The sequence below is a fragment of the Vombatus ursinus genome, unplaced genomic scaffold, assembly GCF_900497805.2.
Source record: "Vombatus ursinus unplaced genomic scaffold, bare-nosed wombat genome assembly UNPS02014798.1, whole genome shotgun sequence".
Lineage (NCBI taxonomy): Eukaryota > Metazoa > Chordata > Mammalia > Diprotodontia > Vombatidae > Vombatus > Vombatus ursinus.
The window spans coordinates 78,781,781-78,843,965 of NW_020954576.1; the positions used below are offsets into that span (position 1 = coordinate 78,781,781).

General features: G+C 42.3%; 1 protein-coding gene across 3 annotated transcripts; it reads right to left on the reverse strand.

Moving 5' to 3' along the window:
• Nucleotides 1-8,718: 8,718 nt before the first annotated feature.
• On the reverse strand, nt 8,719-46,573 carry LOC114049611 (presenilin-2-like). Of its 3 annotated transcripts, none has more exons than XM_027870877.1 (11): nt 46,485-46,573; nt 32,142-32,300; nt 24,543-24,772; nt 23,165-23,306; nt 20,225-20,292; nt 17,786-18,006; nt 16,629-16,727; nt 13,948-14,025; nt 12,559-12,678; nt 10,947-11,065; nt 8,719-9,596 (listed from the first exon to the last, which is right to left on the reverse strand). In XM_027870877.1, exons 2-11 carry the CDS (start codon nt 32,277-32,279, stop codon nt 9,441-9,443), a joined length of 1,371 nt encoding a protein of 456 aa, XP_027726678.1. In that variant the 5' UTR covers nt 32,280-32,300; nt 46,485-46,573; the 3' UTR covers nt 8,719-9,440. The 3 variants fall into 3 exon arrangements, with proteins under 3 accessions (XP_027726678.1, XP_027726679.1, XP_027726680.1); XM_027870878.1 differs by lacking the exon at nt 46,485-46,573 and adding an exon at nt 46,070-46,091; XM_027870879.1 differs by lacking the exon at nt 8,719-9,596 and having other exon boundaries at nt 10,972-11,065; nt 12,554-12,678.
• Between the last annotated feature and the right edge of the window lie 15,612 nt (nt 46,574-62,185).

The window sequence follows — 62,185 nt, forward strand, 5'->3', positions numbered from 1 at the left end:
TATGATATAATCCATAAAGAAAGGAAAGAAATAAGCATTTATTAAGTGCCTACTGTGTGCTAGGCAATGTATTAAGTGCTTTAAAATTATCTCATTTAATCCTCATGACAGCTCTGGGAGGCCTCATTTTACAGTTGTAGAAAACAAGGCAGTCAGATTTAAGTGATTTAGTCAGTTCACACATCTAGTAAGGTCTGAGGTTGGTCACATTTGAACTCAGGACTTCCGATTCTAGGCCCAGTGCTCTATCTACTGTGCTATCTACCTAAATGAAATGGCTTCTAAGTTAAACCAGAAAACCCAAAGAAAGTACAGCTAAATGGAGGGCTGGTTCACCAGTTCTTCATGGACAGGCAAATAAAAGAATTGGTGGGATTGGTTTTGTGTCCAAAACACAAGAAGACACATAATTCGTTGGATATGTGGTCACCTCATATTGCAGTACTTTGAAGGATTCACAACAAGATCACCAAGGGAATAATTAGAGTTTATTTGCCAACATTTATTGCCAAAGATAGGGCAGCTACAATGCGCAATGGATAGAATTCTGGGCCTGGAATCACAAAGACTCATCTTCCTGAGTTCAAATCTGGCCTCAGACACTTACTAGCTGTGTGACCCTGGGCAAGTCACTTAACCCTGTTTGCTTGTTGGCCTCATCTGTAAAATGAGCTGGAGAAGGAAATGGCAAACTACTCCAGTATCTTTGCCAAGAAAACCCCAAATGGGGTCATGAAGAGTCAGACATGACTGAAAAAACGACTGTACAAAACATTGCTGAAGATGAACAGAAATTCTATTGAGAATTTGATAAGCTCTTACAAATTAAGTAAATATATACTCTGATATTTGGTGACTTCAAAAGAATGGTGGGCATAGGTGGGGATGGCAAAAATACGTTGGAAAATATGGCTCAGGAGCAAGGATTGAGAAAGGCCAAAGGCTTACAGACTCCACAGAAACTTTCACCTACACAACATGTTCAAGAAAAGAATTAGGCATGTTAAGCACTGAATAGCATCACACAGAAAGAAATTTATTGTATCTTAACAGACAGGAAACAACTCCTTAATTATATGGGTCTCATTCCAGCATCAACTCTCCGTACCAATTTATGCTTATGTTATAACCTCCATTAGAATGTAAATTCCCTGAATGCAAGGACTCAGTGCTTCTCTTTTGTATCCCCAGTGCTTCACAACACCTGAGCACATCTATCACAGGGTCTAAATAAATGTTTGGTGATTGATTGTAGAGACTGCTGACTTGTCAGAGCAAACGTCAGAATTAACACAAAGCTAGAAGGAATAGAAATGATAAAAAAAAAGACTGTGTGAAATTAAAATAACTCCAGTCTGACCTCTATTTAAACAAGTTATAAAACTGGGAAAAATGGGAAATGGATGGAAGAAAGGTCATCAGAATAGAATATTTAATACAGAAATTTAACCAATGTAAATCAATTGTTAAAACGAAGAGACCTCCTCCCATCAAAAAAAAAAAAATCCACCCCAGTCAGCAAACACTTGGTTTTCACAGAAGGCCTCTGACATTTCTTCTAAATCTGAGATTTTATGTGTCTATGAGATCTCATGGTGATGATTTGCCCTTAAAGGACTTTTGAATACATTAAGTTGTAACTGTTCATCGGAAAAATGAATCTATATTTTCTACATTCATCTTCTCTTGCACTTGTTAAATTGTTTAGACCACTGTTTATGATTCTCTTCCATACCCTTGACCTATTTGTTTATCACTGACATGTGCCAATGATGGCACATCATTTCCTAACTCTCTTGCCTCTTTTCAACAACTGGTACGTATGTGGGAGAGGATTTCTATTACCTCTGACAGAGTAGGATATTTAGGATAGTAGGAATTTGGCCTTTTTGATGATTGAAGACTATTAACAAATTCTATTCTTCAAGAATTATAAAATCTTAAGAGTTAGAAGCAAACTTAGAAACCCACTAGTCCAACTTCCCAAGGCAGGAGTTCCTTCTATGATATCTACAACATCTATACTATCTTTTTATAATGTCCCAAATGGATAGTCATTTAGCCTTATCTTCCATGACTGCAAAATTCACTATCTCTTGGCAAAGTATATTTTATTGTTGGAAAGCTCTGCTAGGGAGTCCTTGTACACACTGATCTAAAATCTGCCACCTAGTAATTTCCACTCATTGGTCCTACTTCTGCCTGCTGCAGTTACAGAGTATGTCTAATACCTCTTCTATATGACGTCTTTTTCAGGTATTTGAAGACAGACACCTCGGTCAGTCATTCTACCTCTCCAGTCCTCAGTTTCCTCGTCTGTGAAATGAATAAGTTGGACTACATGACCTCTGACATTTTTCCGAGCTCTAAATCTGTGAGCTATGACCTATTTACCAAGTAGAGAGATATGGCAGCTTAGGGTAACACCAGTTTAGAATATAAACTCCTTTGTAAAAATCTTAATGGAGAAGGATGGTGGAGAGTTATGAGAAGTATTGCTGCCTGAAGTAATGAGAATCAGTGGAGGGGAAAATCAGTTGAAAGAAAGTTTAGCTATATATGCAACTAAGCAAATTCAACTAGAACGCACTGAAGCATTAAACTGGAAAGAGACAACAAAAAGACAGAAGATAGAAAGGATCTGCAAAGTTCTTTTTCTTTCTTTCTTTTCTTTTTTCTTTTTTTTTACACCATTAAGGACATTAAATCTACCACAATGGGACTCTAACATCACAGACTTGGATATGCTTAGAGAAGAAATGGAAATGGTACCAAAGAAAACAAAGAAAATGAAACCGGGGTAGACCAATTTTACAGAGAGGGGAACACAGTTGAAGGTACTAATTTCAAACAACACATTAAACAGGGAGAAGTATGTTTGCCAAAAGTGTTCACCACCATCAGAAATCTTCAAAGCCTCCTCAGGGAGATCCATCATCTGTCAAAAGTTTGGCCCAACTGATCCCCATAGGAAAAACCAAGCAGTTAAGAATGCCTATTGTCCAGACCAGGGGTAGGGAACCTATGGCCTCGAGGCCAAACGTGGCCTTCTAGGTCCTTGGGTGCAGCCTTTTGACTGACTCCAAGTTTTATAGAACAAAATCTTTTATTAAGGGGGGATTTGTTCTGTGAAATATGTATGTATGTACGTATGCTATCTTGGACAGCCACTGACAATGAATTAGGGCCAGAATTGAACAGGAAGAGGTGAGTGGGGTAGATTGTCTTTAGAAAACTAAAAAGTTTTTTTAATGGCATCATACTACTACCTGAAATAAAGGTCCATCTTTTTGACACTAATAGTCTTCTGGTGATATTGTATTACCACAAGTAATGGTACAGTATAGACTCTAAGGAAATGTACTTGAATATTACCCAGAGGTAATGGAGAGGTATAAACCAGGCATTAGAAAGCTACAGCCCATTACAAACAAGGAATCCTGAAAGGATGTCATCAAAGAACTGTATAATCAAAAATAAAGATGAACTGGTCATGTGGCGAGATAGACGCTGTGTCCTTTTATTCGCATCCTTGGAGAATATAAGGAAGGCCCCTAGGACACTGTATGGCTCCCTCTATAATAAACTTCTGGAAGGGCATGGACAAGGGTTGTACAAGATGGGCACGGATGGAAGGATTGTGATCCCTACCCGAGATGGGTGCCCCTCCATCAGTGAGACCGCACATTCACTGGTGAGGGCACACCACCCCTTGCTCTTAATATTAGATCTACAGGACCAGTCAGGGTTATTTTGGATATTCCCTAAACTGAGGTTGAGTGTGGGGTGGTGTTATAACTTGGTGCACATCCACAAATGGGGAAAATGGACCCCTTTGATGGTCTGGTTAAGCCTATGAACCCCTCCTCAGAATGTTTTTAAATGCATAAATAAAATACATAGGATTGTAAAGTAAACCAAAGACAGTGAAAATAAAGATGCATTTTTCCAAGTTCATGGACCCCTATATTTTGTCCATAGACCCCTTGGGGGGGTTGTGGACCCCAGATTAAGAACCCCTGGCTTAGTCTAGCTTCCTTAAAGCACAGCTCAGATCATATTTCCTAAATAGTCCTTTCAGATCTCTCTGCCCCTTGGGTATTAGCATTCTCTCTTCTCTCTCTCTTTGTATATACTTACTTGTGTGCATGTTACATCATGCCAGAAGAACATAAATTCTTTGTTGGCAGGGATTGCTTTAATGTTTGTCTTTGCAGCCTCATGGTCTAACAGAATGGCCTGTACATAATAGATGTATGAGCTGAATTGGATAACCTCACAGAAACCCAAATTTGTAGTATCAGGGTGGGGGGGGGCATCTCTTGCCAACCAAATCTGGAACCTAAAACTTTGCAGCCATTTTGCCACACTTGATAATGGTGCCACACCTTCACTGCAGTGACAAAATGATGCCTTCACTTGGGAACATGTGGTCTCATCCCAAAAGAATCCATTGGTGGTTCTCCAACTGACTTTAGATTCAGCAACTCATATACAAATCACAGGATGGTAGATTTAGAGTTGGAAATTGACTTGAGACCATCTGATCCAACCCACTCATTTTACATGAAAAAACAGAGGCTCAGGAAGGTGAAATAAGTTGGAGCAATCATTCATATGGTTTATAGTTTGCAATTTTGATTACTCATTCATATTCTTTGACCTCTTATCTATTGGGTGAAAAGCACTTCGTCTTTTATAGCTGTGTCATTTCCCTATGTATCTTGCATAGCGGACGTTTATCTGAGATTTTTGATGCAAAGGCTTTTCCACAACCAAGTTCCCTTCATCTGATCTGTGTTGGTTTTGTTCACACAAAAGTTTTTCAATGTCATATAATTAAATTTGTCTATTTTATTTTATCATCTCCTCTATCCCTTGTTTGGTGAAGAATTCTCCCTCCTTGTCATGGCTGTAAGGCACCTCCATCCCTTTTTCTCCATTTCAAAAAAAAAAAAATACCGAGATGGGCAGTATCTCTATTTGCATATTATTGGAACAGAGATTTATAGAGCTTGGAAGGGATTTCAGAAGTTGTCAAGTTCTATCCCTCATTTTACAGAGGAGAAAACTGAGGCCCAGACACAGAACTGACTTTCAAATTGTTAACAGTGAAGAAGTCCTTCAAGGGAAAAAGTATGTGGAGAACTGAGAGCCGAGGGTTTTGGTACACAGAAGTGGAAGACCATTGTCTAAACCATTACTTTTTTACTGAACTGTTTTCCAATTTTCCCATATGTTTTTGGTCAAAAAGAAGACAGCAATACTAGTTAATGAACGTTACTGAATAATACGTTATTGAGTTTGTTTCTGATTCTTATGTAGTCCATTCCACTGATCCACTTTTCCATTTTTTTACCCAATACCAAATCATTTCAACGATTGGTGCTTTATAATATGGTTTAAGGGCTAGAAGAGCTATTCTCCCTTCATTTCTATTTTTTATTCCTTATTTTCCTTATTATTTTCAGGAAATCAGCCTACCATCTTTAATATGTTCTTCTTTACTGGTATAGCAATTATATGCTCTTAATTTACCAACCCACATGGGCACTAGCAGGTAGGGTCCCCACAGCATGGCTAGCTACACATCTCCTGGGACCTATGGGTACCCCTGGGTGGTTGAGATTTCTAAGGCTATGCTTGATCCCCTATTCCAGTGTGTTATCAGTATCAATAGCCATTGATTATTGGCCTAATGTAATTTGCCTTATTGATATTTCTCAATATCATTGGTAAATAATTAACATCCATTCGATTTTGCAAAAGGATATTCACTTATGTTATGAGGTAATGGACAATGAGGGCCTATTCCTGGGAACACGCACATTAGGATCTCAGGAGTAGGGGTTGTGGTGGGTGAACCCACTTCTCAAAGTGTGATGGAGTGAATTGGAGGCGTCCTGCTTCCCGGTTCAGAGAACAGAATTACTTTGTGACCTATCCCCATATTCTGAGTAGGAGGGAGAACTGGGCATTCATACAAAAGACACTAACCATCCAAACTGAGCTCCTTCCTGGAGACAAGGGACGAAAAACAGGCTGTAAACTTCCGGGAGGGGAGAGAGGCCTTGAGCCTGTATTTCCTCACTCAGACCAAAACATGACCTTGAACACCCAGCACTTTTGGTTTTCTAGCTGTGTTGTGTTTCATTCTTTCTTGCTCTTAGGTGAATGAATACAGGAGATGAAGGGGCTAGCTTACAACCTTGTGAGCTTTGAAAGGTCAGAAGGGCAAGACAGTATAGCTTACCATCCTGAGAAAAATCCTATTACATGAATCTCTATTTTATCTCTTTTTATGTACTGCCAAACTTCTGAAAAACTTAGTTGACACCTGCTGAATCCACTTCTTTAACCCCCCTACAAACTGGCTTATCCTCTCATTACTCTACAGATAGGTCAGATAAAAATGTTACTGCTTTTTTAGCCAATGCAAGACTTACCAAAAAGATTGATTTTCAGCATTGCTTTACTGAAACGCCTGCCTACATTCTCCCTAGAAAGCGGCTCACCAAAACTTTGCTTAAATCTCGTACAGTTTAGAGAAAAGGAAGCTTCTTTCAAGTATAAAAATGTCTTTATTCCTTTCATAACAAATTAATCAAAATATCTATGCCATTTCTGGAGTAAGACTGGTTTTCTTTTGGTTTACAAAAAATGCTTACCTCCTTTGGCCTTGATACTTCTATATGCATTCTGCATTATTTCAAGAAGAAATAAACACAAAGACAGGGACATTTTCCTAAGGCCTGTCTCTTCCCAAGGGCAGAGTCTGGTCCTCCAAAAAGGAAAAAATCCACCTACCTTGTAACAGCAACAAGGGCCCACAGAACTGTGGTGCTACAGCCCTGAAGGGGAGGATGTTTCCCCATAACCCAGCAATCACTACTCTGTCATGTTTGGAGAGGATGGGGATTGGCTTTAGTTCTCAAGCAGCCATCATGATGAATTTTTTGTCATCGGCTTTGCTGTGGTTTTTAAAATGTGCATTAAAAAAAGGGGACTGCACCTGTGGTCTACTTCCCAGTTTGTTTTCAGCACTTAGACGGTGTTATTAGATCTCAATGATATTCAATACAGAGGAGCATTGATTCTGGACTAGAGGCGACCCTAGATGTCATCGAGTCTACCCTTCATTTATTTTATAGACAAGGGAACTGAGGCGCAGAAAGGAGTAGTAGCTTGCCCAAGGCCAGACAGGTAGCAAGTGGCCCAGGTCCTGGGACTTCCAAGCCAGTGTTCCGCTTGTCAGCGACCCCTCAGCTCTTTTCCCTGTCCCTTCTTCCTTAGGGGATTTTTTTTTTTCACTGCTACAGGTCAAACTGTAACTTCTACTTGACTGACTCCAGCCCTGAACTCTTCCCTCAACTTCAGTACCTCACACAGAGTCTGTCCAGAGAGGGTGAAAGAAAGACGACAATGAGTCTTGAAATCATGACAAAAGAGGAACAGAAAGACTGGGAATGGCCGCAGGCAGGGGTGACACCTGGTAGTGGTCTCCAAATATGTGAAGGGTCGTCTCATAGAAGAGAGAGGAGACTGGTTCTGTGTGGTTCCTGGAAACACAACCAGAACCGAAGGATAGAAGTAATGAGAAAAAAAAGACAATTCCAGATTAATATAAAAAAGAAATTTAGAAAAATTAGAGACATCCAATAATAGGACAGGATACCTCAAAAGGTAGTGAGTTCCACACAACTGAAAGCATTCATGTAGAAGAACCTTACCATTTTGAAAACCTTCATTTATGTTTATACCCAGGCAAGTTTCTGAGACTGCAGATTATAGACAAGTTGACTATATGTAGGTAGAGATAGTTTTCCTATCAGGGGTTCCTCACATCAATGAAAACACAGGGCTGGACCAAAAAACAAACAAAAAATCTTCTCATTAAGAATCCACATGGCTAGTGCTTGACCTGGAATCAAAGACCTGGGTTCAAATTCTGCCTCTGACACTGACTTAACTGTACAACTATGGGCATCAGTCACTTAACCTCTCCGTGCCTCAGATGACACAGGAAGATTTAACAACAAAATTAATAATGAGGTAGGATCTGGACAAGAGGAGAGAATTCCCACATTGATGACACCATAGGCCCTCAATTTACTTCTCATTAAACGAGGGTTTAACATGCAATGGGGGGGGGTGCCCTAGGATCACAGATTGAGAATTGGAAGGGACATTAAGATATCTGATCCAATCCTCTCATTTTACAGATGAGGAATCAGAGACCAAGAGATAAAGAGTGATTTGACCAAGGACATGCGAGCTAAGCAGGTACTTGATTTGGAATCTGACCCCAGGTGTCCTGATCCTTTTCCCCCACCATGATGTCCCTCCCCAGTTAACTGGAGCCTGTGTGTTTTTTCTACCCACTCTGCTTACCACTCTACCCTCGAATGTAGCACCTGCTTCACCAGCCAGACACGTGACACCAGAAACAGGGAAAGCGTCTGGACCCGAGATTTCATTGTTATAAAGAACTCCTGGCTGTGAAGGAAGTCCTGTTGTCAAGGCAAGCTGGTACCTTTTCTGCACTTAGACACCTTGAGTACTGAGAAATAAATCTCCTTGCTCAGGATCACACAGACATACGTGTCAGAGGTGGGGCCTGAACCCAAGTCCTCTTGGCCCCGGGGCCAGCTCTCTCTCCATTCAGCCACACTAGAGAAGGGTCACAATTACAGTGAGGGAAAGAGCATCCCAAACAAGTCAATCGAAGGAAGTTTATTAGTACTAAGTCCTGATGGCCAATGAGCCACTTCCCAGCAGGTAGTCATCTGAAATGTAACAAGAATTGGACTTCCTTTCCAATAGGTAATAAAAATAACATCATTGATAAAACATTGTGAACATTCCTTCCTGAACAAGGTGCCTTTGCTGATCTTAGTGAGCAGGCCCAGTCCCTTGATCTACTTTCCTGAGAGCACTCTATGGGCTTCCAATATGTCACAATCTTCTTCAGATCACCCTTCCGTGAAATTCCAGACCATCCCCTTCTGCCCAGAGCCACGTTGTGTGACCTCCTTTTTTAGGTCACCTGGGTGAACTCCTGGGTTTCCATCAGGGGGAGTGCAGGTCCTTAAAGGGTAAATGGCTGAACTTAGAAGTATAGATACCTAAATCATGGGAGAGCCAGAAGGGACCTTAGAGATCGCTCAGTCCAACTTCCTCAGTTTACAGATGAGAAAACTGAAGCTCAAGGTCGCATGGCTAGTTAGTGGCAGAACCTGGACTTGAACCCAGATCCTGGGCCTTGTTCTACTCCATTGCATTGATGCTCAATCTCACAAAGTAACTACATAATACTTTTTTGTGTGTTGTCTTCTTTAAAAAAAAAGTTTTTAAAAATATATGGCACTAACGTGTAAAACTATATGACTCCGCAGAATTGGAATTTCCTAATTTCCAGATAATAGCAGCTAAACTTTGCTCTAAATGTACAACTGGTGGGATGCCAGAGTATCCATGAAAGGCCTCACGAGGTTGTCGGTGGAGAAGTAGAAGATGAGACCAAAGGTGATGGAGATGGGCAGGGCAGGCAAGGCCTTCTTGAACACCGCCAGCAGCAGAAGTGTCAAGCACAGACCCTGCGGGAAGGACAGAAGGTGAGGCTGGAGGGGGGCAGGGGAAGCTACAATGCGTGCCTGTGTGTGTGAATGAACGCACACCCCTGGAGAGATTTCAAAGAATGCCTCAGCCCATGGTGAAGCTAAGCCCCCAAAGCATCTAGCACTTGTGGGGTGCATGCCCATCCCCAGGTTCACTGGATTCACTGGATTGTCAACCCTGTGGGGCAAGTGCCGGGAGTGTTATTTTATCCCTCTTTATTATGGGAGGAGAATGAATCACAAAGACATCAAGCTCATACAGCAAGATGAGAATGTGGGTTTCTTGACTCTCTAGTCTAGGGACCTTTCTAGCTAGCATTTAGAGAGCAGTTTAAGAGTTGCAAAATGCTTTACAAATATGGTCTCATTGTATCTTTATGACAAATCTGGGTGGGAGAAGGTAAGTGTTATTATTATCCTCACTTTACAGATGAGAAAACTGAGGCAGAAAGTAGTTACACATCCAGCAAGTGACTGAGGCCAGATTTAAACTTAGGACTTCCTGACTCTAGGTCCAGCGCTCTATCTACTTATACCATAGGACATCCCCTCCCACCCTCCAAGGCAATGAAATGTTAGTATGAGGACACCGTATCTCTAATGCAGTATACATACCTTACAGGAGAATGGCCAATGGTGTCACCAGCTTAAACTATGTGATAATGCTACACATGTGATCTCTGAAAAATCACCCATACAGCAAGGTAATACCTGCAGGGCACTGCAAGTAAGCTCTCTGTGCTTGGTACCATCTTCTTTCTTCTTAAGAAATACTCAAGGACTATCTGAGACCAAGCATTGAGAGGCTGTTGCTGGTATTTCAGCAACTCTTTGCAACACAGCTGGTATGGTACCGTTCAAGTAGATGATTCATAACGGCTTCTGAATGGGAAGGGGGCCACTGAACCCAACCCAGCCATTTGTTAGACACCTGCTATGTATAAGACCCTGGACTTGGAAGCCAGAAGATTTTCGATCTCCCTCCTTGAAGGCCAAGGCTGGACAGCTGCTTGCTGGGCGTGTTATAGTTGGGATTCTTTTTGCATACAGGTCAGACTAGAGGACCACTAAGGCCCCTTTTAATTCTCGAGTTCTGTGATCTCACTTAGGACCTGCCTTTAACATTTACTCCCTGCGTGACCCTGAGTGACTCACAGGACTACTGGGCTTCAGTCTCTTCATCTGTAAAAATGAAGATACTACTACTACTTATTTCACAGGGCTGGGTCAGACAGGCAAGCTATGTCACAGGTAGGTAGGGACAACAGCCAGAAGGGGTCATATGAACTTAAGTGATTGCTCTCCCTGTCATCCCATCTTACTACTTACAATGAGAATGGCAACGAAGCAGGCCAGTGTGGTGTTCCAGTCTCCACTTGCCGTGGCTGCAGCCTTGCCCACAAGAACACTGTAGAAAATGAAATCTCCCAGGCCAAGCTTCACTCCCCCTGTTTGAGGGAAAACAAAACCCACGTCTTGTAAGTCTTGTGGCAACTCCTCATGGAAGGTCAGTGATAAAGGGCGATGGATGAGACTGACTCAGTGTGATGAAAGCTGACTTATCTCAACACTCACTGGACAGCCAGTTCTCTCCGACGATCAGGAACATGGAAAACGGCTCATATCTGAAGTGCTCAGAGAGCCAAAAGCTCACTCTGGCCCATCAACTGTGTCATTGCCCTCCCTCCCCACCAAACACTGAATCACACGTAAGCAACAGCAACAGCTCTGAAACTTGACGATAGCCTCAGAATACCACAATCCAGCCACAATTTTCTGATGGGCAATCCTTCAAAAAATGCCCAGCAGTGAGAGAAGGCAGAGAAACAAAAGGCTAGAAAATCTCACCGCCTGGAAAAATAACTCATTAGGTCTTTGTGGATGGGAAACGGAGCAGCTCAATCTAAGGCTTGTCCTTCAGTAGGCTGGCTGGATCGGGCATGGAAAGAGGCGTTGTTCTGGGCCCAAACTGATGAATGGGATTGGGACTGGATTGGTGATTTTACTGGTACAGGAACTTCCAGGAGAAGAACTCTCTATACTCATGCAGGCCAGCACTTTCTCTGCCAGTAAGTCTAAAGGGGTAAGCCAGGTTACATTAAAAGTAAGTCTGAATTTAAGAATATCTTAAGGAACTGTAATTCATAGCAGAATTACAGTTGCTTTGCTTACATAAAAACTTTCAAGCACATAGAAATTTCCACTGTGAGATCACATGCTGGGTTCAAATTCCAGCTTGCTGCTTCAGGCCTATGTGCCGTTGGACAGGTCTCTAACATTCTCCGGGCCTCAGTTACCTCATCTGTGAACTGAGATTACCGGACCAGATGACTGACAAGATCCCTTCTGGCTCTCAATCTATGATCTCATGGCCTGCTTCAAAAAATCATTAAGGATGATTTGAGTTGAGAACGCCAATTTTTAAAGTGCTTTTCGATTTGTCTGCAAGATTGCGCTTACTACCAGCCACCAGCCTCTGACTCCCAATCACTCTGGTCTCTTAAGAAGCCAAAGGATGAGTTCCCTTGTCTTTCTCTACCCCATCTCCCACAGGCCAATCTCTATTCCAGTGGTGACTGGGCCACACCGTCCCATGAGATTAACATACAATTCAATTCAGTGATTACTGAGCACCTACTATGTGCAGGGGTCTGTGCAAGGCAGTGGGAAAACAAAGATAAAATGAAACAATCCCTGTCCCCGGGGAGCTGGCCACCCATTAGAAGCCAGCACAGCAGGGGCCTCTTAGGAGGCTGCCAATGCAGACTTCCTTTCTAATTTCTAATCTTTCCTTTTTTCCTTTTGGAAGGAAATCACAGTAGCGGGGTGTGGCCACACTCTCTCAAGGGAATTGGTCTCCATCTCCCACCTACCCTTCTTAGCACCCCTCACCCACCAGAAGCAAAGCCTCATGTGGCTAGAGAAAACTAATCCACCTTACTTTCCTCCTCTTCCTCCAGCTCCTCCATTGCACAGGAAGGCACATGGAGTGGGGTACATCTCGGAGAGTCATATGTTTCAGAGTAAGAGTGGTCCCCAGAAGCGTCGCTTGAGTCTTCATCTGTGTTTCCAGGCAGGGAAGAGCAGCAGTGGCGTCCAAAAAAAAAAAAAAAAGAAAAGGATCGAGAGGACACGAGAAGCAGTCAGAAGAATTTTTCATTGCAGAGGAAGAGGCTGACAGCTGGAGAGAAGGAAACTATCCTTCAGGGAAGGGTCCATGGTGGATCAGAACTCGGATTTGAATGGGTCCCTCTCCTCAAGACTGGCACTTCCTTGATGCCATGCCCTTCTCTATCCTCCTCCTGTCCTCCCACCACCCTGGTCAGTTACTTCTCTTTGGCTCAAAGAAAATACTAGTAATAACAAAAATAACTGAAAAGGAAAGGGTCAAAGGGTCGTCTGGGACATCCAAAGGGCGCCGGCAATGGCGGGATGACAACAAAGCCACCCCAGCCTTACCCATGAAAGAAGGAATCTGCTATACTCATTTTACATGTCCCGGAGCTTGCAGGATATTTCACATTTTGATACATATTGGGGTAAATTCTAGGGAGTTATCAGGTCCTAGAATGACACCTCTTCACATCTGAAAATCTCTAGCCTGGACTAATGCTTGTGCTTCAGCAGGATAGAGGGGTCAGGGGTGGAACTAGGAGTCCTGGGACCGTATCAGGGAGTGGACTGGGCCCAGACCTTATTTCATTGGTATTGGGAATTTCCGGGTAAGGACACTCCTACCCACTAGATGTGGGCACCTTTTCTGCAGCTTATTGTCTTGAGAAAGTTCAGAGCACTAAGAGGTTCAGGGACTTGCCCAGGATCCACAACCACTAGTGTCAGAGATGGACTTGAACCGAACACTCTGTCCCCTAACCCATACTGCTTATCCTGCAGCAGTAAGTAACAATGGCCAAGTGCTCACTCAGCTTCCTGCTGCCTCTGGAGTCTCTCCACAGCCACACCAGCTGCCTGACCACCTAAGTGAGGACGACTTGACCTGAGGCCGGCTGCGGAGTCACCACATGGACCACCATAGCCACACTCTTCACTTCGCTCTACTCCTCCCATCCCTGGCTTTCCCGCTCCCCTCGGTTTTGTCTTTCCCTCCTGGAATGCAATCTCCTTGAGAGCAGGAAATAGGCCTGCTTCCTTGTTTTTGAATTCCCAGCACTCAACCCACTGCAGGGCATACAGTGAGCACTCAGCAAACTGTCTAGCGTTCTCTCTCTCTCTCTCTGTCTTGGTCTCTCATGGGCAGAAGGAGGGCCGCCTCTCGCAGCGGCTGTGGGACATCCCCTGGGCCCGTGGGGTCTGCTTCAGAGACACTGACCTTGCTCTTGGTCCTTGGGGACGGCTCCCTTGGTTGGAGTATCCACCTTTGCCATGCCTACAGTCCACACCATGGCAGCTGCAAGAAGAAGACAGGGCATGACCATGGTCATTGTGGCTGCACAGAGTCAGCAAATGGTACTTACCTATTCCTACTGTGCTTAAAGAATGGTTGAGTATTAGAGTACACTGTTTTTAATATGCAAGGTAGCAGAAAAAGCCCTGAATGTGGAGAACAAAGAACAGAGTTTGAGGCCTGGGTCTTGTTACTTGGAGGCTCAAATTTCTTCACTTCTCTGTGGATCAGTTTCCTCATATGTGAAATGGGGGTAATCATGATACTTATTATATTATTTTATTGAAACAATAATATAATATAATTCTTAACAATAACACTGCATTGGCTCTGAGCCTCCTCTCTGATCTCTTCCCTATATATGTGCTTAAAAAGTTTTGTTGCCATAGTTGTTGCTTTTTAAAATGTATTTTATTTTTACGTTTTTGTATTTATTTAGTATTTTATTTTTCCCTAGTTACATGTAAAAACAACAATATTCAGTTTTAAAACTCTGAGTTTCTAATTCTCTCCCTTCCTCTCCCCCCTGCCCTTGACAAGGGATGCAGTTTGATATAGGTTATTCATGTGAAGTCATGCAAAACATGTCCATAATACTCATGCTGTGAAAGAAATCAAAGACAAAAAAATCCTCAAGAAAAATAAAGAAAGCAAAAAAAGTCTGGTTCAATCTGTATTCAGACACTACCAGTTCTTTCTCTGGAGAAGGATAGCATTTTTCATCATAAGTCCTTCAGGGTCGTCTTGGATTGTTATATTGTAAGAATACCTACGTCATTCACAGCGGATCATCTCACAGTATCGCTGTTACTTTGTACACAACACATTTCACTTTGCATCAGCCCATGCAAGACTTTCCAGATTTTTCTGAGAGCATCCTGCTCATCATTTCTTATAGTACAATAGTATTCCATCATAATCACAAAGCACAGCTTGTTTAGTCATTTCCTAATTGATGGGCATCCCCCTCAATTTCTAATTCTTTACCCCCAGAAAAGAGCTGCTACAAATATTTTTGTACGTATGGGTCCTTTTCCTCTTGTTTTTTATCTCTTTTGGGATACAGATCTAGTAGTAGTGTTGCTAGGTCAAAGGGTGTTATAGCCCTTTGGGCACAGTTCCAAATTGCTCTACAGAATGGCTGGATCAGTTCACAACTCCATCAACAATGCATTACTGTCTCATTTTTCCCACTACCCCTTCAACATTTGTCATTTACCTTTTCTGTCCTATTAGACAATCTAATAGGTATAGATAGTACCTCAGAATTGTTTTAATTTGTATTTCTCCAATCAACAGTGAGTTAGAATATTTTTATATGGCTGCAGATAGCTTTGATTACTTCAGCTGAAAACTTATTATATTTTTTGATCATTTATCAATATGGCTCTTAACTAATCAAATGGCTCTTATTTTTATAAATTTGAATCAGTTCTCTATATGTTTGAGAAATGAGGCCTTTATCAGAGAAACTTGCTTCAAAACTTTTTCACAGTTACTATTGCTAACTGTATTTCCCTCATCCTGATCCTTTTACCCTGTGCCATTGTTGCTTTTTAAATAATTCCAGTCAACATCTATGTTCCTATCTTGTTAGGCTCAATTTGGATCATCTGTTTCCATTTTTTTTGGTGTTCTTCACATCTGTCAGTATTTTCTAATTCCATTACATCAATATTGCATCATTTAAATACTCAGAACTCCGCCAAAGGCTGGCCAGGTCTCCCCCTCTATTATTAGTGTGTTGCCTTGACTCTGGCCTAACAACTCTCCTTACAGACTCACAGATCCAAAGTGTTTTAGAGCTAGAACCGACCTCAGACGGGTCCTCTCTCTCCTCCGATCCCTCGTCTGACAGAGGAGGGAACTGAGGCCCAGAGAAGGGAGCTGATTTGGCTTCAGAGTCACAGAACCTGGCTTAAATCCTGACTTGGATGCTTACTGCCTGGGACCTTGCACGAGTCACTGAACCACCTTGGGCTTTGGATTCTTCATCTATAAAACGAGGTAGTTGAGCTAGATGGTCCCCAAGGGCCCTTGTGCTCTTGATCTAAGATAATTTCCTCCCATAAGTCACCATGTAGGGAGGTGTCATGCAAAAACCATACTGGGCTTCTTCTCTACAAGTTCAGCACATGGAAGTTACTGGGTGGCAGATTTCAGCTTAACCTATAAAGGACTCCCTAGCCAAAATGACAGCCAACGACAGAGGGACTTCCTGGTGGGACAGATTACTCCCCATCCCCGCAAGCACAAGCCACAGGGACCTTCCATCACAGAGGCTATGCAAGGAACTTGCGTAGCCTCTGGCCGCTTCTAACTACAAGACTACAATTCCAGTGGAAGAGCATGCTTTCCAACACTCTTCAATGAGCAAAAAAAGGCCAACTCCGCACTGGACGTCAGAGAAAATAGAGACCTACTCCCCTCTCTTTCCCCCACCCTCCCTGACCTTGGAAAGGGGTTCTTTATTATCATTCTGAAAGGAAGGAGAGCCAAGAAGTTGTCATTGGCACTGGCAAAACCAAAAGGGAAAGGGTGTGGAGAGATAACCACACTCACAGGGTTTAAACTGCTCAGCAGGGGCTGAGGCAGGGAGGACTTACATGAATATATGAGGGCAGGAAATATAGGTTCATTTCTTTCCTGAGCAGTTTCTACAAGCATCCTCAAGGGCCCTTTAGGACAGAGCACAGCCACGAGATCTGTGAAAACCAAGACGTCTTTGTCAGGGAAAAGCAGCCATCATTCTCAAGCAGATCCCAGGAACTTGTTTCACTCCTGCTCTTAGAAATGGGTAGCTGGGCTTCCCTCGCCCCTGACCAAGGAGAAGAAATGGAGAATTGGGAGTGCTGGTGTCCTCATTCATCCTTGGTTTTCAGCCCCTATTTGGAGCTTACCCATTGCTGAACAGGTTTCTGCCCTAACCTACGGTGTGTGCCCAAGAACCAGCAACAGGTTGGAATCTAAAGCAGGTCTGAAAGAGCCAATTTTAAGAAAAGATAACAAAGTATTATGTGACTTGTACTTCCTTTTTTTTTTTTTTTTTTTTTTTTTTTTTTTGCGAGGCAACTGGGCTTAAGTGACTTGCCTACGGTCACACAGCTAGTAAGTGTCAAGTGTCTGGTCTGAGACTGGATTTGAACTGAGGTCTTCCTGACTCCAGGGCCGGTGCTCTACCCACAGTGCCACCTAGCTGCCCCCTCTACTATCCTTTTTGAAGGAAAGTCACTTTCGGGTGAAGAATCTCCCTTTTTGGTTTCATAAAATTCAATCCAACATGTACATATTAAATGCCTACAGTATACCAGGAACTGGGCCCACAGTGCCAGTCATAAAGACAGAAATGAAATAGTCCCTGCCCTCAAGGAGCTTACATTCTTCAGGAGGAAGATAATTAAAAGACTAACTGGAGGGGGCTGTGGATAGAGTACCAGCCCTGGAGTCAGGAGGACCTGAGTTCAAATCCGGCCTCAGACATTTGATACTTACTAGTTGTGTGACCCTAGCAAAGTCACTTAACCCCATTGGCTAGCAAAGAACAAAAACCAAAAAAAAAACTAACTGGAATTACTCAATCAATAAGCATTTATTCAGCACCTCATATACCAGACACTGTAGTAAGTCCTAAGTATACAAGTGACAGTCCCTGCCCTCAAGGATCTGACTATCTAGTGGGTAAAGTGGTAGGATTTGACCCTTATTGTCTGGCATGCAAGATAAGCACCCCACATCAGACCACCCCTGCCCATGGCTGTCCTACCATACACAGAGATGGCTCCCAGGATGACCCAGGCTGACCATTCTGGGAGGTACTTGATGAAGACCAAGGCCATGAGAGCACTGATCATGATGAGGTAGGCCTGCTGCAGCACCAAGGGGCCCTTCCAGTGGATACAGATCATTCCCACTGCCCCAAAGTTCCAGATGACCAAGAAAAGGGTTGGGTAGTCCATAGCCACATTGTAAGTCTTAAGCACTTCCCTGAAAAGCAAGACCGGCAGATGAGGGGATGTCATTGGAAACGGGAAAAAAACACTGACTCCACAGTCACTTTCAGCTAATTAGAGGTTCAAATCCTGCCTCAGATGCTTATTCACTATGTGACCCTGGGAAGACACTCACCTTCTCTGAGACTTGACTTCTGTGGCTATAAAAGGAGAGTAAATAACAACATCTTCCCTATAACAAAAACCCTATAGAATTTCTGTAAGGATCAAATGAGATAATCTATGTAAAATGCTTCACGAAGCTTAAAATGCGATGTCAATTACTATTATTATTAATAGCATCCTTTTCCTCCTCTGTGGAATGTTACAGTTACTTCAGTGGCCCCATGAACATTCCCGCCCCCCCCTGGCCCCGCCCCCAACACACACTATGGACTGTTAGAGATATTTCACTGGCCACACACACACTCTCTCATGGAATGTCACCTCCAATCCTAATAGCTAGATGCACTTTCCCCCCAACTCCTACAAATGCCCAGGCAGAAAGAGCAGACTTTTAGAGTTGTAAGGCCTGGCCTTATCTCCCAGCTTCTCCACTTAAAATCTGAATGACCTAAGGCAAGTCTAACTTCCTTGGGCTTCAATTTTCCAGTCTGCAGAATCAGGAAATTGTACTGTGATCTCCAAGGTTGCTAAGATCTCCATGATCTTATATGTTCAAATAAGTTCCCACCCCCACCCCAAAACATATTTCCATGAAGAGGGATCCTGTTCCATTTATTTTAAGTCTACTACTTGATTTATTTTAGAATTTCATTTTAAATTTCCTTTAGACCAGGAGATCTTAACCTTTTTGTGCCATGGACCCCCTTCATGAAATCGGGTGACACCTATGGACGACCCCTTCTCAGAATGATGATTTTAAAAACATAAAGTAAAATACACAGGATTCAAAAGGTCACCAATTGTTTTGGTTATCAAAATATTTTAAAAAACAAGTTCATGGACCCCAGGTTAAGAATCCCTGCTTTAGACACTTCAATTTTACTCATCAGCCCAGCAATAAACGTGAGTACTAGCTACCCATGTCCCCAAAAGCACTGGGAAACTTTCCTTCCTTCCCTGTCTTTCTTAGATTCCTTAAGAATCTGGAATAAGAGGATGTCCCAAAGCAGGCTACAACATCCCAAATCAATCATTTTCTAAATTTGGAATTTATGCTAAAGTTTTTAGGCTAAAGAATAAAACAAATAAGAAGGGTTTTCCATCCAACATCCAACTACTATCTAATTTGGAGTTGGAGGGCCTTGGTCTGAAGCCCTCTCTACGACTTACTATCTAATGCAACCATGGGACAGTCACAACTTCTCTGTGCCTCCGTTTCCTCATCTATAAAATAAGGTTTGATCTAATGGTCTCCCTCTGAGGTCCCTTCCATTTCCCAATACACAATCCCCTAATCAAGTTTATAGTCAAGTGTCAACTTGTTTTTAAATTTGTGGACTGGACCTGGGTTTTCACTGCTTGAGGGGAGAAGCCCCTTGCACCAACACAGGTCGGTACCCGCTCTATAGCTAGTCCTGGAGAACTGCCTGCAGCACTGAGAGCTTGACTTGCTCAGGTCATGCAGCAAGGAGGTGTCGGAGGAAGGACTCAAATCCAAGTCTCCTCGATTCCAAGGCCAGCACTGCATTTACTATGCCATGTTGCCTTTCCCTCCATGGTATTTTTACAGGGGACTGAAAACACAGCCGATCGAGGTAGACCATATTATATTCACAAGGAAATGTGTGGAGAACTTACCTGGGCCCAGCTCAGTGCCTGGCACATAGTAGGTGCTTAATAAACATCTATTGATTGTTCTGGCACCAGTGAGAAGGCAATCCTCGTCCCTCTTGTTCCTATAGTATCCCATTGCTAAATACCTTTTTTGTCCCTCGCTGAAGTGTATTTCAAAGAGCAACAGAGCCTTGGAATCAGAAGAAATGGATCCATGTTCTGGCTCTGACCATGTACCTCTCGAACCCCCAGCTGCATGACTATGGGCAAGCCTCCCAACCTCTCTGTGCCTCAGATTTCTAATTTGTAAAATGGGAAAACTACTGCTACATACACCTGCAGGGTTGTTGTGAGGAAAGACGGATGGCCATCCTCTTCTCTGACCTGTGCTCCCTTTCACGCCCTCCACGTCGGGGAGCAGGGTGGATGAAATGTTGCCTGGAACAATCACAGACCCTGGGGCAGACACTTACCCAAGATAAATGTAGGTGAAGAGGAAGAGCAGCATCAGAGAAGACAGGATCAACCAGCCGTGAATAAACTAGACAACAGAAACACAAGTTTACACAAGGAAAGTTCTTGGTTTGCTCGCTGTTTCAGACAGAACCGCTGGGCTTATCAGCAGTAGCGAGGGTGCTGCTGCTCCAGTCAACACTGGGGCAACAGTGCACGTAGCTGATGTCCGTACTGCCACGATGCCACCTTAGAACAAGATGAATCTGAGCAGTAAAAATGAGGAGCCCCACGACCTGCCCCACAGGCACACACTACTTCTGTTTCCAAAAGTTTTCACGTCAACAAATGGCTTCATTATAGTACCTACAGCGGATACTATATGGCTTCAAAGTTTACAAAGAGATTGGACATCTCCAATCCTATTCCATTCTCTCTAATTCCTTGTGTTTTTACCACCTGCTGTTCGGCCTTTGTGCTCTAAGGACAATGGGACCTTTACATCTGATGGGCAGCTGAAACCTCCGTTTCCATCATTTGCCTCCATTAGAATGTGAGCTCCTTAAGAGCAAGAAACATCTGATTTTTCTTTCTTTTCTTTTTTTAATTTAATTTTTAATTAATTTATTTTGAATTATCAACAATCACTTCCATAAGCTTTTGAGTTTAAAATTTTTCTCCCCCTCCCTCCCCAAGATGGCACCCAATCTGATATAGGCTATACACATACATTCCTATTAAACTTATTTTCACATTAGTGATGTTGTAAGTAAGAATTAGAGCCAAAAGAAGGAACCACCAGAAAGAGGAAACAAAACATAACAGAAGAAAAAAAAACAGCAAATAGTATACTTCAATCTGCATTCAAACTCCATAGTTCTTTCTTCTTTGTGGACAGCATTTTCCATCATGAGGCCTTTGGAGATGTCTTAGATCTCTGTACTGCTGAGAAGGGTTAAATCTATCAATATTTGTCATTACACAATGTGGCTGTTACTGTGTATAATGTTCTCGTGGTTCTGCTCACTTCACTCAGCATCAGACCATACAAGTCTTTCCAGGTTTTTCTGCAGTCTGCCTGTTCATCATTTCTTATAGCACAACAGTATTCCATTACATTTATATACCACAATTTGTTCAGCCATTCCCTAATTGATGGGCATTCTCTCAATTTCCAATTCTTTGCTACCACAGAAAAGAGCTGCTATAAATATTTTTGTACATGTGGGTCCTTTTCCCGTTTATGCGATCTCGCTGGGATACAGCCCTAGAAGTGCTATTGCTTGGTCAAAGGGTATGAACATTTTTATAGCCCTTTAGGCATAGTTTCAAATTACTCTCCAAAATGGTTGGATCATTTCACAACTCTACCAACAATGCATTAGTGTTCCAATTTTCCCACATCTTCTCCAACATTTTTCATTTTCCTGTTTTGTCATGTTGGCCAATCTGATAGGTATGATGTGGTACCTCAGAGTTGTTTTGATTTGCATTTCTCTAATCGATAGTGATTTAGAGCATTTTTTCATATGACTATAGATGGCTTTAATTTCTTCATCTGAGAACTGCCTGTTCATATCCTTTGACCATTTATCAATTGGGGAATGACATGTATTCTTAAAATTTGACTTAATTCTCTATATGTTTTAGAAATGAGGCCCTTATCAGAGAAACTGGTGGTAAAAATTCTTTCCCAATTTCCTACCTTCCTTCTAATCTTGGTTGCATTGGCTTTATTTGTGCAAAAACTTTTCAATTTAATGTAATCAAAGTTATACATTTTGCTTTTCATAATGTTCTCTGTCTCCTGTTTGGTCATGAATTCTTCTGTTCTCCATAAATCTGATAGGTAAACTATTCCTTGCTCTCCCAATTTGCTTACAGTATCAGCCTTTATATCTAAATCATGAACCCATTTTGACTTTATTTTGGTATATGGTGTGAGATTTTGATCTATGCCAAGTTTCTGTCACACTCTTTTCCAGTTTTCCCAGCAGTTTTTGTCGAAGAGTGGGTTCTTATCCCAGAAGCTGGAGTCTTTGGGTTTATCAAATAATAGGTTACTATAGTCACTGACTACTGTGTCTTGCATTATGTGTGATTTTTCTCTCTGTACATGCAGTGCTTAGCACAGTACTTTGCACATAATAAGTACTTAATAAATGTTTCATTCATTAATGCATACATAACTGTGGCTGGACCAGTGGTGGGCACTAGTGTGGAATGGCAGAAAGAATGCTGCATTTGGAGTTAGAGGACCTGGGTTTGAATCCTGTTTCTGTTACAACCTATGCAACTGTCGGCAAGTCTATAGAGCTCTGGGTCTCAGTTTCCTCATTTGTAAACTGCAAACAATTGTTCTGCAATCCTGGGGCATTAAGGTTAAATGACTTGCCCAGGGTCAACGACAGGTGAGACATGAAGGCTGCCTCTGGGTTTGTCACTACACACAAGTGTCCATAGCATAACCCAAAAGTGAGGGAGGCATTCAGCAAGGCGAGAACCCTCACATCAAACTCTCCAAAGCACACAGACAAGAACTGCTTAGGATGGGCAGGTATAGATGGGTTTTGGTGTGTGGAACTCCCAAATTGATGAGATATCAGATTGATGTGGACATATGAGTAAGTATATACAATATTTAATAATACATATACTCTCTAAATATACATATATACAATATATAAAAATGTATATTGTATGTCCCCAAAACACACATACACATAGTGCACATATGAGACACATATACACACTGTATAAACTATATGAGACAAATACATATGTTCACACATACATCACATACATGCAAAACAGGTATGTACAAATCAAGCAGCCTGGAAGGCCACAGTTGGACAAAAAGCAATATTGGCTCCCAGAGCTTCAGTGCTGATTCAGAACAAAGCCACGAGCAAGCCCCCGGCTGACCTCCTGACCGGCAAGGGATCCCCACCACCACTCACCTTGTAGCAGCGATACTTGTACAGCACAACCAGGAATATTGTCATCACAACAATGACACTGATCATGATGAGGGTGTTTAGCACCGAGTTGAGCAAGCGCTGACCGATAGAGGGGGTATCTTCTGTAAAGGGTGTATAGATTCTGAAGGGAAAGAGAAAGAATGACCCATTACCCACATTCTCCCTTTCAAATCTTTCTACATCTAATGTTTTCCCCTCCACCATTTGGACTCTCTCTCTCTCACCCATCTTCTTCCCCTATTTCTCCATGCCCTTGTCTGACCACGTGCCCACCATCTACAGTCAGGCTTTGTCATTTTGCAACTTCAGATTTCAGTCTGTTGGCAGGCTCTAATCTAGCAGGAGAGGGAGAGATGGGATGGCCTTGTCAAAGTCTTCTTGTTAGCTAAGGCTGAAACTCAGACTGAAGTTTCTTTAAATATGTATGTTTTAGAGATAAGAGCACTGTCCTGGGCTCTAATCTCTGCCCTACTGTTACTTTTCTTTGTGACCTTGGGGAAATAATTTAACCTCTGGGCCTCAGTTTCCTCACATGTAAAACAAAGAAACTGGGTTAGATCAGAGGTGTCAGACTGTTGGGAACAGATTAAAATGTAATTAGGAAATATTTAATAAAACAAATACAAATACAATAGAACATAAATAACGTCAATATGCCACCTGCAGGTACAATTTAGTGATCCAGTTTCTATTTTGAGCTGGACACCACTGGGCTAGATGCCTTCTGAGGGCTTTTCCAGTTCTAACAGTTTTTCTCTCGCCACATTGAGGCCTACAAATCTATTCGGTCCATTTATCTTCATTCTGGCCCCCCTCCCCATACTCTACATATTAAGCCTACACAGCCCTAAATCATTCCTTTACTTTTCACTACCCTTAACACTCACTAGCTACGTTAACTTACATTTGTTTGGTAAGCGCTCTCGAATCTTCTCACCCTCCCTGACCACACTGTCACTTATAGAAGGCAGGGGCCGTGCCTTTTGATAGGTTGATTTTTATTTTCCTCGCAGGCCCTGGTATAATGTGCTTGCTGTACCCCTCAGGCAATGAGCAGTAATCAAAGGACCACAGATTTAGAGCTAGAAGAGCCCTTAGAGGACATGGAGTCCAACTCCTTCCTTTTATAAATGAGGAAACTGAGGCTGAGAAAGTGAGTGACATCGTCTAGGGTCACAAAGCCACAGTTAAGTGTATGAAGTAGGATTTGAACTCGGGTCTTCCTGACTCCAAGTCCAGTGGCCCAAAGGTGCCACCTAATTGCCTCAATGAATACTGCGTGTGCGCGCACACCCACCCACCCACCCACACACACATTTCGCTAGCCTGGGTATGCCGTACACAGGGGCGGACTCACAGCTGTCCATTCTTCTCCGTGTAGAAGCGGACAGACTTGATGGTTGCCACGACGACCACCATGCAGAGGGTGACCGGCACAAAGAGCATGATCACATGCTTCGCCCCGTACTTGAGCGTCAGCTCCTCCTCCTCTTCGTCCTCCTCCAGGCTGCTGCTTCTCGATGAGCCCCTGCTGTCGGGGGTACACTGGTCAGCACCGCCATGGTTACCCAGGCTGCCTCGGCGTTTCTGCAGGAGGGCGACAGGCACCGTCAATGGCAGCCTCGGATCCCTCCCCCGGCGGGTGGGCACTGAAGAACGGGGCCCAAGGAGCATGAGGAGAGTCCTTTCTTTTTGTTAAAAACAACAACATGTGTGTTCCCATTCTATCCTCGTGACTGATGGAGAGATGCTGGGAATACAAGGTCCCGCTGTGCATACTGCACGTCAGTTCACAAGTATCACTGACAATGTCCTGCGGGCTGGGGATGGAGAGAAAAGCGGAGAACACGGTCCTTCCTTCAAGGAGCACACATTCTAATGCTGGAGACAACATGTAAACAACAGTGACACAGAAGACGTAGCCAACGAGTGGATGATTTGCTGATTATTAAAAAAGGCACTTGATTAGGCAGAGTAAAAAAACCACCTTAATGACTCTCCTTCAACAAGGTGCCTCCTGTGCTTAAAATCATACAAGATTCCTTGAACTATCTACCAAAAGCAACTTTGTTCGATGACTCTTTGATTATTAATGTCGAGAGGGACATAAAGCACAGAGACCTATGCTGGCCAAACGTGCAGGCCTCTGTCAGGGAGGTGGTCCAGCACAGAGTGCAGATGAAAGAAGGAGTCGTTAGAGATGGTAAAGCTCTCAAGATGTAATCTATTCTGACTCCTCATAGACATTTTTTTAAACTTAATTTTGGGTTCCTGGTCATGTTTCACCAAAGTTCTAGTTAACTGAGGCGTTAACATGGCACAACCAGAGGTCAAGGGGAACCTTTAGCTTGTTCAAATACCACAGAATGTTGGGGCTGGAAGGCAGCTCACCTAGTCCAGGGGTTCTGAACTTGGGGTCTATGAGCAGACAGACCAAGAGGACGGGTGCTTCAAAGCAAGGAAGGTCAATTTGCTTGATGGGCAGATTCCCCAAGGGAAACTGAGCTGCTAGTGGGGATACTGGGATCCCTCCTTCCCCATTTCTCCCGGCTCTAAGACCCTTCCCTCCCCACCCTCACAGCAACAGAATCTTTCTTTGTGAGTTCAGGCAAAACTTATCAGCGGCCCTCAGCTCACAAGGGAAGGAAACTGTGTCTTCTTGATAGACACATTTAGCAACCTTACTCATGGAACTGAAGATGATGTGGTTCCCTCTGGCAGATGGACAACATTAAAGCGACATCAGTGGAAGAGTTCATATTGTTACTCCAGCGTTGTAACGGAAGGAAGGGAGCAAGCACTTACTATGCACTTACTATGTGCTAAGTGTTATTGTCTCCTATGATCCTTGCAACAACCTTGGGAGGTAGGTGTGATAACAATCCTCATTTTACAGATGAAGACAGTGAGGCAGATCCACATCCAAAGAACATACTATGGAGTCTGAATGCTGATCGAAACCCACTATTTGCTATTTTTTTTTCTTCTGTTGAGTTTTGTTTCCTCTTTCTGGTGGTTCCTCCTACTGGTTCTAATTCTTACCTACAACATCACTAATGTGAAAATATGTTTAATAGAAATGTATTATGTATAGCCTATATCAGATTGTGCGCTGTCTTAGGGAAGAAGGTGGGGAGGGAGGGGGAGAAAAATTTAAAACTCAAAAGCTTATGGAAGTGACTGTTGATAAATCAAAAGAAATTCATAAAAAAATCTAAAAAAAAAAGAAAAAGAAAAAGAAAGTGAGGCAGACAGAGCTTAAGTGACTTGCCCAGGGTCACAAAGCTCCTTAGTGTCTGAGGCTGGATTTGAACTCAGGTCTTCCTGACTCTAGGCCTGGCACTGTATCCACTTTGCCACCTATCTGTCCCTGAGGTGCTATTTTTGTCACCATTTTACCCATGAGGAAGTTGAGACTGAGAGAGAAGTTAAATAATGTGCTCAGGATCACACAATATGCACCGTGTATCTACAGAGGTGTCTGTGTGCTGTCTCCCCCACTAGAATGTGAGCTCCTTTAGGATGGGACCATGTAATTACCTCTCTTTGTATCCTCAGGGATGAGCATAGTCCTTGGCTAAAGAACTCTTTTAAAACAAATAACTAGTAATTGCCCCATGCTCGATCTGAAGAGCTACATAACAAAACATTTCATTATTGCAGAGTCTGGTTTCCAACTAGTCTTGGTCAGAGATGGAATCTGAACTCAGGGTTAGTCATGATTCCAAGTTCATTGCTCTATACAATCAATTCATCAACAATGTTTAATAAGTGTCTACTGTGGGCCAGGCACTGTACTATGTGCTGGGGAGCCAAAAGCAAAAGTGAAACTACAGTACAGTGGAAAATAGACTGGCTCTAAAGTCAGAGGAGCTGGGTTCAAATCCCACATCTGATGCTTACGACCTCCATTTCCTTATCTATAAAGTGAGGGGCCTGGACCAGATGGCCTTGTGGCTCTAGGTCTGTGTCTTCAAGAAGCTTATATTTTATAGGGAACAAACAACACATACAAACATAAACAAAGACAAAATATATACCAACTAAAAGCTGTCTCAGTGAATGGAATAATGATGAGAAAAGCAAAAAATATACATGTGTGTATATATATATATATATACACACACACATACACACACATATATATCTATGATTTATGAAAAGTATGAATTAGTCGTTTTAAAATAGCTAAAACACGTGTTAGACGATTTTGTTACCTTCAGACATGGCACATTTTACACTACCTGGCACTGCAATGTAAAATTGGGTCAACTAATAGTAAAAGGAATTTAATTTATCCAGTCTGTAATAGGCCTACATTGTACAAAAGCTTATTGTACACATGAAAGTGTATTAACATTTAACAATTAATTCCTGGACCTAGAAACTGTTATTTTAAAAGAATTCTTTAATTCTTTAGCTGGGGCTGTGTTAAGTCCTAGGGTATTAAAGAAAGGCAGGCCCAGCTCTAAAGGAGTTCCCATTCTAATGGGAGAGACAGCACCCAAACAACTACATGCAAATGAGATCCATATAATGTTAATGGAAGATAATTTCAGAGGGACAGAAGAGTGGGGAGGTGGGAGGAAGGAAGGACCAGGACCAGGACAGGCCTCCAGCAGAAGGCAGGTGAGCTCAGTCTTGAAGGAAGCCAAGAAAGACAGGAGTAGGAGATAAGGAGGCAGGGCCTTCCAAACATGGGGGACAGCCAGTGAAAAGGCACAGAATGCTATATGTTTGGAACAGCAAGGACGGTATTGTGGGATTGTAGCATAGATGTAGGGTATCAAGTGTAAGAAGACTGGAAAGGTAGGAAAGGGGATGTTCTAATGATCCTAGAGGTAAGAGGGGGCAGACCTGTGCTTTAGGAAGACAGATAATTCTGACAGCTGAATGAAGGATGCACCAGAGTTGAGAAAGACTTTGAAGCAGGAAGTCCAACCAGAAAGCTACTACAACAGTCCAGGTGAAGAAAGCCCAGCCCAGGGTACTGGTGAAGAAGGGAGATGTTGTTACCCTCTGACCAGCAACAACACTTCTAGGTCTATATCCCGAAGAGATCATAAAAATGGGAAAAGGACCCACATATACAAAAATATTTATAGCAGTTCTTTTTGGGGTGGCCAAGAATTGGAAATTGAAGGGGTGCCCATCAATAGGGGAATGGCTGAACAAGTTGTGGTATATGAATGTAATGGAATACTATTGTGCCATAAGAAATGATGAGCGGGCTGACTTCAGAAAAACCTGGAAAGACTTGTATGGACTGATGCTGAGTGAAGTAAGCAGAACCAGGAGAACATTGTACACAGTAACAGCCACGTTGTGCGATGACTGACCTTGACAGACTTAGCCCTTCTCAGCAATGCAAGGATCTAAGACATCTCCATAAGACTCATGATGGAAAATGCTATCTACATCCAGAGAAAGAACTATGGAGTCCGAATGCAGATCGAAGCACACGATTTGCTCTTTTTTTTTTTTTCTGTTTTGTTTCTTCTTTTTTTGGGTTCCTCCCATTCGTTCTAATTCTTCTTTACAACATGACTAGTGTGAAAATATGTTTAATAAGAATGTAGATGTAGAGTTTATATCAGATTGCATGCTGTCTAGGGGAGGAGAGAAAATTTAAAACTCAAAAGCTTATGGAAGTGAATGTTGAAAACTAAAACTTAACAAATTTAAAAATTAAAATAAAAAGAATGGAGATGTCATGAGGTTGGAAACAATGAAGCTTGGCACTGCACTGACTATGGAGGGTGAGTGACAGTGAGGAGCCTAGATGGACACCAAGGTTTTGAGGCTGGGCCACTGAGAGGACAGTGGTGGCCTTGGGAAACTGGAAAGAAGGGAAGGTTTTGGGGAAAGATAATGAGTTCTGATTTTGGACAGGTCAAGTTTGAAATGCCCACTGGACATCCGATTTGAGGTGTCCAAGAGGTAAGGTGAGACTAGAGGTCAGGAGGGAGGTTAAGGTTAGGTAAACAGATCTGAAAATCGTCTTCAAAGAAACGATAACTGAACCCAAGGAGGTGATGAGATCACAGAGAAACTATGTAGAGGGAAAAGAAAAAGGGTCCAGGATAGACTCTTAGGAATCGTCCATAGCTGGTAGGCATGACCCTAAGATCCAATGCCTACTGGATAGTTCAAACTAGAAGTCCTAGAGACATCTCAGACTTAACACTCATCATCTATGTAGCATGGTGGATAGAGTGTCAGTCATAGTGGACTTGGGTGTCAGAATCCTGCCTCAATTACTAGTTTCATGACCTAGGCAAGTCTCTTAACTGCTCTGTGCCTCAGTTTCCTCATCTGTAAAATAAAGAGGCTGGACTTGATGGCCTCTAAAACGTCTTCCAGTTCTAAATCTATGCTCCCATGACCTTTCCTCTCAAACCCACTCGTCTACTAAACTTTCCTATTTCTGTCCTCTGGGTTCCCAAATTTACCCTCACAGTTATCTTTAATTACTCATTCTTTCTCCTCTGACATATCCAACCAGTTGCCAAACCAGGCTGTTTCTGTCATTACCATACATGCTACATTTCTCTACTCACACAGCCACCATGTTCAATCATGCTTGCACTGACTTTCACTTAGGTCCATTACAATAGTCACCTGATTTGTCTCCTTGCCTCAAGGTTCTCTCTTTCCAATACATGCTTTATACAGCTGCCAAACTGATATTTCTAAAGGACAGGTCTGATTATGTCTTTCCCTCATCAGTAAAATCCAGTGGCTCCTTATCACTTCTCAGATCAAACACAAACACTAGGCAAGTCATTTAGCCTCTGACGGCCTCAGTTTCCTCAACCATAAAATAAGGATAATAACAGCACCCACCTCCCAGGGTTGTTTTAAGGACCAAATGAGATACTATTTGTAAAGAGCTTAATACAGTTCCTGGAATAAAGCAAGGCTTAATTAAATAAGATATCTATATCTATATCTATATCTATATATCTACACACACACATATACATACACACATACACACACACACACACACACATATAATGTAAATGGAAGGTAATCTCAGAGGGAGAAAGGGATAGTTAGGCATAGTAGTATGTGTTCCCTTCCCCCTCTTCCCCTTTAAAATCTTTTGCAACCTGGCCCCAAGCTATCTTTCCAGCCTTGTTAAACATCACTTCCCTTCCTGACTTTATGATCCAATTAACAATCCATCCTGTTGTTTCTCACGTTATCACATTCCATCTCCTGTCTCCACATATATTTGCACTGGCTGGCCATTCCACCCACCTGGAATGTAGTCCTTCCTCACCTCTGCCTCATAGAATTCCCCATTTTCCTCTGCCTGAAGCCTTTTCTGATGCCCCCAACTGCTAGAGTCCTCCCTCCTGAACAATCTCATATTCCATTTGTGTATGTACATGTTGTCTACTGCTACATAGAAAACATAAGTTCCCTTAGAGTAGAAAGCATTCCATTTTTTGACTTTGCTGAAAAATGCACTGTGCTTGGCTTACAGCAGGCTCTTAGTAATGCTTGTGCTATCTCTGTCACAATTGTGCTTCATGGGCAAGCCCAGGGCAAAAAGGTGGGATTCTGTAAACAGGCAGCTAGAAAAAGACCAAGTGGGGACCCTGATGGATGCAAGAATTTCCATATTTCAGCTGCAGTCACACAAGCATGTTAGCCGTCTACTTCATTTTATTAACAGCCTGAAACCAGAGCCAAGTAAAAGAGAGGGAGAAAGCCTTTTGCAGCTCAAGTATCATTCTTTTCCAGACCACATTCCAATCTAAATATTTAGAGGAAGAGGAGGAAGAAAGAGGCAAAGAGTCGATGAACAGGAAGAGAGAAAATCTAAAATCCACAGGCATTTAAAAAAATAAAGGTTAAAGAAATTGGGATAATTTAACCTGGCAAGAGAAGGCCAAAGGGTGACTTGAGTCGTCATACAAAGTCCAACGCATTCAATGCAGTTCTCTATGTCCACTGAGAACCAATGGAAAAATAAAGCAGAGGAGCAGGAGAGGCCAGACCATTTAAAAAAATTCAATGAAATTTAACAAGCATTTGTTAGGTGCCTGTAACAAGCTGGGCTGCAGGGTTAAGAATGTTGGGGAAACAATCAGTATATAGGTAAGTCAATATATCAGTAGTTTGCTGGGCAGCCCCTGGAGAAGGCAGCACTAAAGGAAAGTAGGGATTCTGAGAGGCAGAGCGGGGGAGGGAGAGCATTCTTGACATGAGGTTCTAGTATAGAGGCAGGAGGTGGGGAGTAGAGTAACGGTAGCAACAACTATAATAACTAATGTTTAAATAGCATCGACTGTGTTCCAGGCACTGTGCAAAGAGCTTTACAATTATTATCTCACTTATTCTTATCCCCATTTTTACAGCTGAAAAAACTGAAGCAGAGGTTGACTGACTTGCCCAGGGTTATACAGCTATTAAGTATCTAAGGCTGGATTTGAACTTAGGTCTTCATAACTCCAAGTCCAATACACTATCCGTTGCCTCGCTATAAAACATTATGTAAATATTTATTAATCGTCTTATTTGTTCTAATTTGTAGGTTAGCAAACAAAAAGTTTAATCCCAGGCTGGTTTTCTCATGACACCTATTAGCTTCTGTGCTGTTCTCTTCCAATACTCATCAGTACTTTCTCTAGGAGTCAAAACCATTTTAATATTATTCTGAACAAAGCATCATCCTGAGCAACACATAACTGGGAAGGTAAATGTAGATATAAAAAAACCATATCACCCATTTCAAATCCAAAGGTAAAGTGCATTTGAGATGGCTCAAAGTTTTGGTTTATCTACACTTTTTATTGCTTCCGCACCAGAATCGATCATCTGGGGGTGACTAAATTTCTGATTTGAGTTTTTAAAGGACAACCACCCCAGGAAAGCTGTTTAAAGCCTACAACCAGCCAGGCCACCTGTATGGCTGCTCCCCTTTGTCCCGATGTGGGCCTACCTCTTGGACCTCCTTGTCCCTTTCTTCTGTGCAGATCCCTTCATGATAGGACCGAGCTGGGGGGCTCTCTGTTGACATCAGGGACGTCCTCTCATTGCAGACTTCCTCTTCACTGTCTGAATTCATGAATGTGATCATGGTTCACTCCTTCGGAAGAGTCTGAAAGGAAAGGCACAAAGAAAATCCATAAAGGCTACTGGGGATTGCAAGAGGCTGCAAGATTACTTGCAGAGGGGAGCAGACAGGACCAGAAGGGGCTGGAAAAATGGTAGCGACCTCAGCTATAATAGAACAACCACATTTTAAATATCTGTAAGAGAAATGTCAAGTCACAAGACTCACGCAAAGGGCTAGTAAAGGATGCTGCCTATTATTCTGATGGGGTGCTAAAATTGTCTATATTAGTGTGCCTGGGGCCCAAGCACAGACCCCCAGAGAAGGGATGTCCTAACATACCAGCTGTATTCTAAGATGACTAAATAAAATAAGTTATTTCAGAGAAGCAAGAGAAAAGACACTCTGATATCCACTTTAATGAAAAAAGGAGTTGTTAGATAACACTAAGGTACACTCTTAACTGCTGACATCTGAATGGGGACATAGAATGCCCTCTTTTCTCACACCCACAACAGGGCCCTCAAATGATTCTCAAAGAAAGGTATTCTCTTTCTGCAAACCAGCCTGCAAGTCCTCCATCTAAGTAACTGGCTTTAGAACTCAGGTCCTCTGACTCCAAACTCAGCATCCTTTCCACAGTGCTTCACTTTCATTCTCAAGTATGGTCCTGGGAAAGGGAACAAGCATTTATTAAGTACCTACTATGTGCTAGACACTGAGCTGAGAACTTTATAAATATTATCTCACTTGATCAGCAAGCCCAAGACAGCTGATGGCTTACAGGGCGGTGGTTTCTCGTACTATGAAATTTTACATTGTAAAATAGTTATCCTTTGGTTTCTGGTATAAGTTAATTATTAAATTATTATCTTTCTCCCTAATGTCTAATCAAGAGCATCATTCTTGTATTCCTCCTATACCCCAGATCCTGAAGGACGGCTGAGGGATGGGTGACAATTGGCTCCATTCTGAAACAAAAGTCCATCTTTTTACTGATAACAACCCTTCCAGGAATGTTCTATGGCTATGAAATCCATGGAAATACACAGTGTCTTAAGAATTAAACTTGGGAGTCATTCTCAAATAATGACTTTTTTTTCCCAGTAACAAGAGGAAGCATGTAGGGGTAGGTGGGTCACCAAAAATGGATGAAGGAGACTACAGATTAAATAATAATAATGATAATAATAATAATAATAAATTGGGAACTACTGACCTAGGTAGGAATGAGCAACCTTCCACATGAATGCTGTTCCTTGGAAGAGTCAATGCAACACTCTTCCTCCTTCCATCACACTCTGAAACAGTATGTGTGAAAGGAGAGGTGGAAAAACATGGAACAAAGACTCGTGATTAAAGATAAAATGGGAAGGGAAATGAGAGAACCATCAACCAAAACAGGGTGAACAAGGGAATAAGAGCAGATAGAAATGAGTATCTTTTTGTCTGAATTTCCCTAGTTAGACCCCACCATCTTCAGCAAGAAGCCTTTCCTGAGCTCCCCAACTGTTCATGACTTCCCCTTCAAACTATCTTGTCTGTGTTTGTATTTATTCACTTGACATTGAAGCTGTATTTGTCTTTATTCATATATCTCATCTCCTCTATTAGTATGCAAGCTCCTTTGTGAATAGGACTGTTTCATTTTTTGTCCTCATATCCTCGGCATCTGGCACATCGATGATGCTTAATAAATACTTGTTGACTGACTGATAGTCAGCAATGGCTCACAAAACAAATTCTGGCTTGATGCCTTTGTCCTGTGGAGATTGGCCATCAGACTAAAACGGCAGACTTATTGAATGGCTTCCAAATGGGGGATATGTGCATGTGAGCTCTTGAAATGGTGGAATGTTTTCTTTTTTTCTAGGAATGGGTCTCCCAGCAACATCACCTATGTGCAAGACACTGTGCTATGTACTAGATGTCATCATCCCTTAACAACCCACAGGAGATTGGGAATGGGAGAAAGGATACTGGATTTGAAGACAGAAGCCCTACTATAGACTGTGTTACCATGGCCAAGTCAAATGTACCTCTCAGTCTTCAGGGGATTAGAACAGATGGCATCTAAAAGTTCTCCCTGGGTCTAAATCCTATGAGTCAAAGCATAGGGAAACCTCAAAATAATGTTGATGTGATCTTCTTTCCTGACCCACTCTACTTAAATTCAACAAAAAATATCACAAATTTTTCTCATTCCCCCGAACACAAATAAAATGCGTGCCCCAGTCCTTCCCCAAAATTATATACATACATGTATTCAAATTATATACATGCACATATACAATGCACATGTGTATATGTATATATAAATATAAGTATACATAGATATAGAAACTACAAATTATATATTATACACACATACACACACAACCTGGGCTTCTGATATGTTTCATGTCACAGCATAAAGAAAAATGGATTTGGAATAACAGAGGTCTTTGGTTCAAATGCAGCTGTGCTACTTACTATACTATACATCCCTGAGTGAATCATTTAAATCTCTCAGGGCTCAGAAATTACACAGGATAATATCTCTAAGGTCCTTTCCAGCTCTAAATTCTAAATTCCAGCTCTAAAATCCCATAACATGGGATTTTTCTGGTACCCTTTCACCTATGACTATTACAATGTAATACCATGAAAAGAATTAGAGCTGTAGGTAAGCAGAAAATACTACTAAATTAAAGACATTCATGGTCCTGGCTCTCCCATAGGCATATCAAACTCAACATGGCCCAACCTGTACTCATCTTTCTCTTTACACATGCCCCTCCTCCACATTTCTTTATTTCTCTTGAGGGTACCACCATCCTTCTAGTAACCCGTGTGTGTAATCCTTTATGTTTCCAGTCCCCGCCCCTCATCTATCCAATCAATTGCCATGTTTGGGAGATTTTAATTCCACAACATGTGTCTGTCCCCCTTTTCTCCTCTCACACAGTCACCTGAATTCAAGCCCCAATGCAACAACTCTCTCCCAGATCACTCTTGGAGCCAACTGAACTCCCTCCCGTTCTCTCTCTCTCTCTCACTCTCACATTCATCTACCACATGATTGCTAAAATGATCTTCCTGAAGCACGGGTCTGACCACATCCTATCACTTCTGAAAAACATTTCACATTACCCTACTGCCACTAGAATAAGTGCCAACTCAGCCTAGTAGTTAAGGCCCTTTATAAATTGGCTTTTACCTGCCATCAAAAGGTATCCTGCTGAGCCAACACCTGGTCCCCTCTGGAGAGAAAAGTGTAAAAGGTTCACTTGGGGACTCCAGGTCATGGAGAAAGGTAGCAGAACTGACTTCTCACTAGTTGGGTTAGCCAGGGAGAAAAGCCAGCACTGTGTAGATTCCCCAGGAAGAAAGCAAGGTAGCCCCTAATCCCCATAGGCCAGCAGCACATCCAAGCCCTGGGCAGAGGTCCTTGCCTAGCCTACCTAGCCACAGCAAACTATTGAAGGACAGACGGGAGGAAAATCACAGGATTAAGAGCTGGAAATTTTTTTATTTTTTTAAATTAATTTATTTTTAGTTTTCAACATTGACTTCCATAAGTTTTTGAGTTTTAAATTTTCTCCCCCTCCCTCCCCCCCGCCCCAAGATGGCATGCAATCTGATACGGACTCTACACATACATTCCTATTAAACATATTTTCACATTAGTCATGTTGTAAAGAAGAATTAGACCCAATAGGAGGAACCACAGGAAAGAGGAAACAAAACAAAACAGAAGAAAAAAAAGAGCAAATAGTATCTTTGATCTGCATTCAAACTCCATAGTTCTTTCTCTGGATGTGGATAGCATTTTCCATCATGAATCTTTTGGAACCGTCTTAGATCCATGTGTGCTGAGAAGAGCTAAGTCTATCAAAGTTTTGTACAAAGTCATTGCACAATGTGGTTGATACTGTGTACAACATTCTTCTCTCACTTCACTCAGCATCAGTCCATACAAGTCTTTCTAGGTTTTTCTGAAGTCTGCCTGCTCATCATTTCTTATAGTACAATATTACATTCATGTACCACAACTTGTTCAGCCATTCCCTAATTGATGGGCATCCCCTCAATTTCCAAGTCTTTGCCACCACAGAAAAGAGCTGCTATAAATATTTTTGTACATGTGGGACCTTTTCCCATTTGTATGATCTCTAGAAGTGGTATTGCTGGGTCAGTTTTATAGCCCTTAGGGCATAGTTCCAAATTGCTCTCCAGAATGGCTGGATCATTTCACAACTCCACCAACAATGCATTAGTGTTCCAATTTTCCCACATCTTCTCCAACATCTATCATTTTCTTGTTTTGTCATCTTGGCCAATCTGATAGGTGTGAGGTGGTACCTCAGAGTTGTTTTGATTTGCATTTCTCTAATCAACAGTGATTGAGAGCATTTTTTCATATGACTATAGATAGCTTTAATTTCTTCATCTGAAAACTGCCTGTTCATATCCTTTGACCATTTATCAATTGGGGAATGATTTGTACTCTTATAAATTTGACTTAGTTAAGAGCTGCAAAGGCTTAACAAGGGCAGGGACAAGTCTTTGTAACCCCAGCACCCATCACAGTGCCTGACACAGAGTAGGCATTGAATAAATGTTTGTGGATTGACTGACTAGAGATCAACTAAAGCAGCATTCTTTTACAGATTAAGACACTGAGGCCCAGTGAGAGATTATTTCCTTGAGAGTGGCAGAGATGAGACTAAATTGGCGGTGGAGTGGGTCCAATGCTCTTCCCACTGCCCAAGTACCTTGCTTTCCAAGGTATAGCTAAGTTTTCCACAGTGCCCAGAAGTCCTTAGAGAAAAAGTCACTCAGACAGTATACAATTTATAAACAACTCTGCCAAGCAACACCACAAGATGCTTGTCCACCCCAAGCTTTGCTGACGCACAGAAGTAATCCAGGTGGAATGGGGGAGGGAATTCTGTGGCTCCCAAACAGGTAAGGGTAAGGCTGTGCAACTGACACACCTGGTAGAGGTAAAGCGATACCTAAACAAGGAAATGAAGATTCCAACCAGCTCTTCCCTCCTCCCATGGTCCTTCTACGAAGCCCATTTATTTGACTTACAGATGGCAGCAGGTTCTAGTTACCTGACACTGATCTCAAAGCTAAGGCAGGGCCAGGTGGTGGAGGGCTGAGGGGAGGGGGGAAAGAAAACAAACAAATCAAGTCTGACCAGGGCACCAAGGGCTACATCAGGTAGCCTCCTTCCCACAGTAACCCAAACCACCCAGTTGAACAAGAACATTTTTGCTGAAACCTACTCCAACTCTGGGAACCTTTTAAAACAAATATCTATAAAAAACACTCCGGTACTAGGTCTCATTATTCAGGTGTATCTAGCTGAAAAAGCTGAATGAGCGGATCTGGCAAAATTGTCTCTTCTGACTTGCAGAATTTCAGCAAACCTGCTTAGGCCTGCAGTTCCCTGCGGTTATAATGAAACCCAGTGACCCACTTTCCACTTCGGTCCTGTTTTATCTAGATCCAAAAGGAGCTTCATGGAGGAATGCAAAGGAGGTCTGCCCTTAAATTTGAAGGCCAAACGACAGCAGAACTGGCAACATGTCAAAAACCCGATGGAGAAAAGCAGTGCCTTCTGGGAGATGTGAATTATTGCTCTAAAAGCAAATTTGGAACACTGGATATTAAGTACTTATGCAGCCTCACTTGAGTCTGCAGCATGGGGAATAGGTTCAGGGAACCCTGTTTATTTAAGAAAGCAAACAAAAACGGCCTGGCTTAAGTTGCCATGGGGTGGAAGGGTACAAAAGGTACGTAAACCTTGTATGCTCTCACACAGAGGTCACGGTAACCTCACTGCATGAGAAATGATTACAGCCTTGCCTTTATGAGCATTTACTTTGACCAAAAGCTGAGTACTGCCCTTAGAAATCACGGAGCATCATCCCCTTCCATAACCCTCCATGGTCACCCCAGCACCAGAGCCTGTCCCTGGCCATGTCTTCGATCATCTTGGCCACTATCCATCAAGTCACACTTGATTGAGTGCACATGGAACCAACCTGGGCAATTGCTTTTCCCACAATCTGGCTGCTGAGACGGCTCTGGCCAAGGGTGGTGGTGGGACCTGGAGTTCAGCAGAGCAGCTTTGTCAGCCCATGTAATGCAACACTCCTGCAGCAGCCATGTGCCCTGGTCCATCCCCAGAGCAGCCAGCTAGGCTAGGAGATCAGGAAGGCCTTAGCTGTTAGACAAGGTAGGAGCAGGCTGGGTTATCCCACAGGAGAATCAATCATGAGGGCTGCACTGGCCTAGTATATACCAATAAACTGCCCCTTGGGTCCCAAGCAGTCTTCATTATGGTCTCTTTTCTGGCCTTCAATTTTCTTGTCTTGTCTAGAAAAGTGATACTTGAAAAATAAAAGATAAAAACATCCCCCCCAATATTTTATTGTATTTCCTACTGCTATGAAAGTGGGGGGAGAGGAATTTTTTTCCTCAAGTGGTTATGAAGAGTTCAATCCTATGAGCATTCCTTAAATGCCTACTGACCTACGTGCCAGAAACACAAAAAAGAAAAAATAAATTTGACTCTGCCCTTAAGTAGCTACTACACTCTAAATTCCATAAGGATAGAGACCAAAGCATAGGCTCTGAAGTCAGAGGACCTGGGTTCAAATCGCACCTCTGACACTACTTTTGTAGTAAGTGGGCAAGTCAGATCACCTTTCCTGGCTCGGTTTGCCCATCTGTAAAATGAGGAGCCTTCCATTTCTACCTCTATAACCCTATAATCTATGTCTTGGCTACACTTTGTATCAGCCCCACTGACTAGGACAACGCTCTGCACAAAGCAGGCCTTTAATAAAGGTTTGTTGTTTTTTCCATTCTGATGGGAGGGTGAAGGGAAGGAGCCCTGGGGATGACATGTACACACATTTAAGGACATGAAAAACACCAGAAGCCAACAATTCAAAGTCCATCCGTTCATCCCCAACCCCACCGCCAAACAAGCAGTGAGGAAAAATTACGGATTTTTTTTTTTCTGACTGGAGACATCTGTAATACAAGAGAGGGAATACAATAGGGAGTGGACATACATCAGCAAGTAGAAGAAACATGTTGGAGCCCCTGGAGAGTTGCTCTAGCCTAGAAAAGTAAGGGTTCTCTGATTTACAAATTAATAAAAATAGCTAACATTGATACAGCGAGCTCTCTTTTGATCCTCTCAATAACCCTGTGAGGTAGGTGCTATAATTTTTATCCCTATATAAGTCCACTGAAACACCAGTCAAGTAATCTGCTCAGGGTCACTTATCTGGTAAAGTGTCTAAGGCACGATGTGAACCAAAGTCTTCTTCTCTGCCAGTCCAGGGTTTTATCCAATATACTGAGATGAGTCTTGTATAGTTAATGGCACCAGCCACTGCCCTGTCTCCAACCCTACCCCTCTACCCCTCCAGAAAAAGGCCATCCTCCTCAGTTCCTCGTGAGCTCAGAGGGCTTCTGACTAAGAGACACAAAGAATCCCTGAGTCCAGCTGATCCAACCCCCTTTGCTTCTTACACAGAGAGGCCCCTGACTTCTCTGCAGTCACCTAGATACAAAGTGGCCCACTACAAATGTAGCAATTTTCCCACTATAACATACCACCCCTTCACCTGGTCCACACCTTGACAAGGAATGAGTGAAGCTGGAAGGCCAAGGGTTTCCTCAATTTACATCCTCCTCTCCCACTTACTCCAAATTCTAGCACACTTCATGACTCATCTCTCCTTCTCACAGCACTTCTATATGGACTGACTGCATTCATATCCCCCTAGAATGCTGAGCCCCCATGGGGGGCAGGGAGGGGAGCAGGCCCTTCTTAAAGGATTCTGTCACGAAACAACATATGTCTGTGGACTAGATGTTCCTGTGTCCTGACAACAGCACCACTGGTGAGATGTGTTGCAATGGAACATCCAGGTGGCTGCATTCACTGCAATCACGTTAAGCAAAGCTACTCCTTTCCGCTGTGTATCTTTAATATTCAAAGAAGTATTTCCCTGTTGGAAAGTCGGACTATTTTTAATCTCACTCATCTCCTGTGTCAGACCCACTGAGGAAGCCTAGGCTCCCAGAAACAGTCTTCAGAGCCCCTGGTTTGTTCATCCAAGCCCTTGGCTGTCATCTGCAAGGTCATACAGTCTCCTTCGGGGTAGAGACTGGTCCTGTGATTTCACTGGTAGAGAATGCACAGAATAGGAAACTGCCTTTACCAACGCAGGTCAGCGCCTACTCTGCAATCTGTAGTCTTGGAGAGTTTCCAGGAGCACTGAGAGGTTGAGTGACTTGGCCAGGGTCAGAGGCGGGCCTTGAACCCAAGCCTTCCCTGCTCCAAGGCTGACTTTCTAATCACTAGGCCATGGTGCCTCTCACTCAGTGAGCTCCCATCTCCTGTGATGGTCCTGGGCAACAAACAGCCCAGGTGCTTTTACACTGACCCACATTTCTGGCAAACGCCAGGGGATAAATAGGCTCGCTTTGGACAAGTAAGATATAACACTTAAGTACTGGCCTACACCAGCAGCTTTTGCATCCCAGGGAGGACCGGAAGGAGAGAGCCTCTTTTCCAGAGATGCTTTCAAGGGATCTTTAGTTTACAGATGTAGATCCTGGAAGGAGCCTTAGAGGTCACCGTATCCCACACTCCTCATCTTACAGATAAGGAAACTGAGGACCATACAGCTCAAGGCCACTCATCAAGGCCATAAAGGCAGTAAAAGGGCAGAGTCAGCATCTGAACCCAGGGCCTCTGACTCCAGATCCAACAACTTTCCACTGCATCCACGCTGCCTCCCCATCTTTCATCTGTTTGTTGCTCTCTTTCTAGTTGTAGAGTCTTCTTTTTTCTTTCTTTTTTTTCCCCAGGCAACTGGGGTTAAGTGACTTGCCCAGGGTCACACAGCTACTAAGTGTCAAATGTTTGGTCTGAGGCCGCATTTGAACTCAGGTCCTCCTGACTTCAGGGCTGGTGCTCTATCCACTGCGCCACCTAGCTGCCCTTGCAGAGTCTTTTTAAAGGCAGAATTTACCAGGGCCTGGCATCTGTAAGACAAAAGAATTGCCTCAGAAAAAATAAGAGATCAAAGGACCTGGAGCTGGAAGAGGCCTTAGACAGAATCTGGTCCCAAACCCTTCATTTTACAAATGAGGTAGCTAGGTGGTGCAGCAGATAGACTGCTCGACGTGGATTGAAGAAGACCTAAGTTCCTAACTAGCCTCAGACACTAGCTGTGTAACCTTGGACAAGTCACTTAACTGTAGTCTGCCTCAGTTTCCTTATCTGTAAAATGGAGATAACAATAGTAGCTACTTCCTAGGGCTGTTTAGAAGATAAATGAGATATTTGCATACAGCTTTGCAAACTGTAAGTGCTGTATAAATAATAACTATTAGTAATAAGTGCTAGCTATTCTTATGAGAAAAATGAGGCCCAGGGGAGTGATGTGACTTCTCTAAGGTAATACAACTAATGAGAAAACTAGAATTTGAACCAAGGTATCCCGAATTCCAAGCCTACATTGTTTCCTACACCATCACTGCCTAAATAATTGCTAAATTCCCTTTCAGCTTTAACAATCTATAAATCCATTACCTTTTCCCCAAAAGGATATTGCATCATCTGTATAATGAAGGACCTGATTAGATGATCCCCAAGGTGCCTTCTGGCTTTGACATTCTATGGCTCTCAGATTTGAAGTTCTTCCTGTTCATTGATTTTAAGCAGCTGTTTGTTCCTGGTGTTGCCATGGATTCTGCTTGACCAGCAATAGTTGCACGGATCCCAATGGACTCACCTTAACAGTTAATAGAAAATTCTTGAAGCCTAAACCCAAGCTGGCAAATCTAGCGGGGTTAGGGTAAGTTACTCAAGCGCCTGCAAAGACATGTTCTGGGCAGCATCCTGAAGGGAGCCATACCAGTGTTCACCTCTGCAGGTATCTGGACCATCCTAGCTCCAGAGAAGACTCTTCCCGCAGGCCACAATATCCCTCTGAACAGTAAGGAAATCTTAAAAGGAGCTGAAGTTCCACAGGCCCCTGAAGTAACTAACATTTATAACCTGGAAACCCTAATTCTATCTCTGACCCTAATTCTGCCCCTGTCTCCTTTTCTAACCCTATTTCTGTCTGTCCCTAACCCTAATTCCATTCAATCTCAATTCAACAAGCATTTATTAAGCTCCTACCATGTGCCAGAGTTCTCAGTACAAGGGACACCAAGGCAATAAACAAAGAGGACTCCTGACCTCTAGATGCTTTCATACTGAAAGTTTAATAGAAGGACGAGGCACATCAGTCGACAAAAATGTGCTTGGCCCTTCAGGATATTTTAAAATTCCAGTCCTAGCTTTTTAAGCTAAATAAACTTTTTTCAACAGAAAGCCATCTTGGCTGTTAAATTGAATCCATGTAAAGAAACATAGGCTTTGGAGCTAGGACAGGCCTTAAAGATCATCTAGATCAGAGACATCAAACACTCAGAGCACGAGGCCCCTCAACGCTCCCCGAAGGAACCAGATGAAAATGTAATTGGGAAATATTTATCAAAATATATGAAAATACAATAAGATACAGACAACGTTACATTTTAAAACTAAGTAAGTCTATACATGGCTGGCAGGGATTCTTACGTACGGATTAGTGGCCCATTTCTATTTGAGTTTGAGGTCACTGATCTATCTGATCATTCAAGAAGCATATTTACTAAACACCTATTATGTGCCAGGCTCTGTGCCACATGCTGGGGACATAAAGACATAAACAAAACATTCTTGATCCTCAGGGAGCTTACATTCTATTGAAGGAAACAATGTATGAACATACAAAATACAAATACGATAAATACAAAGTAACTGAGGGAAGAGGGAAAAGTCCAGTTCCCTCACTTTGTAGATGAAGGGTCTGAGGAGAGTTGGGAAATAACTTGCCAAAGCTCACAAAACTAGTTAATAGAAAAGCCAGCATTGGAACCGAAGTCCCTGACTCGTAATGCTGTGTGCTTTTCCATTCAGTAGGCCACATTGGCACTCTAGCTTCTAAAAAAGGCATTTTATTTTTAAAATCCTTTGTGGGGTAAACTGAGCCAGACTCTTTTGAGATCACAATGGCAGTACCATCTGGTAAAAGAATGAATTGAGTAGAAAGAAGGCAAAAGACCCAGCTCTGCCATCTACTACCTTTATGACCTTGGACAAATCCACTTAACAGATGTGAAGGCCAGTATTCCTCATCTGTAAAATGGGATAATGATTGCCCTGCTCTTAGCTTTTATGGTTGTTGCTTTAAATAAGATGATGTATGTGAAAGCTCGAAGAAAAGAAACAAGTGGTACACAATGCAACATTATTATTAAGAAGCAGTCAAGGTGGGATGGCTTTGGGAGCCTCCTGTCTGAAGGAGACTAAGCAGGAGGGGGATATTGGGGATAAATATGGAATAAAAGAGCTGAAAGGGGGTGATAATCAGCCCTCTGGAAAAGATAAATGGCAACCTCTGGGTATTTTTCCAAAAACACAAGAACAGAAGGCTGACCTTTAGCAAGCAAAACATGCAAACTGTTGTCTCCAGGAAAATTAGTATTTCCAGTCCAAATGGCAAAAACTTTACTGGAGAATAGCAACTTACTAACATACCCATAGCATCACCTCAACTAAATAGTCATAATGGCCCCTACATCTAATTATGGATTTTCAGCTCCTTGAAGACCTCTCGGCAAGACAGCCTGGCAGAAATAAAACTCTGGGTTGGGAGTAGGGATGCCTAGGTTCCTTGGGCTGTCCATGCAACACAGAATTACCCATTTGTTTCACCACTGGGTTCTTAGAAAGTCTGCCTTTAGAGGAGCAGAAATACTGTGTTCACATGATTACAAATCACTCCACCCTCACTGACTCATGACATACATTTCACAGAAAGGGAACTTGAATCTCATGTCAATGACATAATTCGTACAGTGATTTTAAATACTCCTTGAAATATCAAGCAGATGGAGGCTGCCTGAGCACTCAAGTCCCTAGGGAAAGGACAGGCTATGTGTATGAAGGATACTTCAAGGAGAGACAATAAATCAAATCACCTGGGCTTCCTAATTCTGAATAAAGTCTGCTCCAGGCTGTCTAGGCACAAAAGATGAGGCTGCTCAGTGCCTTCATCTAGAAAGTAGAGATCACTGAATGGCAGAGAAGTGCCAATTAGTTTACATGGAAAAATGGTAAACATTAGCATGGTATTGTGCAGAAGGGTCCCAGCAGATCAATACTCCCTATTATGCTGAACTAGATTAAAATGTAATTGGGAAATATTTAACGAAATTGGGAAATATTTAACGAAATAAACAAAAAGACAATAAAACATAGATAACATTACATTTTAAAACTAAGTTAATACGCAGCCTTAGAGATCTTTATGTGCTGCTTAGTGATCCCCTTTCTATTTGAGTTTGACACCAATGGTGCATTGGAGTGGATCCTTAGGAGTCAAGAAAGCCTGAATTCAAATCTTGCCAATGACAAAAAATAGTTGTGAGACTTTGGACAAGTACCTTAATCTCTCAGTGTCTCTCAAACAATTCTCTAAGGCAGTGAGTGGTGGAGTGGGGAAGGAAGAAGAGAGGGAAGCTGCCATCTGCATCAGTGAAAGGAGTTTCTCCACTAGAAGCTTCTCAAAGCCCATGTGTGAACATTGTGTGTGTCTGGATTTGTGGGCATAGTGAATTAATAGGATGACAGACTGATAGATGGAGGAAACTATGACGTTATCTGGTTCAATTTCCTCATTTTACAGATGAAGAAACTGAGAACCTTTTAGTTAAGTGATATACTCTGTGTAGGGTTTCATAGCATTAAAAATCTAGAGGCCATCTAGGCTAATCTTGTTTTACAGATGAGGAAACTGAGGCTAAGGGAAGATAAGTGATGTGCCCAAAGTCACACAGTTATTCGAAGGTACAATTTGAATTCAGGTCTTTTAACTCCAGAACTGTCCATCCACAGGTCCTCTGAGGCCAAATCTAGCACTCTTTCCACTCTACCTTCCTCAAAACAAGTTCAAGGGGCAACATTCTACCTAACTAAAATGTTCAAGCTTACAGAAATAGAAAATAAACCCCATCATGGTGGAAATCAAATCTACTTCCCCTTTCTCCACCACAATTCCTAGTATAGCTGTAGGTACACAAAATGTACTCTGCAACACTATCAGCTTGCATATATAATCATTAGACATTTTGCTAAAACTAATGTACCTGAGGGGTGACCCCAGTGCTATATGGACTATATGTATTTTTAAATAATACGTATTTTAAAACACATATTTAAAAAGTTTTTTAAAGAGTTATAGAAAATAATGCAAAGTGAGAAAAGCAGAAGTAGGCACCCTATCCTAAAAGCCATACTCTGGTGGCTAGCACACATATATCTATTGGTATATGCACTCATAACACTATTAGTGATGCTTAAGGTTACTTTTCATTGCAAAGTTGTCTTTAAAAATAAGCTTTTCTGTGCTTCCTTTGCACATGAATTCCCTAGGCACGATCTAGAGAGGCAGCAGGCCCAACTTGGCTAACGCTGAGGGCTGATGAGTGAAAATGGGAAAACATAAGGCGTGAATGAACAAACGCAACCGGTTTTCTTTACCGAGAGGAAGGGGAAACCCTTCACCAAGTCTTATGACAGTCATATGCACGGTCCCTTTAAATGCACACACTCCGGCCCGACACAGAGGAGTGCACACAAGGCAGGTGGGCTTTGGGGATGCAGAGACCTGGGGACAGCTGTGCTCCACTCATACCTGGGCTACGGGTGGGAGGTGGGCCTGAGCAGCCTTCCCCAGCAGCGCAAGGGCCCGGCGTTCACAGTCAGATTGCTTGGCACGCTCCCCGGTAGTGGAGGCTCCCAGGCCATGCGCGGGGATGCAGTGCGAGGCACCCAACGCTCCCCTATCCCTCTCCCTCAGCCCAGGGTGCTGCAGGTAAAGGGAAGCGAGACAGGACAGCGGCCGGGAGGGGCGCGCAACCAAGAGAGCCCCCACCCCGCCGGGCCCCGGGCCGAGCACGCGCGTGCGCACACGCGCCGGACCCCGGGGTGCCCGCTCCTCCGGGGGCCGGAAAGCGCGGGGGGGGGAGGGAGGCGGGGGCTTTCCCGTGGACGGGGAACCGGGGGGGGGGCTTCGCCGTCAGTCGCCCACTCCCCCAGCCCCCACTCACCTGCTCCCAGAGAAGCGCCCCGGCGATGTTTACCTAACTCTCAGGGTAACGGAGCCAGCCCCAGCCCAGGGCCGAGGCACCACCCCCGGCCCGGCCCGCCCCTCCCGGCACTGGGAGCCCCATTGCGCAGCTCCCATTGGCTCATCCCGAGGGCCCAGCCCAGAGACGGGGGGGCGGGGTCATCCCCGCTCGTAGGCCAATTGTAGCTGGAGGCGGGGCGAAAGCAGGGCCAGTGGGCGAGAGAGCTCAAGAATGCCGGCTTCCTGCATGCGGTGGGTAACTTACTGCGTGAGCCTCAGAAGCCCAGCCTGGGCAACAAGTATCTGAGGTTTCTCAGCCGGTGCCTTTGCAAGTCCCCTAGTTGGACTGAATCTCGGGACAAGCAGGCATTTAGTAAAGCACATAGTAGGCGTTTAATAAAGGTTAATGGGCTGCTAGGTGGCACAGTGCATAGAGCTCCAGGCCTGGAGTCAGGAAGACTCATTTTCATTAGTTCAAATCCAGTCTCAGACACTTACTAGCTGTGTGATCCTGGGCAAGTCACTTAACTCTGCCCCCATTTCCTCATCAGTAAAATAAGCTGGGGCAGGAAATGGCAAACCGCTCCAGTATCTCTGCCAAGAAAACCCCAGATGGGGTCACGAAGAGTTGGAAAACAACTGAACAACAACAAATAAAGGTTGATTGATTAATGGTCATTGAGGTCAGTCCCCACATTTTACAGATATGTCCCGGTGAGGTTAAGGGAGCACAGGGATGTAAGATCTGTGACTCCATTTTCATCAGTCTTCCAGCTGTGCCTCACTGCCCCCAAAAGGCTGTTGGAAGTAGGCAAAAGATAGTGAACCAGTGTGTGTGTGTGTGTGTGTGTGTGTGTGTGTGTGTGTGTGTGTGTGAGAGAGAGAGAGAGAGAGAGAGAGAAATGTATTCCTGTGTGACCTAAGTCAGTACTTCCAAATAAGTAAAATGGTAAGATGCTTAGTTTGTGCTTTGAGAAGGACAGTTATTTGTTCAAGTAATGTTTAGTAATATTAGTCACTTGTGTGACATCCTTGTAGTGAAATCTAAGATTTTGAAATGGAAAATTTTATCTCTTTTGAAAAATGCAAAAGAAAAACTAGGTGAGTATTATATTACACCTTTCATGCAACTGAAAGGCCTGGATCTGCCATCATGATGACAGTTTGATGCCTTGAATGGTTTCAGTGTTACCTAGAGAACAGAGAATGGAGAGGTAAGTAAAAGAAGGTGGGCTTACTGACAGCAAGGTTCTAGAGCACATCTATCTAGTCTTCTAGCACTGAAGCAAACCCACTCTCGGCTGGCCTGGACATTGACATAGAAATGGATGCCAGGTGCAAATGACGGGAGACAATACTAACCTGGAATGAAGTAGGCAGAGCTTTGGGGGAAGAGAAGCTACAGAATTAAGACTGAGGTGCAGATTTAGATAGCAGAATCCACGGGAAGGAGGGGATCAAGAGGGAGATCAGGAGAGGGCTCAGGACAAAGCTGCCATGTTATGTGGATGTGTGTATAAACATAGCAATATAACAGGAGGCAGCTGGTGGTACAGTAGATAGAGCTCTGAGCCTAATGTCAGGAAGAAGGGAGTTCAGATTTGACTTCAAACACTTATTAGCTGTGTGATCCTGGGCAAGTCAACTATTTCCTCCCCTGTTGTTAGTTCCTTCCTTCTGAATTAACTTCCATCTACTCTATTCATCTTGTAGTATGTAGTCATTTATATATTGTTTCCCCCATTAGAACATAAGCTTCTTGAAGGCAGGCACTGTCTTTTTTTTTTTTTTTTTTGTGCCATTCTTTGTATTTCCAAGGCCTGGTACATAGTGCCTGGCAAAGAATAAACACTTAATAAATGCTTGTTGGCTGACTAAATGACTTGACTATGTCACGTTTCTTCCCCCTCCCTTCCCTTAATGGGACTGTTAGATTTTTATTTTTTTTTTGGCTAGGCAATGGGGTTAAGTGACTTGCCCAGAGCCACACAGCTAGTTAAGTGTTGTGTGTCTGAGTCCGGATTTGAACTCAGGTACTCCTGAATCCAGGGCCAGTGCTCTATCCACTGCGCCACCTAGCTGCCCCTAGATTTTTTAATTTTGCTGCCAATGTTGGCACATCTGTGTGATTCAATGGAAAGAACACAAACTGAGAACTCAGGAAAAATGGGTTCACCTCCCAGCTCTTCTGCTAACTAGCTTTACCACTTTGGGCAGGTAACTTAATTTCTCTAAGTGTCAGCTTCTCCGTCTGTATAAACGAGGAGACAAGATCGGATAATTTCCTTTCCAGCCTTAACTGTCTAGGATACAATAACAATAACTTACATTTGTATATCAGTTTAAGGTTTATAGGGTGCTTTTTTTTTTTTTTTGGCAGTTGGGGTTAAGTGATTTCCCCGGGGTCACATAGCTAGTAAGTATCAAGTGTTTGGTCTGAGGCTGAATTTGAACTCAGGTCGTCCTGACTTCAGGGCCATTCCTCTATTCACTGCGCCACCTAGCTGCCCCTATAGAGTACTTTCTTTACAACAATCCTACAAGATAGGGAGTGCAAATAATATAATCTCCATTTTACAGCTGAGGGAAATGAGGCTCATTTGTGTGAAATAATTTGCCCAAAGTCACAGCCAGTAAGTGGTAAAGCCAGGACTCTGGTCCAAATGTTCTGGCTCCAAAACCAGTGCTCTTGACACTTTACCAGACTATGTATGTTAGAGAAATCATTCGCTCATCTTCTGCTTGGTCTTTATAGAGCTCAGTTGCAAATTGCTAGATTCAATATCTACTTCATGGAAGAGTTCATCTGGGATATGTAAATTGTATACAAGGTAAATCAAGTCAACAAACATTTATTAAATGTTTACTGTGTGTCAGGCACTGTGCTATAAGGATTGGAGATACAAAAACAAGCAAAAGAAAAGACAGTATTAGTAATAATAAGTAAGGCAAGATTATAATAAACTAAGTGGCTGTTGAAACTTCCTTTGACCCATTCACAAACTAAGACACAACAAAAGAACAGAATTTGTATATCCAAACTAGTGTTGTCTTTCATAATTGCCACTGTCAGGAGTCATCCCTACATTGTAGTAGTACTATCATTGTGCACACCATTTTTAGAGCTCTGCTTTTGTAATAACCTGAACAGTTTTGAGTCTCATGAAAATTTGCATCACAACTTGAGAAAGCTAATTAATTAATTTAATTTAGACTCCAAGTGGTATGACTCTGCTTAGATCCACTTTGTTCATTAGCCTTGGTGCTGAATAACTTTGGCTTTTTTCTCAAATTCAAATCTACCTTCAGAGGATACAAATATGATACCTCTGAGGGGGGATGAAAGACAGTGGCTTTGAAGCCAGTTCCATTTTAGCCTAATTCTGGCATTAAAGTTTGCTGATATCTGAAAGAAGATATTATCTACTTCCAGGGAAAGAACTGATAAATAGAAGTATGCATAGTATGGTTTTACATACATACATATGCACACATGTATACTCACACATATATGTGCCAAATGGTGGCCTTCTCTAGTGTGAGATGGGGAGGGAAGGGAGGGAGACAGTTCAGAACTTAAAATGTAACTAAAAATTTCATTAAAAAAAGAAAAAATACTGATGTCTTTTTAAAAAATTCAGTCAATAAATATTTATTAAATGCCCATTACATGCCAGGTACTATGCTAGGCCATGGGATACAAAGAAAGGCTTTCAAGAAGCTCACATCCTAGTAAGAGAAGCAAAATACAAACAATGATTTACAAACAAGTCACATGCAGGATAAATTGGAAATGATTAAACACTGTCTTCATTTCCTAATATATCTTCTCTCCCCTACTAAGATAGCCTTCCCTAGTTACAAGGAATAAAAAGGAAAGAGGGGAGGAAAGAGGTTCAGTGAAACTAATCAACTCAACAAGTCTTATAGTATATAAAAGGTTCCCTACCTCTGCCAACAAAGGAGGGCCAAGCATTTTCTTAGATCTTCTACAGGGCCAAGATTGGTCATTGTAATTACACAGCATTTGGTTTTGGGTTGTTTTTTTTTTTCCATTTGCAGTGTTGTAGTCTCTGTGTATATTATTTTCCTGGTTCTGCTTACTTCACTTTGCATCAGTTCATATAAGTCTTCTCATGCTTCTCCATATTTTCTGTAGTCATTTCTTATGGCACAGTAATATTGCATTATATTTATGTAGTTATTACCCAATTGATGGGCATCCACTGTATTATTCTGACATTTTTTCTATTAGATTGTAGGTTTAGAGTTGTCTGTGTGCTCCTTGAGGAGAATTTTTCATCCATTTTATACCCTAAACACCTCAAACAGTACCTTACAGGGGCTTAATGACTATAAATTATTAAATTAAATTCTCAAGCATATTGTTTATGGGGAGGAACTCAGTTTAACATAGTCTGAGAACACTGAGTACCCTATCACTGATTTCTATATGGCAGCATTTTATATGATATATTTACAAATCCTGTGATATCCCTATCTATGAAGATGAAAAAATGGAAGCGATCCACAGGTTAGTGGAGAGATATAGTCAGCATCAGTCACTCAGCAGCAGCATATTTATGAAGATGACTCATGTGCAAGAAGTAGCCCAAGCTATGTTTTTTTTTGTGTGTGTTGTTGTTGTTCTGAACCCATGATTTTACTTGATGATGGGAACTCTCAGCAAGGAAACTCCCTCTACCAATGCAAGTCAGTGCCTGCTCTGCACCATAGAGACTTCAGAACATGAGGGAAATCTAGGAAAAATGCATGATCAGGAAGAGGACTGAGCTGGCCATGAAGGAAGAGAGAGAGAATAGAGAATCAGAGTTCTGCATTGTCCCCATGGAATGTAGTAAGACTTAGAGGAACACCTCCAGAAAGTCTGGTTGATATTCTCTGGAGGATGGAATTGATGAGAATTGCACAGGATGAGAAAGTATGGGTGACTGCAATCTGCACCATTGGAGGCAGTGTCCCCATTAGGGATAGCTAAAAACTGAACAAAGACTTTTGGAATATGCTGTATATAGTATAAATCCTGTATCACAGATTCAGTGAAGTTTTGAAATAAGTTAGAAATGAGACAGATTAGGAGGGTTCAGGTCAGTGATCATATTACTGACTTTGTTGTTTAATTTTTAGAAAGAATTATCTCAAAATTTTTCTTAAAAACAGGAGATAGAGGTTGATGAAATGTGGCTCTTGGCTTACCAACAGAGATGCTTCAGGGACATCTAGTGGATGTTGGTGGTAATTTCTTCTGTGGGTCCTACTGTTGGATAGTGTCATTGGACTCTAGCTTCTTAGGGTAGTGGGACCTAGAAAGAGAGTTTTTATGTACCTCAATTTATCCAAACTTGCAATAGAGATGACAATACTTGCTAAAGGTCATCTTGAGAAGTAATAAATACTTGTATTTTTAAAGTCTGAAGATAATAGAAAGAACAATGTTGATATATTATGCAGTGAAATAATATGAATAAAATTATAAAATACAGGTGAACCTGTACCTTTTTAAGTAGTTTAGTTCATAAGAGGTGTCAGTCACCAAAAGGGATAGATTTTGGTTTGGTTTTTTTTTTAACATCCAGCCATAGTTGATAAAAGAACGAGGGTGTGAATTCGTGGGATTATAGATTTAAAACTAGAAGAGAACTTAAAGGTCATCTAGTTGAATACTTTCATTTTACAGATAAGGAAACTGAGGCCTAGGGAGATGGAATGGCCTTTCAAAAGTCATATAGCCAGTAAGTGACAGAAGTAAAATTCAAACCTAGGTCTTCTGACTCTAGGGCCTAGTACAAAACCAGATACAGTAGTAACGTAATAAATACTCGTTGATTGATTATGATTCCTAATCCAGCCTTCAGTTGTTCATATTAATTGTTGTTGTTGTTAAGTCATTTCAGTAGGGTCCAACTCTTTGTAACCCTATTTCAGGTTTTCTTGGCAAAGATACTGGAGTGGTTTGTCATTTCCTTCTCCAGCTCATTTTACAGATTAGGAAACTGAGGCAAACAGGGTTAAGTGACTTTCCCCAGGATCACACAGCTAGTAAGTGTCTGAGGTTGGATTTGAACTCGGGAAGATTAATCTTCCTGACTCCAGGCCTGACTCCATTCTATGCGCTGTGCCAGCTAGCCACTGTTGTTCATATTAATAGTAACATTTATATAACCCTTTAAGGTTTACAAAATACTTTTGTCACATTATCTCGTGTGAGCCTCACAACAACTTTGTGAGGTAGCTACTACTGGTATTATTATTCCCATTTTAAAGATGAGGGGACTGAGATGCAGAGAGGCTAAGTGATTTTACCACGGTCTCATAGCTAGTATCAGAGATGGAATCTGAACTCCAGTTTTCCTGAATCCAACTCCCATGCTCCCTCTATATGATTCTTCATAAAATCATAGTGCATTATAGAGTTGGAAGGAACCCAGGCAAGCACTTAATCTAATCTCTCCATTCTACAGATGATCCTACTGGAGCTCAAAGAGGTTACATGAGTCATTCAATGTCTTAACTTCCCTCCTCCTCAGTTTCCTCATCTGTAAAATGAAAGGATTGCACTAGATATTTAAGATATTTTCTAGTTTATGACCCTATGATATTTGGAGGAGGGGAGATGTGATTTTGACCATATATGTCAAAATGTAAGTAGTAGATACATCAAAGAAGGAAAACAAATTAAAAGCACCATAGACCTTTCACAGTCATTTTCAAATATTTAGTTTAGAACTATTGGAGGTGTGGGGAAAATATTCCCCTTGAATGTTGCTTTCTTTTTTCATTCATTCATTTTTGTTCATCTTATTAATTTCATTTATTTATTTTTATTTGTTGCCTCCGGGTTCTTCTTAGCTCAATATCAGAGGTAAAAGAATGTGCCTTTCCCCATGGCTTTCAATGCTATGAGGACAGGACCTCACTTTAATCTTAGCGTAGAAGAACCTATTCTACCTGCTGTTTAGATGGAGAATTTGAAGCCTTGAGGGAGGCAGTGGCTTAGCCAGGAACAAGAAGTAATCTGGTGTGGCTTCCAGCAGCCTTTGCAATCTTATTCCATATTATTGCCTTTCTTAAATTAGTAGGGGGAGTTTCTTCATCTGAGAGTTCCCTGTATCAATGAAATCACAGGTCCAGTCCCTTTCTACACTTACCCTTTTCCTGCCCTGAAAGGAGGGGGCCATCTCTAGTTGTCCTGATCTATATCTTGGCACTGGACCCAGATGGCTCTGGAGGGGAAAGCGAGGCTGGGGAGTTTGCACAGCCCTCTCTCACTTAAATCCAATTCACTTGCAAGTCATGGCATCATCCTGATGTCATGGTCTTTGAGAACAAAGGACAAACAACAAAAACAGCAATCCTTTTCAGTCTAACTGTTCCCTGGGTACAACACTCTCTCTCCCACCCCTCCCCCCAGCCCTTCCAGATCCGAAATGCATTCCCTCCTCAACCCAGCCCCCACCCCACCCCCACAACATTTAGAATCCCTAATTTCCTTTAGCTAAGTGGCCCAGTGGATTGAGCACTGGGCCTGCAATCGGAAAGACTCATCTTCATGAGTTCACTTGCTAGCTGTATGACCCTGGGCAAGTCACTTAACCCTGTTTGTCTCAGTTTCCTCATCTGTAAAATGAGCTGGAGAAGGAAATGGCAAATCACTCTATTATCTTTGCCTAGAAAACCCCAAATGGGGTCATGGAGAGTCAGAAGGGACTGAAATGAATACTTTTGTCCCATACAAATACTACCGGAGGCTCAGAACTGTGCCAACCAGATATTTATATTTGCTAGGGTTTGATCATTGCAGCACCCATGATGCTGTTATTGCTTCAAGGAGACCGGCACTGTGGCCCAGGGCCTGCAGCCTCTCGGGGAGGCACGCAAGCAGTGGTTTCCTTCTGCTGCCTTGCCCTAGAGTAGTCTGCCCCCTGATCACCCAACATGGAATGACCTCCAGTGACTTGCACATGCTACTGCTTCCTTTGCACACAGAAAATGGGATCCCAGAATTCACACTTGGGTGTCCATCCTATTTTTGCTCCAAATGTAAATCCACTCTGAGAGTCCATACCTTTGTACTCTTCCCCTCTTATATTCATTCCCCGGTGTTTTTCTCTTACCCTGCATTATGGGCAACTGAGAGGGTGGTGTGGAATGATGGACGGAGTACTTATCCCTAGACTTGGAGTTAGGAAGACTTGGGTTCTAATCCCATCTCAGACACTGGTTAGCTGTGTGACCCTGAACCTCAGGTAAGTTATCTTATCTGTAAAAGGAATGAATTGGATATGATGCTCTCTGAAGTCTCTGATAGTCCTCAAGCCCCTCTTCAGTCTCTCTTGCCCATTTCTTTCTATGCAATTCACTCACTTAGCCTCCCCATGGTATACCACAAACACACCCAAATCCGAGCACATTCTTTTCGTAATAGCTCCACGCTCATCACCAACACACCCAGGGGCTGGATCTTGCCGCCACGTTAAGCCGTGATCAGCACCATGAAGGGCACGTCTTGACGCCGTCGTGGTTTGGTTTGGTTTTTAAATAACTCAGATGGTTATGTAAAGTGCTGGCTCTGGAGTCAGAGGCACTGAATTCAAATCCAGTCTCTGCCACTTGCTTTTGCCTGTGTGATCTTGGGCTGGTGACCCTTTCTGGGCTTGCCTATAAAATGAAGTGGTTTGATTAGATGACTCCTGGGGGTCCCTTCCACCTCTAAATCTCTGCTGCTATTATCCTAATGATTGTGGACAGGTGAGTGAGGTCTAGGGCTTCTCTCCATAGCTTGATCCCTTCTCTCGGGAATTTCCCTGCCCTCAACTCTCTCTTCCCTGAGGTACCCTCAAACCCCTAAAGTCTCAGCAGCTGCCCTAGCTGTTGTCATGGCCAGTCTCACCTATATGGGCACTAAAGTTTTTTCAATTTTTCTAATTGCACACTTTCCCAAAAAGCCCCAGGCTTTTCACATTTTCGCCCCCTAGCTTATATACTTTCCTTTCCTCCAATGATGTAATTTAGGGATACAGAACTCCTGTCTACATCTGTTTTATGGGATGTAACTGTGGAGATAAACTTTTTCAATGACCCATTGAATATTAACATCAAGTGAGACTTTGAAAAGGGATCGTATGTTCACCTGAGATGTTTAACAGGGGCATGGAGAATATTCTGGGTCCACCATTCTGTTTGCTGCTGAAATAGCAGAGCTAGGATTCAAACTCAGGTCTTCTGGTTCTAACATTCAGTGCTCTTTTGAATAGAAACATGGCCACATCTGAACCTATGGTCAAATGGATAGAAGCCTGGCCTTGGAGTGGGGAAAACCAGGTTCAAGTTCAAGCTATGATGCAGATTCATGTTGTCAGAAAACACAGGTTTATAGTCAGAAAAAAGTGATTGCTATGAAACTCGAGTAAAAAGACCACACCATTATTCCCTTAGAGTTTTTCCCAGGATATGGATATACCTGGCGTTATATACATGTCCAAAGCAGCTAGGTAGCATAGTAGATAGAGTCATGGAGCTGAAGTCAGGAAGACCTGAGTTCAAATCCTGGCCTAGTCACTTATTTATTACCAGTGTGACTCTAAGCACTCTCTCAGCCGCAGTTTCCTCATCTGTAAAATAGGGATAATAATAGCTGCCCCAAAGTGTTGTTGTTAGAATCAATATATACATATGCAAAGTGCTTTGCAAACCTTGAAAAGCTGGATAAATTCTAGTTATTATTATAATACCTCTTAAGTTCTGTGTGATATTTTCATGAAAACCAGTGGAAAAAATATGCTCATTAGTGACACTAACAATAGTAATAGCACTAGAGAGTGATGGGCTTAGAGTCAAGAAGTCCTGGGTTCGAATCCTACCTTTTATATTTACTGTCTCTGACACAGTGTGAATTTGTTATACCATTGTAATTGCTTCCCCCAGTGGTTCAGGTCAAAACTCCTTTAGTTTTTTTATTCTGTGGGGTTCTCTTCTGTGTCCTCTGGTAGAAGGACCACCCAATACACCAAGGCTTTGCTCTAGTTGTTTTAATATCTCAAGGGTGCCAAGGTTGCCATGAGCAAATCACTTCTCTTCTGAGTCTTAGTTTTCTCATCTGTAAAATGGGAATAATAGCACATGATGTACTTGCCTTACAGGGTTGTTGAGAGGTTCAAATGAAATATGGATGTTAAGCAAGTTGTAACCGTTAATAGGCTCTATAAATGCCAGCTGTTATTATTATTATTGTTATCCTAATTTCACTAGGACTCATGGACTACGGGGGATGACTGCCTTAAATTACTATCCTTGGAACTATTCTGCTAATTTTAGAAAATGAAAGTAAAAGATGTTAACTCTTCAGCCAGGCAGACATTCAATTAGCAAATGAAGCTGGTTCCTAATTACAAGGAATCTTTCGCTCCTCTTCCTAGGAGCAACCTTCTTACTTTAAAAGCCTCGAACTGCTAACTGGAAGAGAATGCTTCTGCCAGCGAGTTCATGAGCAAGGCCTCTGCTTGTTTTTCAGGTGGTTTACAGTGTTACACAGAGAGGCCTAAACCTTGAGGTGTCAATATTTCATCCAAGACCAAAGAGTGACTGGGAGCTAAAGACTGAGTCATCTCCGGGCCAGACACCATTGTTCAGTCAAAAGTCGGTGAAATGCTAAGAATTCGTTAAGCACCCTTTGAAACTTCTCCTCAGTCACAGAGGTCAGCAGCTGGACAGGAAAGCTGGCCTGTGGGTATGAGAAGCCACAGGTCGGTAGGTGCTACCTTTATACATAATACATGTGCTGCAGGTTGGAGCTTCCTGGGTCTACCTGGAAGAACGACAAGAAGATGAAAAAATTCCTTTTTAAGATGGACAGCTCTGAAAACCAAGCGTAGCATTTTTTTGTTTTGTTTTTGTTTTGCTAGGCAATGGGGTTAAGTGACTTGCCCGAGGTCATACAGCTAGTAAGTGTCAAGTATCCGAGGCCAGATGTAAACTCAGGTCCTCCTGACTTTAAGTCCGGAGCTCTATCCACTGCGCCACCTAGCTGCGCCCATAGTATTTATTATATAGGCTTTCTTGAAATGGAAATTTATTACGGTGTATTTTAAATCCTCTCTTATGTTCTGCTGTGCATATAGCAATGCTTTTTTCCCCTTTTCTTATTTTGTATTTAAGTTTATAATATGTTTCTTTTTCTTTTCTTATGGTGTATTTAAGTTTAAAATTTTTAAAAAGGTTCCTCTTTTCCTTTTGTTGTCTAGGAGTATTTCTACGTTGAGGAAAGTTTCCCTGCCTCTTTCCCACCCCCTCCCCACCCCCTCACCCCCCGACTCCCACCCCAAACCTCCTCCATAGTGCATTGATCAGGATTATTCCTTGATTTAAAAAAAATAACTTTTGACTTTAAATTCCCTTTAAAAACAAAATGCAAGCTCTCTGAGGGCAAAAATCACCCTCTTGTTTACATATATCCAGCATCTAACACAATGCTTGGCATATTTTATTCCATTTTTTTTTTGTTCCACTCCTGTGATTTCATCGATATAGAGAACTCCCATTGAATAAACTCTACTGGTGCATCTTTGAGTGTTCTGAGAATTGCCCTGGGACAGTGAGAGGTTAAGTGATTTGCCCAGAGTGTCATGGGATATGTTAAAAGTTTTCCTGATACCTACCAATCCTCCATCTACCACAACAGGATATCTCTCTTCTGTAAAGTAGTAGGTGTTTAATACATGTTTGTTGAATTAGAATCATAGATTTAGAGCAGGATGGGAGCTTAGAGGTTATCTAGCCCAACCCCCGCCCTCCCTGCTCTCTCTCTCTCTCTCTCTCTCTCTCTCTCTGTCTCTCTTACACACACACACACACACACACACACACACACACACACACACACACAGAGTTGGCTAGGTGGTACAGTGAATAAAGAGCTGGCCCTGGAGTCAGTAAGACCTGAGGTCAAGTCCAGCCTCAGATATTTATTAGTTGTGGGACCCTGGGCAAGTCACTTAACCAGAACAAGTCTACCTCAGTTTCTTCATCTGTAAAATGGGGATAATAATAACACTTACCTCCCAGGTTGTTGTGAGAATAAAATAACATTTGTAAAATACTTTACAAAGCTTAAAGTGCTATATAAATTCTAGCTATGATGATGATGATGATGATGATGACTTAGAGAAGTCAAGGAAATTTGCCCAAGTTTACCTAGATAGTAAGTAAGAGGGCTTGGAGGAACCCAAGTCCACTGATCCCAAATCCAAGGCTCTTTCTACTGGAGTACACTGCCTTTCAGGCAAGTAAATACTTATGAGATTTACTTCTCTAACTTAACCGTTTCCTTATGTGAATGTACTATTTATGTTTCTCCCATAGACCCCTAGGGGTAATGCATACATGTTGTAAAATGGAACAATTAATGATGGAAACCTGGGGAGGGGGAGGGGATTGAAAGGGACAAGTTGAAATGTGAAGAGAGGATTGAGGGAATAGTGACCAGTCAGTGGAAGCTGGTACATGCTTTCTCTTTGGCTATTTTGGAAGGACTTGGTCATTTGCTTCATAAATGGACCAGTGTTGACTTAGGAAGACCCTAATAAAGTCCTTTGTGTTGCTTGATGGTGCTAGCCTAGAATGTTTGGGGGTATTCTTGAGTAAGGAGAATGATGATCACTAAAAACCTGTTGCATGCACTGGCAGAGAACTTACTAATAGTGAGTCCCAATATCTCATATACAAATTAGAGTTCTTAGTTTTGAAGTGGGTAGTCACTGATAACCTCTGATACTAGGTGTATGCATCATAATCTCACATATTGACTAACAACAGTCCACTGACTTACTTTAAAAAAAATTATATTTTATTTTTTCTAATTACATGTAAAAACAATTTTTGACATTTGTTTTTTAAATTTTTGAGTTTCAAATTCTCTCCCTTCATCCCCTCACCCACCCATTGAGAAGGCAAACAATTTGATATAGATTATACAGGAACAGTCATGCAAAAAATATTTCTATATTAGCCATGATGTGAAAGAAAATAGTGCCCTCCCACCTCAAACAACAACAAGAAAAATAACAAAAGTTAAAAAAAAGTGTGTTTCTTCCAATTTCTCTTTTCTTTGGAGATTTAATAAGCCTGTTACAACAATTTAATTCATTTTTAGCAAGAGAAGGATATGATGGCCTTTAGATCCATGTAATCTTCTTCTCTGCTATTTTATGGGGTTTTTATGTCAGAGGTAAAATTAGTAATATAATCATAGTAGCTCAGGTAGGAAAAATCCTAACATTCAAGCAGAGATTGGGCTCTCTGACTTAATTTAAATCTATGTTAATCTGTAGCTATTTTATTCAGTGACTCTTTGTGACCCCTTTTGGGGTTTTCTTGGCAAAGATACTACAGTAGTTTGCCATTTACTTCTCCAGCTCATTTTACAGATGAGGAATTGAAGCAAACAGGGTTAAGTAACTGGCCCAGGGTCACTCAGCTAGTAAGTGTCTGAGGACAGATTTTAGCTCAGGAAGATGAGTCTTCCTGACTCCAGGCCTGACACTCTATCTACTATATCACCCAACTGCCCTAATCTATAGCTAGCCCCTGGCTTTTTTATGCTTGAGACAAAAATCAAGATATATGAAACATTTAGGTGAAAGAAACAAGCAGAGTTTATTACAGAGCCTGTTATTGGAAAGGCATGGGAAGTAAAACTTGGGTAGTTTTAAAGTTTTTTTTAAAGACTAGTCCTTTCCTTTCCAGGCTTTCAAGAGTAAGTACAACCAATAGCTTCAGCTTGAGCCTTCTCCGCTAAGATGCTTGCAAAGGCCAGGTGACCCTCTTCTATCTCTGCCTTTTCTGCCACAGCTCAGTCTCATTTCACTTTCTCCTTTCAGTCTCTTCTTCCAGTTTCTCCTTTCACATATTGCTCTTACGTCATAGATTCTTTCCAACTCCGTTTTCTTAAGTCTTGAGTGGGACTGCTGCTCGAGTCCCCACTCCTTCATCTTAGACCATGTCTCACAGATGGTGTGTCTCTGGTTGTGACTTCTGATTCAAAGATCCTGACAGTTCCAAATTTCTCTCAGGAAATTCTCGTCCCTCTGAACTACAAATCCTAGCATGCCAGTCAGTGCTTAAAACCCTATTTCATTCTATTGTCTTTATATGCCTAGTGGTGGAGGCAAATATTCGATGAAGAGCAATGAGACAAGACAAAAAATGAGGTTGTGACCTTCAAAGACCTAAGTTTTATTCTCTAAGGGGTGCTTACTATTGTGAGAAAGTAAGAAACCATGCAAGGGAGTACTATATAATAGACTATCACTGATCCCACACAAAGTACCAGGAAGCAGTTGGTGCTAATCAAGTTCTTTGGCTCTAGGGCTCTGGAAGTCTACAGAATGACTTTGGGCATGAGTCAAGAGAGAACACCTGAACTAGTTAAAAAAAAATTTCCTGGCTCATGATGACATCAGATGCATATAAGAAGAGGAAAGGATTACTAACTTGTTATATACTCGGAAAAAAATAACTACCAGCAAGTCACTGAATTTTATGAACATAGACTTTTGTTTTTGGAAGGAGACAGGAAAAAAATATGAGCAACATCCTTGTGCTCACAGATCATTTCATCCAATTTGCACAGGCAAAAACTAGAAAGGTCTTTTAATTGCTAATAATGTTGTAGAAGAAATATTTCTTGGTTTATGCCTTTCCCGACAGGTTCCACAATGATCAAGGGAGAGACTTGGAGAGCAAACTACTTATGGAAGTGTTGACTTTTATAGGAATCTTAGGTAGACTTATAATTTGAGCATTCTAATCACTCCAAGCTGATCGTACTAGGGACCCTAAGGTCTGAGCAGAAGATACAATGGAATCAGCATGTGACATTCCTAGTACAATGCTACCAAGAATGATAAATTCCACAAGCTTTATGCCTTTGGGCAAGAGCTAGCATTTGTCTGTTGACTTGTGCTTTGGAGTCTAGAAGGACGGAAAGAAAGAGGTTCACAATAAATATGTCTCTAAAATAAGATTGATTGAAGGAAGAAGGCATTCTGCCTTGAGATAGCCTCCACTCAGAAAAGCATCAATAGAAACAAGAGGATATGAAGTTTGAATGTGTTATCAGGACTTTCATGGAGGGGATAGTTTCCTAAAGAGATCTTTGTAGGCAGGTAACACATAAGATAGGAGGCTGGTGCAAGGGAAAGAACCCTGACCCTATAGTCAGACTGCCTCTGATGCTTACTGCTAGTGAGCAAATAACTGAACCTTAATGGGATTCAGTTCCCTCATCTGTAATATGAAAGGATTAGACTAGATGTCCCCTAAGGTCTCTTTCTCTCAATCAGTCAACAAGCATTTGTTAAGACTATATGCTAGCTCTGGTGGTACAAAAATTGAAACAGTCCTTGCCTCAAGGAACTTTGACAATGGAAAGCCATCCCATACCAGGTAGCTGAAAGATAGAGCAACTTGCCAGTCTGTAAGATAGCCCCAGAGAGTGATGGTGGCCTACAAAAATAATACATCACAACTGCTTTTTGCCTATTGGGAGATTAATTGGAATAGGGGGGAAGTTCAGCCAAATGAACTCTAAAACAGATAAAAAGATAGATAGATGGATAGATAGATAGATAGATAGATAGATAGATAGATAGATAGATAGATAGA

Bases quoted from the DNA above. Each gene is read 5' to 3' on its own strand.
- LOC114049611 (XM_027870877.1), bottom strand. From the start codon at position 32,279: ATGATCACATTCATGAATTCAGACAGTGAAGAGGAAGTCTGCAATGAG. The intron at 18,007-20,224 runs GTAAGTGTCTGC...CTTGCTTTTCAG, and splicing joins TTCACCTACATTTATCTTGG to GGAAGTGCTTAAGACTTACA. The intron at 14,026-16,628 runs GTAAGTCCTCCC...TTCTTCTTGCAG, and splicing joins TCCTGCCCTCATATATTCAT to CTGCCATGGTGTGGACTGTA.